The sequence below is a fragment of the Pyrus communis genome, chromosome 13 (assembly GCF_963583255.1).
Source record: "Pyrus communis chromosome 13, drPyrComm1.1, whole genome shotgun sequence".
Lineage (NCBI taxonomy): Eukaryota > Viridiplantae > Streptophyta > Magnoliopsida > Rosales > Rosaceae > Pyrus > Pyrus communis.
Genome location: NC_084815.1, coordinates 21,238,771 through 21,299,012, shown reverse-complemented (window position 1 = coordinate 21,299,012; position 60,242 = coordinate 21,238,771). Strand labels below are relative to the sequence as shown.

At 38.9% G+C, this 60,242-nt stretch overlaps 9 protein-coding genes and 1 pseudogene across 12 annotated transcripts; 5 read left to right on the top strand and 5 right to left on the bottom strand.

Moving 5' to 3' along the window:
• Window positions 1–2,882: 2,882 nt before the first annotated feature.
• LOC137712676 (protein NBR1 homolog) lies at window positions 2,883–7,270 on the top strand. Of its 4 annotated transcripts, none has more exons than XM_068451806.1 (8): window positions 2,883–3,175; window positions 4,032–4,668; window positions 4,777–5,152; window positions 5,249–5,372; window positions 5,472–5,723; window positions 5,907–6,056; window positions 6,212–6,835; window positions 6,926–7,270. In XM_068451806.1, exons 1-8 carry the CDS (start codon window positions 3,149–3,151, stop codon window positions 7,022–7,024), a joined length of 2,289 nt encoding a protein of 762 aa, XP_068307907.1. In that variant the 5' UTR covers window positions 2,883–3,148; the 3' UTR covers window positions 7,025–7,270. The 4 variants fall into 4 exon arrangements, with proteins under 4 accessions (XP_068307907.1, XP_068307904.1, XP_068307906.1 ...); XM_068451805.1 differs by having other exon boundaries at window positions 2,884–3,175; window positions 4,032–4,911; window positions 5,017–5,152; XM_068451804.1 differs by having other exon boundaries at window positions 2,885–3,175; window positions 4,032–4,911; window positions 4,993–5,152.
• Window positions 7,271–8,771: 1,501 nt separating this feature from the next.
• LOC137713128 (serine/threonine-protein kinase STY13-like) lies at window positions 8,772–12,043 on the top strand. The gene is made up of 7 exons (XM_068452388.1): window positions 8,772–9,115; window positions 9,267–9,432; window positions 9,955–10,087; window positions 10,223–10,418; window positions 10,917–11,041; window positions 11,133–11,291; window positions 11,416–12,043. The coding sequence occupies exons 2-7, from the start codon at window positions 9,302–9,304 to the stop codon at window positions 11,728–11,730; spliced, it is 1,059 nt and encodes a 352-aa protein (XP_068308489.1). The 5' UTR covers window positions 8,772–9,115; window positions 9,267–9,301; the 3' UTR covers window positions 11,731–12,043.
• A 318-nt stretch (window positions 12,044–12,361) lies between these two features.
• On the bottom strand, window positions 12,362–14,515 carry LOC137713990 (pentatricopeptide repeat-containing protein At2g22410, mitochondrial-like; annotated as a pseudogene).
• A 6,353-nt stretch (window positions 14,516–20,868) lies between these two features.
• LOC137712346 (uncharacterized mitochondrial protein AtMg00810-like) lies at window positions 20,869–21,198 on the top strand. Its single transcript, XM_068451442.1, has one exon. It carries the CDS (start codon window positions 20,869–20,871, stop codon window positions 21,196–21,198), a length of 330 nt encoding a protein of 109 aa, XP_068307543.1.
• A 5,866-nt stretch (window positions 21,199–27,064) lies between these two features.
• LOC137712085 (uncharacterized) lies at window positions 27,065–27,577 on the bottom strand. The gene has a single exon (XM_068451229.1). The coding sequence runs from the start codon at window positions 27,526–27,528 to the stop codon at window positions 27,103–27,105; it is 426 nt and encodes a 141-aa protein (XP_068307330.1). The 5' UTR covers window positions 27,529–27,577; the 3' UTR covers window positions 27,065–27,102.
• Window positions 27,578–29,448: 1,871 nt separating this feature from the next.
• Window positions 29,449–32,853, top strand: LOC137713371 (pachytene checkpoint protein 2 homolog). Its single transcript, XM_068452659.1, has 14 exons — window positions 29,449–29,701; window positions 29,840–29,903; window positions 30,091–30,197; window positions 30,437–30,504; window positions 30,586–30,689; window positions 30,769–30,873; window positions 30,983–31,072; window positions 31,172–31,247; window positions 31,355–31,424; window positions 31,511–31,581; window positions 31,728–31,818; window positions 32,122–32,249; window positions 32,328–32,453; window positions 32,545–32,853. The coding sequence occupies exons 1-14, from the start codon at window positions 29,569–29,571 to the stop codon at window positions 32,683–32,685; spliced, it is 1,374 nt and encodes a 457-aa protein (XP_068308760.1). The 5' UTR covers window positions 29,449–29,568; the 3' UTR covers window positions 32,686–32,853.
• Window positions 32,854–32,875: 22 nt separating this feature from the next.
• Window positions 32,876–35,002, bottom strand: LOC137713370 (pentatricopeptide repeat-containing protein At3g48250, chloroplastic-like). The gene has a single exon (XM_068452658.1). The coding sequence runs from the start codon at window positions 34,979–34,981 to the stop codon at window positions 33,005–33,007; it is 1,977 nt and encodes a 658-aa protein (XP_068308759.1). The 5' UTR covers window positions 34,982–35,002; the 3' UTR covers window positions 32,876–33,004.
• A 12,176-nt stretch (window positions 35,003–47,178) lies between these two features.
• Window positions 47,179–51,303, top strand: LOC137712019 (protein DEHYDRATION-INDUCED 19 homolog 5-like). Its single transcript, XM_068451170.1, has 5 exons — window positions 47,179–47,400; window positions 48,894–49,036; window positions 49,224–49,301; window positions 49,405–49,619; window positions 50,838–51,303. Exons 1-5 carry the CDS (start codon window positions 47,322–47,324, stop codon window positions 50,947–50,949), a joined length of 627 nt encoding a protein of 208 aa, XP_068307271.1. The 5' UTR covers window positions 47,179–47,321; the 3' UTR covers window positions 50,950–51,303.
• A 396-nt stretch (window positions 51,304–51,699) lies between these two features.
• LOC137712018 (elongation factor Tu, chloroplastic) lies at window positions 51,700–53,503 on the bottom strand. The gene has a single exon (XM_068451168.1). It carries the CDS (start codon window positions 53,307–53,309, stop codon window positions 51,846–51,848), a length of 1,464 nt encoding a protein of 487 aa, XP_068307269.1. The 5' UTR covers window positions 53,310–53,503; the 3' UTR covers window positions 51,700–51,845.
• An 841-nt stretch (window positions 53,504–54,344) lies between these two features.
• Window positions 54,345–58,265, bottom strand: LOC137713491 (probable serine/threonine-protein kinase WNK3). The gene is made up of 7 exons (XM_068452790.1): window positions 57,858–58,265; window positions 57,601–57,638; window positions 57,197–57,424; window positions 56,881–57,104; window positions 56,616–56,773; window positions 55,798–56,188; window positions 54,345–55,684 (listed from the first exon to the last, which is right to left on the bottom strand). The coding sequence occupies exons 1-7, from the start codon at window positions 57,942–57,944 to the stop codon at window positions 54,843–54,845; spliced, it is 1,968 nt and encodes a 655-aa protein (XP_068308891.1). The 5' UTR covers window positions 57,945–58,265; the 3' UTR covers window positions 54,345–54,842.
• Between the last annotated feature and the right edge of the window lie 1,977 nt (window positions 58,266–60,242).

Here is a 60,242-nt window from a genome sequence, read left to right as displayed (position 1 = left end):
TGAAATCAACAATTTAAAACATAAATTTAAATAAATTTTTCTATTTTTCAACCTTACAAATCAATAAAAAAATTAATTTCAAGACCTAATAAATGGTAGGATCACGTATGTCCAAAAATCTTACAATATTTTCCTTAACTCCGATGCAAAATATTTCCTAGAACAACAAAGCATTCTAATTTACTCTAAAAAATCATTAATTCGACCGAATCAATCTACATTTTCGAGGAATTTTAGAGGTCCTTATTTTAATATTGTTACTCGTTTTCATAACGCCCAACTCTACGTATTCGAACAAAATAACGAGTACTGTTGATAATATTATTTTTTTGCCGCCAAATGTATACAAGAGGCTTAAATCATTGACGCCATTGACGTCCAATACAATCTCTCCCATTATCTTTTTGCCGCCCTGGTGTGAACCACCAAAAGTTGGAATTTTGAAAAGAAAAAGTCGGGGCCTTGCGAAGACTGGAATCTTTAAAGTCTCTATCATCTTCTCCAACTTCATTCTTCACCGAAAGCTCCTTCTGTGGAGCTATGGCCTCCACCACAGTCATCGACGTGCGATATTTCGGAACCTCAAAGGTAAGAATTTGATTTTGTTCGTTAGCTTTTGTTACTTTTTGTTTGGTTGCCGAGAAAGTTAGGGAGAAGAGATGAGAATTATATGTATAACATAGAATTGTGCTAGGGGGTGGTATGGATGTAAAAACATCAGCATGTATCGTGACCTGCGCTGCTGCACCTCTAGGTGGTAAGATGCATGTTGGAATTACGAAGTCTTATCCAACTAGGTATGGTCGGTCGGATGAATTCTAAAACGCTATTGGGCTCGATTTTGCGTCAAGTTTTTCATTAGCTCCACCTACTCTAGTTCTTTCTAAAAGCCTATGTCCAGTTCTTTCTAGGTCTTCTTCTACCTTTTTACCACTCATCACCTTATTTTCTAATCGTAGTATATGTAGGTCTTCGTTTTACATGTTTAAATCACCTTAACTAATTTTCTCTATTTATCTTTAATTACAGCCACTCCTACTTTACTTCGGATATATCCTCGTTCCATATCTATAAAAATCATGTGCAAATCCTTTTGCATATTTCTATATCATCCCATCGGATAAACTGCCACTATAGTCGAGCGCCCAGCATGAATAGATTGCCTTAAGGACCGGTAATCCGTCTCTCTGAAATCTTGAGAGCATGTAGTTTCGGTGTTTCTAATCGAAAACAGTAAATAGATTGATAATTCTTTTTATCTCTGAAATAAAAAACAACTTTTTTGTAAAATTTATCAATGGTGAAACGGGTTTATCTAACTAAAGCTGATTAGCTTGGTCATGAAATTTGGAAAATATTATTTGCAAATTTGTGTTCTGAATATTAATTTGAGATTTCACGTTATGTTATGTTTTTGTTTGGTTGCTTTTGAATGCTTCTAACAGCTCAATGGTTGTGTGCCGAAGGTTAAAGTTGGGGATAGAGTGAGGCATCTCAGAGCTCTTGTTGACAACAATGGTGAATTGGATCTCGACATGGGAGGTTTGCAGCGAGAAATTCGCATCCTTTGTAACCTCCCGCCCGGTGCTGACATTACTCTAACGTACATTGATGAAGACTATGATGTAGTAACTCTTGTGGACGACAATGATCTGCGGGAAGCAATGAGGCAGCGTCTGAAGTCCTTCAGGATCGATGTGCAGATGAACGATGACAAAGAAGACTGCGGTAAAAATTCAAGCTCCGAAAAATGTCACGTGACGGATGCTGTAAATGTGACAAGTGATGTGAGTAGTAGCAATGTGTTTGATGAATTCCATCTAGCAAATTACGATCACCATGTTAGTCCTTCTGTTAAACAATCTGAAGACGAATGTGGTATGATGTGCCATGCGAGCATTCGCTGTGGCATCTGCAATGACAAGGTCGCGACGTTGTGGTTAGCAGCGTTAGCCCTCCTAGTGTCGGTTCGGTTATTATCACGGCGACATGGATCGGAGTGTTAAGTGCTGCTATACCTCCTCTGCATGAAGGGTTTATATTTTCAGCACCATTCATGTGGCAAATGAGCTAGTTTTTGTGTTCAACCAAATAAAGAGAGGCCTTGTTGCTTTGGCTTGTGCAGCAAATTTGAGTCTGCAGGCCAATTAACATATATAGCTTGTTTCTTCCGTTTTATTTCTGTGTGATATGAGTTAATTTTCTTCTCTCTTTTTTGTGAATTGTCAACGAGATGTTGGTTTTCGCAAATGCTCGTAATCACTTGAGTTTGTAGAGCAATTTGTGAAAATTACCATCGTATGTTTACTTACATTTGTGAAAATTATTAACTTGTTAATTAATGACTTGTTCCCTTTTTTGACTTTTGGATTCATGGTTTTTAATGAGTATTAGGAACAGATGTTACAAAATGTACCATTTTACGTGTTACAATAAAATTTAATGAATATATTTTACTTTTAAACACGTGTTATAATATGAATAAAATAATAACGTTACGTGACCGTATTATAAGTATTTAAAAAAATATATATGATGTAATGCCACAATATTTATATAAAAAAAATGTACAAAATCTTTACCATTATCATTATTGTTTTTGCCTCGTAATTCCATATTTACCAAATATGTCATTGGATCAACACTACAATCATATGCAAGTAACCTTTTACTGTATTGATGAAAATGTGTTTGAATCCTTGCATGAGACTACGATCACATAAGACTTTGAACTTTGAGTGAAATGAAAATAAACAAATAACGTACAGGTGGCAGTAGCAAACAAATCCACGTATGAGGTTCCACATTTTTAAAGTGGATCTTCCAACCACAAGAACAATCTTCTGCTTAATAAATCCGCGCACCTATCTTTGGCGAGAAGCAAACGAGAAGTCACTCTAATTTCTTATTCGCTAAGCCAAGATCGATCTATAAACACACACAAACAACGTATTCCTCTCTGCGTTTCACAGATAGAGAGAGAGAGAGAGAGAGAGAGAGGCGGTGATAGCGGCTGACGGGTACGCTTGGGGCTTGGGGTTCCGACATAACATCTTCTCGTTCCTGAGCGGTTCTGTAATTGTGTAGGGTTAGGGTTTTACTATTGGTTCTCGGATTTGGAGCACACTGGTTGGTTGTTTCTGCAGCTATGGCGTCGTCGACCAAGGTTATCAAGGTGCGATCTTTTGGAAGTTTCGGTTTCGAATTTGAATTTTTTAATTGGGTTTTTGGTTTTGCGCTGTTTGGTTGATGGGAAAGTTTGGGGGGGAAGGAAAATGGGTTTTTAAATTTGACATGCGACTGAGCTGTTGGGTGAAATGGGGTTCTTGATTGATGGATTTATGTTTGGGTTCTGGTAATTGGGGAGGGTTTATGTGATGATAACTTTTGAATTTTGAGTTCTATGATGCATCGGGTCTTTATTTGATCGAATGTTTATTTCTGGGAAAGATTGTTCATTTTTTGGATAATCGGCGTATTAACATGGTTAATCTATCATCGGAGTATTACCATGGCTAATCTATCATCGGAGTATTACCATGGTTAATCTAGTTTTATGATCAATTTTCATTTTGTCATTTGCACTCAATTTGTGTTAACATTTTTTATTGTTGGGTTTGAAAAGATTTATTCATTTTCTGTATCTCTCTTTTGTAATACTGTTCTTGTTGGATGTATATGCTTATTAACTGTAATCCATTTCGGAATAATTTATCTGTGTTTGTTTTCTATTCGAGGTTTACGTGGTTGCATTATCAGGATAATAATTAGGTTTCGGGTTTTTACCAACCACACTAGATGTTGGCATAATATTATACAATTGTCAAACCCCTTAGACTGGTTATAGCTGTTGTGTTAATCTTAAAATATGAAAATTTCTTGAATTTTTGTAAATATTCTGGCCGGATAGCTGAATATGTAACTCTTTGTTAGTTATTTCTAGTCAGTTAACAGCGTGATGCAATCAATTTACATTCTATGCTTATTTGGTTACTTTCGTATGCACTAATATGTAACTGGTTGTCCTAAAGGTTCAATATGCGGAAACACTGAGGCGTTTCAATGCTAGTGTCAATGAGAACAATCAACTGGATCTTGACATGGTTGGATTGCGAGAAAAGATCTTGAGTCTTTTCAATCTCCACCCTGATGCTAACATTACTATGACGTACATTGATGAAGATGGTGATGAAGTGACTCTTATTGATGATGGTGATCTGCATGACACGATGAGGCAGAAGCTCAAATTCTTGAAGATATTTGTACAGATTAACAATGATAAATCTGCCAAGTCAAGTGGAAGTTCTACTCCTTTGAGGTCCCCTCAAGGTCCACCTCCAGTACCAAATTTTGATGCTGGTGCAGCACTGAAGTCCCTGCCAGAGCCATTTCGGGAATTTGCTTCTAAGTTTCCTCTTGAATTGGCTTCAAAAGCTGCATCATCCAGTCCGGTGTTTACGGAGCTTGTTGACTGGTTTTCAAAGATGGGCCTATCGTACCTGATTCCAGATGCCCAGGTTCAGACCGAAGGAGATTCAGGCAAGCAGAGCGGTGCCTCTGGGAGTCACGTGGCTTCATCAGCTGCTGGTAATTCAAATGATCTGAAGGGTGATGGCAAGTCAAAACCCATCTTAAAGTCTGCAGCCGAGGAATCAAGCACCAAAAAAGGTCAGGCGATGGATTCTGTGAATGTGACCAAGGATGTGGGGATGTCTGATCCACCTCTTCATGCAACTGTTGATCTCAATTTCCTTCCTACTGATTCTTATCTATCAGGATCTACGCCTGTAAATGGTGCACCAGCTGGATCAAGTTTTCACACCAGTGATGCAAGGAAGGAGTCTAAGGAGCTTCCAAATGGTCTTCTCAATATTCAAAAGAAACTTCACAACAAGAAGCCTTTTGGTTGTGGTGCGTCAACAAGTTCAGCTTTCCTTGCGAGCCATGTTAATGGTATGATTAGTAATCGTTTCAACGAATGTTCACTTACAGGGACTCCTATTGCAAATGACTCAGCTACTCCTGCTGCCTCTCGGCGTATTCCTTTCAAAAGAAATCACTCCAAAGCGATGGGTGGTATGTTCCACACAGGTGTTCAGTGTGATGGCTGTGATTGTCATCCAATTGTTGGACCTCGATTCAAGTCAATAGTGTAAGAATGGAACTTATCAAATCTCTGATGCTAAGTTGGTAATGAAACTTTGTTGAACTCTCAATATTGATGTTACGTTCTGTTTCTTTTCTGCAGGAAAGAAAATTATGACCTCTGTCAGATTTGTTTTGCAAGTAAGGGTAGTGCGACTGATTACATTAGGATTGACCAACCTATCTCTTATCGTCATCCACAGCCCTTCAAGGGGTTGTTTGAGCAAGTGTGTAGATCCCTTTGATACTTTTTTTTTTCTTTCCTTTAGATACCATATTTTATTTTTGTTATGAATTTGACCTTTCCTTTTCATCCTTAATGGCAGCCTCCATGGGTCGGCCCCCCAGTTATGCCAAAAATCTTGAGAGGTTTAAGTATGAACCCAGGCCCCCCTAAGCTTGATAGCCACTTTGTATTGGATGTCAATGTAATGGATGGTACATTAATAGCCCCATCTACTCCATTTACCAAAATATGGCGGATGCGCAACAATGGTAGTATGGTGTGGCCTCAAGGAACAACACTTGTGTGGATTGGGGGTGACAGATTTAGCAATTCAGATTCAGTCGAGATAGAGGTGCCATGCTTTGACATTGTTCTGGAATTGTTTGAGTCATGTTTAATATTTACGTATTTGTTGCCTTTGCATATTTCGTGGGTTTTATGACACTTTCATTCATTTTTGTTTTAGTTCTTTTATTAGTGTTTTTCTTTCTTTTTTTTTTTTGTTGTCATTTTTTAATTTCATGATTCGTTATAGATTCCTGCGGATGGTGTGCCAGCTGAAAATGAACTCGATATTGCTGTTGATTTTACCGCGCCCGATTCACCTGGTCGCTACATCTCACACTGGAGGATGGCAACCCCGTCTGGCCAAAACTTTGGTCAACGTGTTTGGGTTCTGATCCAGGTATCTTCCTCATTACAAAGCAGATATAGTTGTGCTTTTTTTATGACCTCTATTTATTTATTTTTTTTGCATTCAGGTGGATGTTTTCCCGAACAACTTTACGCTCTAATGCCAGTAACTAGACAAATCTTCTTATCCTTTATTCCCTTGTGCAGGTTGATGCTTCCTTGAAGGATTCATTCTTTGAGAGCTTTCAAGGTCTGAACTTGAATTTGCCCCCAAAAGAATATGAAAAAATGGATGTGAACGTTCAACCAGCTGCTGTCAGTGACTTTCTCCAGCCTTCTGCTTCTACCCCACTCAAGGAACCGGTGAAGCCCGTGCCTACTGAACAGCCTGGACATGACCAGGAGCTCCACTTCCCCATCAACGATAGCTTGCTGGTTGGCCACAGCCCCTCTGCCCCTACTGAGCCACAGGGTCCTTCAACTATGTCGTACCCCACTGTTGAGCCACAGGGTCCTTCAACTGTGTCATATCCCACCTTTGACCTACCACAGGGTTCGACTGTGTCGTATCCCATGGTTGATATCTATGAATCAGCCCCGCCCTCCCCCAAATCACCACCTGTTGTCAATGCACTGGCATCATCTGAAGGGACCAGTTCAAACAATGCTGTGGAAGATACCATGCTGAAGGAGCTCGAGGCGATGGGGTTTAAGCAGGTCAATTTGAACAAGGAGATTCTGCGTAGGAACAACTACAACCTGGAGCAGTCTGTTGAAGATCTCTGCGAGATTTTGGACTGGGATCCTATCCTTGAGGAGCTGCAGGAAATGGTAAGTTGCACAACCCGGCCTTGTCTAAATCTTGCCGGATAGTTCATCTCCAAATTTTCAGTGTTTTCTGAGTACGATGGCTTTGTGCAGGGTTTCTGTGATACTGAAATGAACAAGAAGCTGCTGGTGAAGAACAATGGAAGCATCAAGCGTGTGGTTATGGATCTGATCAACGGGGAGCCGCTTTAGATGGAAGACAACTACTTATAAATCCTGTTAATATAACCCTAGTTATATAAATACGTGTGTGTGTGTGTGTGTGTGTGTGTGTGTGTGTGTGTGTCCGGAATAATGGGCTGGCATTTTGCCATATGCAATATGATGCTTTGATTGCTTTTGGGGACCTTGTGCATTGCTTTCTTATTATCTAATTATTTATTAAGTAAATTGGTACTGCTATTTAAGTTATGGATTTAATATAATCCAAGTTATGTATTCCCATCTCCCTTCACCTTTAATTTTTATATTTTTGGATGCCCCGCATGACTTTATTAATAGTTCCGTTAGATGCAGGCATCAATATGGCACTATCTCAAACCGGTTAGATGCAGACATTAATATGACAGTATCTCAAACCGATGAAGCGTCATGGTGCAAGATAGCCTTGAGGGGCGTTTTTAGCATTGTGGTTGCATGCAGTATCTCAAACCGATCAAGTGTCATGATGCGGGATAGGCTTGAGATACAGTCGTTCCCGCATTCCAGTTGTAAGACCAATGTCGGTGCCTTTGAAAATAAGGTGGAGTTGGCAACTTTGCACGGCAAATTGAACCGACTTATCCTGTAACGTTTATTTAGTCAATGACTGAAACGTTGCAAGTGATTTGGGAGATAAAGGACAAAGACTTTTTGCTGCTTTGATGCTAAACTCTCCTTTCCCACCGTTCGCCTCTCGGCTTTTTCCCTTTTCTTGCCACATATTTTCCTTCTTTCTGAGGTGGTCTCGTTATAAGTTCTTATTAAAAATGAAACACTGCTCGACTCCTTACATATAACAGGTCAATGTTTGTTACTTATTTTAGACAGTATAGAACGCTTCTTTTTTCGTTGAAAATTTTTAAATGTTCGATCATTCCATCTGAGTTGGGATGGCTACCAAAAAAATTTAGAATTATCTGAAGTCGGCTGAGAGTAGGTTAGATGACTAGCTGTGATTGAAGTGAAAGTAAAAGTAGAAGAAAGGTGGGAAGTAGAAAGTACTCTTCTAATTGACTAGCTTTACTAGTTTACCCTCCATGTCGACAACATCGGTTTCCGTGTGCTCTTGATTAGTTTATGGCTCCCACGAGCTTAGGGTAAGTTGACGATTGACTTTTTAGATTATATTTTTGATAAATTAATAGCATAAACTTTCTAATTAATCGATTGACCTTTTACCGTTATATTTCAACCAATTTGTCGTTAATACATCCATGTATCAGCTAGAGCTATCAATTAAAATATGGCATGTATATTTAATTATTTAGTTGGTTGTCCTGGGTGACATGTAACCAAAAATATTGGAAAGATTAATGCCCTTCAATTCGAGCGGATAGGGTCTATAAGCAAGGGGATAAATTGGCCACTTTACAAAAGTTTGGGTCTTTAATTTACCAAAAAATTTATTTAGAGGGTCAATTCAACTAAAGTGGTAGTTCGAAATGTCGGCAGTTTCTTCTGCCTATTTAACTACAACATGAGTTTGTTTGAAAATACTTTTAAAATGACTGAAAACGTTTTTATAATGTGTTTTTTTTTTTTTTTTTTTGTAGAAAGCACTTCGAGTGATTTTTCAAAATTCACTTATATTTTTACTAACGATTAATTTCAAAAACACTTTCGTCAAAGCGCTTTGAGTCATTTTCAGGCAATATTCAACACTCCCCTCTGTCTCCTCTCGCTCTCTCCTCAAACACACACCCCCCACGTCCTTAAAAACATGATCTTTGGGCTCTCTCCCTTCCCATGATTCCATCTGCAGAACAAGATTGAAAGCACTGTGGCCCTAAGAGATTAATTATTCCCACAAATCCCGTTTATTTAGTCTCTATGATGGGGACCATGGAATTTTAATCAATCTAGTATATGTATGCAGCACTCTAGTTTTCACTTGGGGAAGTGCTTTTGCTAAGCTTCTGGTTTTGCCTTCTGAGGGATATTTTCTCACTTCCCCATAAAAATTTTCTAAGTGAAAAAAATAGCACTTTGGGCATTGAGCTTTTGCCTTGGGGCTTTTGCTGTCACAATCTCCTCTCTGGTAGGACATGTGGGGTTCCATGCTTTTGCCTCCCCCAAGGACATGTAAGTACTTCCTGTGAGTTTTATGAGCCTTGGGATGCTGCTTTTCCCTTTGTATCAGCTTATCCACTCACACAGAATCAATGAATGAATTAGCTTCTGAAAAAGTGCTTTTTGGCTTTTGGGTTTCTGATATTGTGTGATATGCACGTAGGGCTTTGAAGTTGGATTGTTGGGTTGTGTAGAAGGATGGAATCTGGGAGTAGGTTTTACTCAGCTGATGAGTTCAGATTGGATGCCAAATGGCTGATTGATCCTAAGCATCTCTTTGTTGGACCAAGAATTGGTGAGGGAGCTCATGCCAAAGTCTATGAGGGCAAGTAAGTTGTACAGCTTCACCCTCACTTCACTTTCAATCTTTTGATTTTTCGAGTTTTCGATTTCTGCACTTGAATTCTTTGGTCTGCACTGGAGACCTTGTGTCTTGATTTGTGGCCAATGACATTTCTGCGGTTCGCCTTTTCGCTTCAGTTGATAGTAATGTTGGTTAGATTTGCAAGTTTTTGGCTCATCTTGTTTGGATTAGATGAACTACAATTGCTTTCTTGTGGAGATTATCAATACATTTTCTTGTTTTGCATTCTGAACTGTATTTTGGGTTTTGCTGAAAATTTAATCTGGTTTAATGGTTAGATTCAAATTTTGATAAGATCCCGGAAATGGTTAGGTTTTCAGTGAACTGTGGTTCTGTAGAAGTACCTGATGAATTTCTCTTGACGGCGAAAAATGAGTTTCTTAAGTGATTAGATTGCAGCTTGCAAGTAATTACGGTTCACTTTGGAGATTTGTTGTGCTGCAGTTATCTCACTTCTTTTGATTTCGGCCTTTTGGATTCGAATCAGATACAAAAACCAGACTGTTGCAATTAAAGTTGTTCATAGAGGAGAAACTCCAGAGGAGATTATCAAGAAAGAAGGACGGTTTGCCAGAGAGGTTGCAATGTTGTCGAGAGTTCAGCATAAAAATTTAGTGAAGGTTTGGTTTAATTGCCGTTGTTTAGTTGCTAAGTCATCGGTGACTGGTGACAATAGTTAGATTGTGCAGTTATGAATGTCAAATTGTTATGTGTCGACATCTGATAATTAATAAAGGTACGCTGCCTCTCAACAGTTTATTGGTGCCTGCAAGGAGCCAGTAATGGTAATAGTTACTGAGCTTTTATTAGGAGGTACATTGCGTAAATATTGTCTAAACATGCGGCCAAGGTGCTTGGACATACGCATTGCTGTTGGTTTCGCACTAGATATTGCGCGTGCGATGGAGTGCTTGCACTCTCATGGGATCATACACCGTGATTTGAAGCCTGGTAACTTTTCAGATCCCGTTTTAACTGCTTTGAATTCTATTAGTGTGAGTACTTAGATTCACAAACTGTTTCGGAACTGAATTGCGTATTCCACAACTTCTCTAATAATGTCAAACAAACTCTGATGTCTCTGGATGTCGTATTTATTTTCTGTAGTCAATATCTTGTGAGTTTTGTCTGCACTGTTCAATCACCCAACTTTCTTTTGGTGTTAATAGTCATACGTTTAAGTTTCCGATTATGACTTGATTCTAATTTTAGTAAGATGGCGCTTCAAGGAATGGTAGAAGATTTCATTAAGAATAGAACCCGAGGGGATCTAAACTGAGGGCTATACACCGCTTGTAGTCGGTTTAGTCCCTCTCCAATTCCATTTTTGAATAAATTCTACGTATCTAACAACGTTCTATGTAAGACTTATCTACCATTTGTATGATTTAGGTTTTCAAATATTACTTCTTGTTTACTTCATCTGCTTGCTTAATTTTTTGGGTGCAGAGAACTTGCTCTTGACTGCAGACCGCAAAACAGTTAAATTAGCGGATTTTGGGTTGGCGAGAGAGGAGTCATTAACAGAGATGATGACTGCAGAAACCGGGACATACCGTTGGATGGCTCCAGAGGTACTACTACCCTACTCCCCCCTCTTTCTCATGAACCGTCACACTTGATAATACCTGCTTATTCGAGTTGATATTTCTTATGTTTGGGCAGTTGTACAGTACTGTTACATTAAGGCAGGGAGAGGGAAAGCATTACAACCACAAAGTGGACGCGTATAGCTTCGCGATTGTTTTGTGGGAACTCTTACACAACAAATTGCCTTTCGAAGGCATGTCAAATCTCCAAGCAGCCTATGCAGCTGCTTTTAAAGTAAACATATCTTCCTCATCGATATATTTCCAATATCAATCATTCATTACGTTAGTTTTTTCTCCGATGTGTTTGTGGTGCTGCTAAATTTTCCTGATGATTTATTCGATACTTTTTGTTTCAGAATGTGAGGCCTAGTTCCGAAAACATCCCAGAGGAGTTGAACATCATCCTAACTTCGTGCTGGCAGGAGGACCCAAACGCCCGACCTAATTTCAGCCAAATAATTCAAATGCTACTCGATTTTCTTTACACCATATCTCCTCCTAAACCTGCCATTCTGCCACGGATATTCACTGAGAACAGAGTCCTGCTGCCAGAGTCTCCTGGTACAAGCGCCTTGATGTCAGCGCGTGAAGGCTTGGGGGAGACGCCCAAATTAGGAGAAATGGAAGACAAACCAAAAGGTTTTTTCTTCTGCTTTAACCAGTGTTATTGAGTAGTTGAAGGGAATGTCCATAACCTCCGTCCTTGGGGTCAATAATGTTAGGAGGGAAGATCGTAAACACTAGAATCTAGTTCGATTAAGTATATTTCGTTAACATGGTACGTGTTTAAGCTGATCAGTGTCGAATTTCATCAAGTTCAATTGTCAGATGAATACACCAATCTGTATCTGTCCAATATTCTGCTGGATTATGCCAATGTGTAGGATCTTAAACCCCGTTTTGATAATCTTGAACATCTAGCGGCTAATACTTTCGAGTACGGTTTCTTTGTGATGCTTGCTGGATAAGAAATCCAACTTAAATTCTTCATCGAAAGCGGCTTCCATATGCTCGGAAATTCTAAGCTGTTTAAACTTCACGAAAACGATTCAAACCTTGAATTAATGCCAACAGTATGTGTAAAAGCAAATGTTATGTTTCCGTAGATTCATCTGCGTGAGTTATTGCTCACTATTTTTGTGTAAAATTGCAACTGTTGAGAGCATTCACATAAAGGAAAATTTAACCAGAGCGAATTTCCGTCAGCCCGAACATCTCGCCTGTCACGCCGTTGAAGCGCCGGCAGAATCGCTTCAGATCAATATTGAACAAGAATTAGACAATAATGGTTGGTACATTAGTCATAATTCAAAAATATCTCAAATAAAAAAAAGGCTGTGCAGTTCACCAATGGTCATTGCAAGAAACCCCGCCCTTTGAAATGATGGAAGCGATTCCTATCCCTGACAATAATTTCTCTGTTAAATACCTTCGATATCATCTTCGTTGCGTTGTGACAGTCCGTACAGACTCTTAAGATTTTTTGATATTCTAAGTGTAGTTCCGGGAGCTGTTCTGTTCAGACCGAACGCCATGGCCAGCTTCTCGCTGTGGTGGGATACCGAAGCTTCCTTATCGTCGTCCTCTGCATCTAGTCTTGCATCTGCTGTGTTTGGCACGTAGCTGGCCTCTTTAATCCATTTCATCATGTCGTGAGTTGCAATGTCATTTGATATCTAACCCGAGTGTGGAGTGTGGACATGCATTGTCTTCAGCGAAGAACTCATAAACAGCTCCATCCAACTCGATCATGCTACACACCCAGGAGCCTTCTCTATCCCCTTTTCTCTCATTTGATATCCAACCCGAAGAGCATCGTCAGTCCTGCCTACCGATGCATAAATGTTTGAGAGCAGAATGTACACCCTGCTATGAGGGGTCTCGAATGTTGTTATGTGTTTCAATGATTCCTCACCAATTTCGACATTCTTCTGTGCTCTGCATGAAGCCAACAATGTCCTCCAAACCACAACATTTGGTTGGATAGGCATATTCTTGATGAACTGATATGCCTCTTCAATCAACCCAGCTCGACCCAAGATATCAACCATAGAACCATAGTGCTCTATCCTCGGTTCAATTCTGAAATCTTTACTCATGCGGGTAAAAAGATTTCGACCCTCGTCAACCAGACCTGTGTGGCCACAGGCAGAAAGAATGGCAATGAAAGTCACGTCATTTGGCTTGATATTCTTTTCCTGCATCAATTGGAAGTATTCAAGCGCTCTCATGCCCTGTCCATTACTAGCAAGACCTTGAATTAGCACTGTCCAAGAGATAACGTTTACCGCAGGCATCCTGTTAAATGCTTCAATTGAACTATCAACGCACCCACATTTTGCATAGAAATCTATTAGTGTAGTTCCAAGGGTAACTGTGAGCTTCATTTTCTTCTTCTTTATATAAAACTCAACCCATTTTCCAGTTTCCAAAGCTCCAAGGACAGCACAGGACCAAAGCACACTGACCAAGGTCACCTCATTGGGATCCACATTTGCCTTCTGCATGTCATGAAACAGACCAAGCGCCTCCCTGCACCTATCTGCTTGGCTATAACCTGAAATCATGGCACTCCACGCAACATTATGTCTTCGATCCATTCGATCAAATAATCGTCTTGCAGTATCTACCTGACCACATTTTGCATACATATCAACCAGAGAAGTGACTAATGCAATGTTCCCCTTCAGCCCATTTGCTTCTATATACTCACCAATCCACTCTCCCAGCTCCAAATTGGCCAGTCTCCCACATGCTGTCAAAACGCTAATCAAAGTAACCTCATCAAACCCAACACCCAATTTTAACATTTCATCGAATCACGATATCTCCCCAACAACATTCGCTCCTCACGTAACCCCCCATCATCGAATTCCACGCCATTAGTGCCCTTTCGGGCAATCCATCAAACACCCGGCGGGCAACATCGAGCTCCCCACAACTTGCATACATAAGTATCATAGTGTTCTCAGTGAACCCATTTACCTTAAACCCACATTTCACAATGTGGGCATGGATCTGTTCTCCTTCCCTCAATGCTCTTAGTCTTGAACAAGCTTTCAGTACACTAGAAAACGTGAACTCATCGGGTTCAGCAGAGTTTTCGCGCATTTTCTTGAACAAAAGAATGGCCCCCAGAGGAGAATGCTGGTATATGAGGCTCCTTATCATGATGTTGCAGGCCAACGAATCGGGTTCGTCGACATTGTGAAAAATGGAGAGAGCATAGTCCATGGAGTTGGGGAGAAGAATGGCGGCGGATTCCAGGATGTTTTCGGTGATAGCGGGGTTGAGGAGGAGGCGGGTTTTGATGAGATGGGCATGGACTTGGTTGAGGTCTCTGGTGGTTCTGCATTGCTGAAGAATTAGGGTTTTGGGATTGTGTGGAAACTGGGGGATGGTAGTTACGACAGTTGTGGGTTTGGCGGGAGAGATGGGAAGGGTTGCTAGTGCCATTTTGTTCACTTTTGGGCTCTTTTTGAATGCCTTGAAGTACTGTTTTAAAAATTCCTGCCTAGTGCCACCTAGGCATTAGACGGCTGTCTACCGCCCTGATTAGTCTTTAGATATTTGAAAATTAAGAAAGTACACCTAGACCCGCTTAAGCGTCTGTCTAGCCCACTTAGGTGTTTGCCTAGCCCGCCTAAACCCGTTTAGGCACCGAACTAAGTCGCAATTCTCACTTACACAGAAAACCGATAACTTTCATTTTGCAATATGTTCTAATACTTTATAATTTGTATGTTATTTCATTTTGCAATTAATGTATCACAATACAATTAGTCCTTCTAAGCCCCCCTAGCCACCTAGGTGCTAGGTCCTAGCTCACCGCCCAACTAGAGTCTAACATCTTTTAGAATCTTAGTCTTAAATGGCTAATAACATATGTAATAGTTATATCTTCGAGATATTTGCATGTTACGTTGTCAGATTAAATCCCGACTAGACGTTCAAACAAAATTCACTTAACCAATAGTTCATACTCTGAATAAAAATTGCGGATTATAAATATTGTAATGTAAAATCTAATTTAGTCTTGTATCGCCTCTCACCACGTGTTTGAAGGTCACTAGATACACAACATATCATCCAACGATGGAGCTACTACAAGGTCATTATAGTCGGTTGATTCAAATAACCTGTATTTTCGTTCTATAGTCTTTCAGTAATTTATATTTTCTTTAAAGTGAGAAGTGTGGATGTAAATTTCTGCTTTCTGTGGATTGACAAATCTACACCTGTAAAATAATAACACCTAAAATTAAGGTCAAAAACCTCACGCGCCCACGATGAATGGGGGGCTTTGGCCAAAGAATCTCTGATGCCAAAGTTAGAATTTTGAAAAGAATGTGTAGAGTGTTTGTGGGAAGCAAAAAGCCTCTTTAGGGGTAGCTCAAACTTACTGAATTTTGGAGATAAATGGAGTATGTATAGGAGTAAAGGAGGAGATGGGCTGGCTCTCTAGGGTTTAGGGGTGGTCGGCCCTATGTGGTATTTTAGGTGAGAATATTCTATAATATTTGTGTAAATAAATATCTTGAAGTAATTAGGTAAATATCCTAAATAAATGGAATTATGGTAACTTACTTGAAAAATATCTTCTTTAATTAGGAATATATTTATGATAAGTATAAATGATTATTCTATCATAAATACCCTTAACTTTTCTTACGGGTAGGGATGCCGTGAGCAATCGTTGATCTCTGCCTGCTCTACCTTAGTTACGCATGGTGAATGAAACTGCTCCATGCTCATTTAATAGGGGCAGTCTTGTCTTAAGAAACAATTCACGTGTCAGCTCCATGATTTTTGAAATTATTTTTAGCTCTACAAGAAGTGATCGAAGAAATGTATTTATATATATTTTCTTTGTAGAAACCTTTTTACAACCCCTTTTCCACAAATTTCTGCTTCCTTCACTGCACATAGGAATATGAGCCTTTATAAAACTATGACATTCAACACCAAGCTGGAAACTGCTGTTGAGACGCATTAAAATATTATGCCAAGGAGATATGTAATTAACGTTGGAAAATAATCCTATTTCTGGCTGACCCTTTCCAGCAAATATTAGATTCATATGCTTGAATCAACTGTTGAATAGACAAAAAGAATGAGAACTAGATGCCATACCCTTTTTATTTGACAAGACGATAATCTAATTTATAGAGAGAAAACATTGAACTCGAATGTAAGGAGGTCGGCACATTGGTTTGGTAAATTGGTTAAAACTACGTGAACATAGTTGGATTCCACCTATTTATTTGACAAGATGAAGTTCTAATTTACATAGATGGGAAATTCAAACTTTAGATAAAAAGGCCGATCGACATACTACTTTAATAAACAGACTTTACTCATGTCAGCAGACTAGATATATCACCCTTTTATTTGACTAAGATGATGATACTCTAATTTAAAAAAAAAAAAAAAAAAAAAAAAGGTTTGAACTCAAAGAAACGGGGCCGAAGGCAGGGCCATTCCTGACATTTTGGGAGCTTTGTGCAAATTTAATAAAAAACGTCCTCCTTATTATGAAAAAAAAAAAAACTAATTTTTTGGACAATATATTTATACATAATTCAACAATCAATATTCAAACTTAATTAAAATCATTTTACTCTTAACAATTGAATAATCTACAATTTCCGTGAAATTATGCTTTAGGGTTCATCCATGGAAAAAAATGAGCAAGAGTGAAAGAGAGATACGAAAATACACTTGTGTTTGTGGAAAAAAGTAATACATAAGTTATTTTTTATTTTTAGAGAAAAGTGAAAGAAAGTAATACACAAGTTTTTCTTTTAATTGCTAAAAAAAATGAAAAAGGATATAGGCTCCACTTAATCAAATGTAATATAAATAAAATCATATGATGATAATTTTTTTTTTTTTTTACAGTAAAAAAACTTATTTATTAAAAAACTTACTCATATGTAATATACAGGGTAGTGAGGATGAAAAGTTTTTGGGGCTCTTTGAAATTTGAGGACATGTGCCAATGGACCTTTTGCGCACCCCAACGCCGCTTCTGCCGACATATGATACCTTAAAAAGCTAGCCTACCTCACGTCAACAGAACTAGATGCCACCCTTATCATTTTAGAATAAAGGCCAAACCAATCTGCCTATAAATTGAAGCTTTTGCATTCTCCTAATGCTTCAAGTTCAACGTACCAGTGAATTTGTGATTGCAAAACAAAATGATGAGAAGCTACGAGTACCCAAGTTACCCAACCACTGTAGCACGATATTGTCCGCTTTGATCCAATTTTTTTTTTCTTTTCTCTCCTCACTCACATGGCAACCCAATCTCCTCTCCCTGTTCTACCCAATGTCTCCCATTTTCTTACGATCAAATTAGATCGTACGAACTATCCCCTTTGGCATGCCCAGATGCTACCCTTACTTCAAAGCTGCAATCTTGTTTCCTTTGTCGATGGAACAACCAAATGCCCGCCTGCATTCCTGAAAGATGATGCTGGCAACGTCACCGACTTGGTGAATCCTGAATTTGACACCTGGTTACAACAGGATGCCATGGTCATGTCATGGATCAACTCGTCCGTTCATCCTACTGTACTAGCAACCTTGATTGGGAAAACTAGTTCCCATTCTTCTTGGACCACTCTTCGTGAAAGATATGCCTCTCAATCCACCGGTCGTCTTTTTCAGCTTCGTAGTGAGTTAATGAATACTCACAGAGGTGATTCTTCCATTTCTGATTTTTTGGATAAAATAAATTGTCTTGCCGATACATTGTCACTCTCTGGTGCTCCTATCTTCGATTCGGATTTAGTTGCTGTTATCCTTAACAATGTTGGCCCAGCATATGAAAGTACAGTTTCCTCCGCTCAAGCTCGTGAGGAAGCCATCAGCTATGGTGCACTTGAAGCCCTTCTCCTAGGTGCTGAACGCCGGCACAAGATGCACTGCTCTATTGTTGCAGAAACTGGACCCACAGCTCTCGCTGGCACTCAAGGTGGTCATGGTGGCAGCCACGACAATCGTGGTTGTGGAACGTTCTCTTCCTCTTCTCGTGGAGGACGTGGTTCCTCATCAACTATGAGAAATCAGTACAGGCCTGCCAATCTCAATCATCATCCTGGAGCTCAGTTTCGTGTTATCCATGATGGTGTTCTTGGTGCTCCTCCTTCTTCTGGACGCATACACTGCCAAATTTGTCGCCGTCCGGGTCATTCTGCGATTAACTGCTACAATCGCTTAAACATGGCGTATGAAGGCCGTGTTCCCGCACCCAAACTCCAAGCCTTTGCTGCTGCTGCACCATTGTCTTCCGCCTCCACTCCTACAATTCAAAATTGGTTATTTGACTCCAGCGCCAATGCGCACATCACCAATGACCCTAGACAAGTTAGTAATCCACGGCCTTATAATGGCACAGATCATGTCAGAGTCGTGGGTGGAACAGGTTTGGATATCACTCATATTGGTTCCTCTTGCATTCACACACCACACCATACATTTAACCTTCCCAATACCTTACTTTGCCCAAATGCTTCTACTAATGTCATTTCAATCCATCAGTTTACCAATGATAACAACTGTTCCCTAACACTTTACCCTACCTCTTATCATGTCCAGGATCTTCACACGGGGAAGACCCTTTTCCACGGCCGGAGTAGGAATGGTTTCTACCCTTTTTCATATGTCTCATCAAATAATAGTGGCGTCCATGCATTTGTAGGAAGTAAAGTGTCAAATACTATGTGGCACTCTCGATTAGGGCATCCATCATCCAATGTTTTGAAGTTTTTAATTAATCGAAATAAATTACCACTTAGTGGTAATGTAACTCCTGACTTTTGCCACTCCTGTCCCTTAGGTAAAAGCCATAAGTTACCATTTAGTTTGTCTACTTTTGTTTCCTCTTTTCCATTAGAAATTATTCACTCTGATGTATGGACTTCTCCCACTTATTCAATGAATGGTTTTAAGTATTACGTTGTGTTCGTTGATGATTTTTCTCGTTACTCTTGGCTATTTCCTTTAAAATTAAAATCGGATGTGTTTGCTACATTTGTGTCATTTAAAAAGCTTGTTGAAAATATGTTTAACCAAACCATCAAATCGTTTCAATCTGATAGAGGCGGAGAATTTGTAAACACTCATTTCAAACAATTCTTTGCTAATCATGAGATTAATCATCGTCTTACATGTCCTCATCACCCTGAGCAAAATGGCATTTCCGAAAGAAAACATCGTCATTTAGTTGAAACCGGGTTAATATTACTTGCTTATGCCTCTGTTCCCACCTCCTTTTGGGATGAGGTGTTTCACATTGCCACTTATCTAATTAATCGGCTACCAACCAAAGTTTTAGGTGATGAGAGTCCTTTTCAAAAAAAATTTTCAAAGCCTCCTCAATATGATTTTTTAAAAGTTTTTGGTTGTGCTTGTTTTCCATATCTTCGACCCTATAACACAACCAAACTTGAATTTCGATCCAAAAAATGTGTTTTCTTAGGTTATTCCTTAAACCAACAAGGATATCGGTGTTTAGGTCTACAGGTCGTATTTTTCTTTCTCGCCATGTTATTTTTGATGAGAAGTGTTTTCCATTTAAAAAAACCACTCCTACTACAGCTACGACTTCCTCATCCGTTTCCCCTTTCCTACTTTTTGATTCATACCCTTCATCCCTTCACTCTTATCCTCCACCGACTCCACTGCCTCACTCCAATCCTACTCATATTAACACTCCTCAAACCACCCCACCTGTCCCATCTCAACAAACCCCACCTCAGCCATCATCTCTCTTCATAAACTCACCAACTACACAAACTCACCCATTACCTCCCACGCACACCCCGACACCCTCTCCTACCCCTGACGTAGCACCTATCCTAGAACTCTTACCTGTGAATGCAAGTTTACCAACTACTTCTATTGGTCATCAAATGATCACTCGAGCAAAAGATGGCATAAGGAAACCCAATCCTAAATATAGTTTTCACACTGTTTTAGCTAACGATATTATTGAGCCGACTTGTTTTTCCCAGGCCAATAAGTCTCCTGAATGGAGAATAGCTATGGATACGAGTTCAATGCCTTGCAACGTACCGGCACATGGACTCTCGTTCCCGTTCAACCATCAATGAATGTACTGCCGAATAAATGGGTCTATCGCATTAAAAGAAAATCTGATGGTTCCATTGAGCGATATAAAGCTCGTCTTGTTGCCAATGGATTTCACCAACAAGAAGGTATTGATTACAGTGAAACATTTAGTCCTGTTGTGACTCATGCCACCATTCGTATGATATTGTCCATTGCTTTACACTATCAATGGCCCATTCGACAACTTGATGTCCACAATGCATTTCTTCATGGCACACTAGCTGAGGAAGTTTACATGCGTCAACCTTCAGGTTTTGTTGATCCTCAATTTCCTTCTCATGTTTGTCGTTTACGCAAGTCATTATATGGCTTGAAACAAGCACCTCGTGCCTGGTTTCAATGTTTTTCCCATCATCTTGAAGACTTGGGATTCATTGCTTCTGTTGCCGACTCTTCCCTTTTCACATTCTTCAACGGGAAAAATGTGGTCTACTTATTAATTTACGTGGATGATATTCTTATTACAGGAAATGATACTTCACAAATTTCCAGTCTGATTGCACAACTCGGCAATATGTTCTCTATGAAGGATCTCACTCGGCAATATGTTCTCTATGAAGGATCTCAGTCCTCTAAGTTATTTTCTGGGGATGGAAATAAAGCGTACCTCTCAGGCCATGTACTTATCTCAATCCAAATAAATTCTTGACCTTCTCACAAGGACAAATATGGCTGATGCAAAGCCACTGACTACTCCCGATGCTCTTGGACGTAAACTCAGCTTATATGAGGGTGAACCTCTTTCTGATGGCACTACATTCCGAAGTGTGGTAGGTGCTTTACAATACTTGCTTTTCACACGTCCCGACATCGCCTTTGTCGTAAATCAGGTATGCCAATACATGCATTCTCCCACTACCAATCACTGGGCAGCAGTGAAGCGAATTCTTCGCTATTTAAAAGGCATTCATGATCATGCTCTAGTCTACACACCCAGTTCCTTGGCGCTCACGGCTTTTGCCGATACTGACTATGCGGGTGATCCTGATGATCGCTGATCCATAGGTGGTTATTGTATGTTTTTGGGGGATAATCTTATCTCATGGAGCTCCAAGAAGCAACGCGGTGTATCTTGGTCTAGCACAGAGGCCGAATATCGTCAGTTAGCATACACAGCAACCACTTTATCATGGTTTCGACAACTTTTTCGAGACCTTCACTTATCTGTTGCACCTCCACGTCTATGGTGTGATAACATAAGTGGCCTAGCAGTTGCTTCCAATCCAGTCTATCAAGCACACATGAGACATATTGAAGTAGATTATCATTATGTTCGTGAAAAGGTTGTTTTCGGAAGGAAGTTGATGTCGGATATATGGCTACTACAGATCAACTTGCTGACTTGTTAACCAAAGGCCTTTCATCGTCTCGTTTCTCATATCTTCTCTCCAAGCTTCCCGTTCGTCAGCGCCCGTTAAGCTTGCGGGGGAGTGATAAACCATATCAACCATATAAGTCGAAAATTGTGCCAGTCAGCAAATCCCAGCTCCCACCATTCAAACAGATTGCCACAGTTCAAATATCAGTCAAAGGATATATGAACAATCCTAGCTTATCTACATCTCTTTGTAATTTGTTCAGTTCTAGCTTATCTATATCTCTTTGTAACCTATTCAGTTGTTTTGTAAATCTGAAATACTTGTAATCTGTAAAAAACAGTTTCATGTAATCTCTATAAATATGAAGTCATTGACTCACTCAAAGATAACTGAGTTGAGCTTATGCAATTCAGATTTTCATACCCTAATTTAGTTTCTTTCACCCTCACCACCCTCATGCCCAAACCCTATGCAACAACCAGGCCCCTGGAAGAGAGAACTACGGCGGTCAATACTACGAACAGTGTCAGCAGAAGCAGCACCACATCCCGGAAGTTCACAAGACGGTTGAAGTGACCGAGAGAGTCACGCAGTGCGATGCAACGGGAATTGGGTTGTTTTTGAGGAAACTGTTGACGTTGATGAGGATGATTACAACAAGCAGAAGCCCAAGGGGGTTGAGCTCTTCAAGTGGAGGATGTTCAAAGCGGGCTAAGGCGCCGAAGAATCCTTGAAAAGGATGTTTGGCAGGCAGGCAAACATTTGTTACTCGGTACTAATAAATAAAGTGCCTGTCCTTTTATCATGTTAAACTTCCTTAATCAGGCTCTTAATCTCAATAGGTTGCCATAATTGTCATGTGAAATGTATTTCACTTACTAAATAAACAAGTTATTATTATTAATTATTATTGTTGGTACTACTTTACCTATTGAAATAAGACTGCAGCAGCAGCAGCAGCGGCATGAGTGATATTTACTTGTGCAGCAAGTAAATGCGAAACACTTTGTGATGACTTTGAGAATTGACGGTAACAGAACTAATGCTAAATGCTAAAACCTTTGTGCTTTTGCGGTGAGACGGGCAAAAACATCTTATGAAATCCAGCTCCACCTCATGCCTTATGCCATCTGAAGAACTTAATTTGGTTCCCAACATAGTTTTGCAACTTTCATCATTCCAAAGTCAATCAAAAGATTCAAAACCAACTCTTGGTAACATCCGGCGACACGCTATTCACTTGCTAAAGTTACAACATGCAGTACTAGTTTAGCTTAACACAAAGATTTTGATCGCCAACAAAGCACATGAATATTGAAAGACAACAATTATTTTCTTCACGCATACAGAAAAAAAGTAGTGTAAAAAACGTGGATAATATTCGAAGAAAACTATATATATATATATATATATATATTAAAATCGATGTAATTCGCACTAACAAGAACGATAACGCTGCAAAAAATCAAGGACCCGAATTACGTATCCTCATCAGGTGGCATATCTGCCTCATCAAATCTCCTTGAAAACATTGTATTGAAAAAACTTCTAAGGCTGTGCTTGCTCTCCCTACGTCTCCGATGGACTCGAGCCGAACTCTCGAACTCATCAAGGACTAGACCCGTCTCTGGTGGTTCTGCATTGCTGAAGAATTAGGGTTTTGGGATTGTGTGGAAACTGGGGGATGGTAGTTACGACAGTTGTGGGTTTGGCGGGAGAGATGGGAAGGGTTGCTAGTGCCATTTTGTTCACTTTTGGACTCTTTTTGAATGCCTTAAGTACTGTTTTAAAAATTCCTGCCTAGCGCCACCTAGGCATTAGACGGCTGTCTACCGCCCTGATTAGTCTTTAGGATGTTTGAAAATTAAGAAAGTACACCTAGACCCGCTTAAGCGTCCGTCTAGCCTACTTAGGTGTTGGCCTAGCCCGCCTAAACCCGTCTAGGCACCGAACTAAGTCGCAACTCTCACTTAGACAGAAAACTGATAACTTTCATTTTGCAATATGTTCTAATACTTTATAATTTGTATGTTATTTCATTTTGCAATTAATGTATCACAATACAATTAGTCCTTCTAAGCCCCCCTAGCCACCTAGGTGCTAGGTTCTAGCTCACCGCCCAACTAGAGTCTAACATCTTTTAGAATCTTAGTCTTAAATTGCTAATAACATATGTAATAGTTATATCCTCGAGATATTTGCATGTTACGTTGTCAGATTAAATCCCGACTAGACGTTCAAACAAAATTCACTTAAACAATAGTTCATACTCTGAATAAAAATTACGGATTATAAATATTGTAATGTAAAATCTAATTTAGTCTTGTATCGCCTCTCACCACGTGTTTGAAGGTCACTAGATACACAACAGATCGGCCAACGATGGAGCTACTACAAGGTCATTATAGTCGGTTGATTCAAATAACCTGTATTTTCGTTCTATAGTCTTTCAGTAATTTATATTTTCTTTAAAGTGAGAAGTGTGGATGTAAATTTCTGCTTTCTTTGGATTGATAAATCTACACCTGTAAAATAATAACATCTAAAATTAAGGTCAAAAGCCTCACGCACCCACGATGAATGGGGGGGCTTTGGCCGAAGAATCTCTGATGCCAAAGTTAAAATTTTGAAAAGAATGTGTAGAGTGTTTGTGGGAAGCAAAAAGCCTCTTTAGGGGTAGCTCAAACTTACTGAATTTTGGAGATAAATGGAGTATGTATAGGAGTAAAGGAGGAGATGGGATGGCTCTCTAGGGTTTAGGGGTGGTCGGCCCTATGTGGTATTTTAGGTGAGAATATTCTATAATATTTGTGTAAATAAATATCTTGAAGTAATTAGGTAAATATCCTAAATAAACGGAATTATGATAACTTACTTGAAAAATATCTTCTTTAATTAGGAATATATTTATGATAAGTATAAATGATTATTCTATCATAAATACCCTTAACTTTTCTTACGGGTAGGGATGCCGTGAGCAATTGTTAATCTCTGCCTGCTCTACCTTAGTTACGCATGGTGAATGAAACTGCTCCATGCTCATTTAATAGGGGCAGTCTTGTCTTAAGAAATAATTCACGTGTCAGCTCCATGATTTTTGAAATTATTTTTAGCTCTACAAGAAGTGATCGAAGAAATGTATTTATATATATTTTCTTTGTAGAAACCTTTTTACAACCTCTTTTCCACAAATTTCTGCTTCCTTCACTGCACATAGGAATATGAGCCTTTATAAAACTATGACATTCAACACCAAGCTGGAAACTGCTGTTGAGACCCATTAAAATATTATGCCAAGGAGATATGTAATTAACGTTCGAAAATAATCCTATTTCTGGCTGACCCTTTCCAGCAAATATTAGATTCATATGCTTGAATCAACTGTTGAATAGACAAAAAGAATGAGAACTAGATGCCATACCCTTTTTATTTGACAAGACGATAATCTAATTTATATAGAGAAAACATTGAACTCGAATGTAAGGAGGTCGGCACATTGGTTTGGTAAATTGGTTAAAACTACGTCAACATAGTTGGATTCCACCTATTTATTTGACAAGATGAAATTCTAATTTAGATAGATGGGAAATTCAAACTTTAGATAAAAAGGTTGATCGACATACTATTTTAACAAATTGACCTTACTCATGTCAGCATGCTAGATATATCATCCTTTTATTTGACCAAGATGATGATACTCTAATTTAAAAAAAAAAAAGTTTGAACTCAAAGAAACGGGGCCGAAGGTTGGGCCATTCTTGACATTTTGGGAGCTTTGTGCAAATTTAATAAAAAGGTCCTCCTTATTATGAAAAAAAAAAAAACTAATTTTTTGGACAATATATTTATACATAATTCAACAATCAATATTCAAACTTAATTAAAATCATTTTATTCTTAACAATTGAATAATCTACAATTTCCATGACATTATGCTTTAGGGTTCATCCATGGAAAAAATGAGCAAGAGTGAAAGAGAGATACGAAAATACACGTGTTTGTGGAAGAAAGTAATACACAAGTTAATTTTTTATTTTTAGAGAAAAGTGAAAGAAAGTAATACACAAAATTTTCTTTTAATTGCTAAAAAAAATGAAAAAGGATATAGGCTCCACTTAATCAAATGTAATATAAATAAAATCATATGATGATAACTTTTTTTTTTTACAGTAAAAAAACTTATTTATTAAAAAACTTACTCATATGTAATATACAGGGTAGGAGGATGAAAAGTTTTTGGGGCTCTTTGAAATTTGAGGACATGTGCCAATGCACCTTTTACGCACGTATGATACCTTAAAAAACTAGCCTACCTCACGTCAGCAGAACTAGATGCCACCCTTATCATTTTAGAATAAAGGCCAAACCAATCTGCCTATAAATTGAAGCTTTTGCATTCTCCTAATGCTTCAAGTTCAACGTACCAGTGAATTTGTGATTGCAAAACAAAATGAGGAGAAGCTACGAGTACCCAAGTTACCCAACCACGCACGAAAATGGGCAAGACTATTACTCCCACGTGCATAGGTTGACAACAGCCCCTAGTGTCCTCACTGACGTCCCTCACCACCCTCATGGCCAAACCCTATGCAACAACCAGGCCCCTGGAAGAGAGAACTACGGCGGTCAGTACTACGAACAGTGTCAGCAGAAGCAGCACCACATCCCGGAAGTTCACAAGACGGTTGAAGTGACCGAGAGAGTCACGCAGTGCGATGCCAACGGGAATTGCGTTGTTTTTGAGGAAACCGTTGACGTTGATGAGGATGATTACAAGAAGGAGAAGCCCAAGGGGGTTGAGCTCTTCAAGTGGAGGATGTTCAAAGCGGGCTAAGGCGCCGAAGAATCCTTGACAAGGATGTTTGGCAGGCAGGCAAACATATGTTACTCGGTACTAATAAATAAAGTGCCTGTCCTTTTATCATGCTAAACTTCCTTAATCAGGCTCTTAATCTCAATAGGTTGCCATAATTGTCATGTGAAATGTATTTCACTTACTAAATAAACAAGTTATTATTATTAATTATTATTGTTAGTACTACTTTACCTATTGAAATAAGACTGCAGCAGCAGCAGCAGCGGCATGAGTGATATTTACTTGTGCAGCAAGTAAATGCGAAACACTTTGTGATGACTTTGAGAATTGACGGTAACAGAACTAATGCTAAATGCTAAAACCTTTGTGCTTTTGCGGTGAGACGGGCAAAAACATCTTATGAAATCCAGCTCTACCTCATGCCTTATGCCATCTGAAGAACTTAATTTGGTTCCCAACATAGTTTTGCAACTTTCATCATTCCAAAGTCAATCAAAAGATTCAAAACCAACTCTTGGTAACATCCGGCGACACGCTATTCACTTGCTAAAGTTACAACGTGCAGTACTAGTTTAGCTTAACACAAAGATTTTGATCGCCAACAAAGCACATGAATATTGAAAGACAACAATTATTTTCTTCACGCATACAGAAAAAAAGTAGTGTAAAAAACGTAGATAATATTCGAAGAAAACACTATATATATTAAAATCGATGTAATTCGCACTAACAAGAACGATAACGCTGCAAAAAATCAAGGACCCGAATTACGTATCCTCATCAGGTGGCATATCTGACTCATCAAATCTCCTTGAAAACATTGTATTGAAAAAACTTCTAAGACTGTGCTTGCTCTCCCTACGTTTCCGATGGACTCGAGCCGAACTCTCCAACTCATCAAGGACTAGACCCGTCTCTAACCTTTTCGACACGGCAACAATCTCATAAGCATCCCATAGTGACTGCCCAAAATCCCATTTTTCATAACCACTCTGATGTGCACTAGCTGATGATGATTTTCTCATTGCTTCAAGCTTGAACCGGGACGGTGACTTACCTTTGTAGTTTCTCCGGTGGGCATCAAATTCGGACATGGGCCGGGAGTTGCCGGAGTGGCTGTACCAAGCTTGTGCCACAGCCTTGATGATTTCGAGTTCTCTATCGACATCTTCAAGCTGTAACTTTTGCTTCATGGTGAGTTGTCTTTGTTATCTAACGACGTCTTGTATGTGCCATGTTATCTTTTGGGCAACCTAGAACCTCACAAGTCACAATTGGTACCACGTAAACGAGATATAAGTTAGGCAACCATATCCTTTTTGTGGGCGTAAGAATTTTATCTTTCACAAGCATGTGAGGTAAGCACATAATGGGCAAATGGGCAAATGGGCTGGGCTAGTCCCCATTTCTGACGTTGCAAAATAAATTGAAGGGAATAGCGAGAATTAAACTTTTGTTATAATTTATAAAATTGAGTTTGAATTAGTATTCATGTTAAACCCTAACCTAACCCAAGTGAGCTTAAACTCGATTGAAATACAAGTTGCATTGACTATAATGTGCTGTTATAATTTTTCCCTATATAAACAAGACACATCTTAGCAAAACAAGGACAATTAGCATGACATTTGGTTGCAAAAATGATTATTATTTTTATTTACAACCACACAACGATCGCACTACAATGACATAAAACCTGATAATTTCTGCAACCAAATGTCAAAAACTGATCATTTGTGCTAATTGCCCCTTAAAAACATGTAAGTCATAAAATAAAATATTGGGGATTGTTTTATTGACACTCTACAATTGTTGACTACACCTCATTTAAATTTTAAACAATAAATAACTTATTTGTTATAATATAAAATGACTATTTAAGCGTGGATATTTTTTAAATAAAACTTTAATCTCTAAATACACCCCTCGAATCCAATGTGAGAAAATATGATGTTTACGGAAAAAGCACTAAGACGATGTTTCTCCAACCCACCAAGAAATATATGGTGGCATTGGTTTGCAGTCTGATAACATAGGTTTATTACCATGTTCTACTGCAAACTAGCCAACGACGATCACTTAGACATTGCCAAAAATTCGTTGATCAGCAACAAATGATTATCTCTTGATAGAACCCTAAAACCCCAAATTTGATTAAACCTGAAAACTCCAAATTGACATATACCTGAAAACTCCAAATTTTCTTTTCATATGAAACGATCTGAAACACACCCAAATTGAAACAGCAGTAGTGATGTGCATAAAAGATGACCTTGTGAAGACAAGAATTATGTGTTTGTGAAACTCTTCGACCAACTTTCTTTGAACAAATAATATTACCTACACTAAGGGGGAGGGTGGACTTAGCCTTACAATGGGTTAGGAATAATATGGTTCAAACTCGCCTTTAGCAAAAATCGAACCTAAGACTTTTCACTTACAAATGAAAAGAAATATCATTAGATCGTAATACTAAGTGGCAACTCTTTGATCAACTTGAACGAGGTTTTTGGACGTGTGTGGTGCGAGAGCATTTTGGAAAGTTAAAAATGGGTTATTAAAAATAACTTTTCATTCAAAAAATAAATACGAGGTGTTTTCATTATGTAGGGTGTGGTTAACAATTTGTGGGTATTATTAAAAAATCCAAAAATTATTTATGAAAAACCTTCTTTTTTATTTTTTATTTTTGAACAATAGTATCTACACTAAGGGATAGATGAATGAGCTAAGTTTCACCCTACAATGGATTAGTCATAATAATGTGGTTCAATTTTGCATTTGATGACCTGTCACCTACAAGTGAAGAAAAATATCACTAATTGTAGTACTAAGTGGCTCATGATAGATCATTTCGGGAGAAGGAAAAATGTATAATACACATGAGCTCGTTTAGAAGTGCTTTTAAAATTACTAAAAACGTTTTTATGAAAATATTTTAAAAATAAATCCTTAGTAAAATGCAAAGAAATCTTGAAAAAACACTTGAAATGTTTCATGCTGAAAGCACGTAATTAATACTTTTTGGAGGAAAATATTTTTGAAACCCAACACACTTTTATAAAAGCGTTTTCAGTTATATTCCTTCAAATTTTCCCGCTCATTTGTAAGAACAAGTTCCCAGATTTCTGTTCGGCTCTAGGGTTTGGCTCATCTCCTCCATTCTCCAAGCTGCTTGCAATTCTCCGATGCTTTCCACTTCATAGTCCCCTTAAACCCTAAACCCCCAAAAAATGAGCGCTCACAGTCCCATGGACGTCTCTATGCAAAACCCCAAAGACGTCGATGTCCCCAACCAAAACGGCGCCGTGGCAATAGACTCAGCTCCTTCTCCCATTCTTCCCCAAGACAAAGTTCTCGTTTCAGGTGCGTAAGGCGTCTTTTTTTACTTCGATTCGTTGTTGTTCTTAGTTTTTGAGCTTCAATTTTGTTTCAATTTGAGGCTGTGCTGACGATTTAGTTGTAAATTTACTTTCTTTAAAAGAAATTGATTGTGGGTTTCAGTTGAAGTCAGCCTCAAGCCCTCCAGCACAGCTCGGGCTGACGATGTGCGGTCTGCTGTAGAGAGGTGTGCTGTTAAACTCGTTTATTTAACTATTACATTGTGATTTTTCGGTTGTTTCTCAATTGGATCTTATGTGTTTGATGAAATGCCTGCTTAGCTTAACAGTTTTGAAGAGTTCGACGATGAGAGATTAGGATTAACATAATGTGGTTTGAATTCGGTTTCTTTTTTCTTTTCCTCAAATGCTTAGAATGCTTGAAAAGAGGAGTCTGAGCTACACTGACGGACCTGTGCCTGTGCCGCTTGATGATCAGTTTCTAACAGAAAATGTGCAAAGTATCTGTATTTGTGACACGGGTATCCTCCTTTATCTTTGAACTAGTCACGGAGGGTTATGAAAAGTTTTGAAGGCAAAGTGAAGAAATTGTGAAACTTGATGATCAGCTATAGTCAATACTGCAAATTTTCATCTGAAAAAATGGAAATCTTACTGCAAAAATTTCTAATACTTTACGGACTGCATAAAGGAGGTTGAGGATGCAAGTTTAAGTTGTAGCCAGTTCTGATGCTGGAACTTTTTTTTTTTTTTTTTGTAGATGAGTGGGTGCAAAACCATGACATCCTTTTGTTCTGGCAAGTGAAGCCTGTTGTGCATGTTTTTCAGGTAATAGGTGTACGGGCTGAACTACTTTGGGACTCGATATCTATTTAAGTGTTAATCTCTTGCTTCTATGTGCTTTGTCAGCTTAGCGAAGAGGGAGCATGTGAGGATGTAAGTGGGGATGGACAACCTTCCACCTTCAACGAATGGATTCTTCCTGCAAAGGAATTCGGTGGCTTGTGGGAAAGGTTGATTTTCAGCTTCTCTAATTTTCTCTACATTAGTACTTTGAAATGAACTGATTGTGACGTGCTCTCACTTTTGCAGTTTAATTTATGAATCTGGTCTCAAGCAAAGGTTGCTGCGGTATGCGGCTAGTGCATTGCTTTTCACTGAGAAGGGCGTCAATCCTTTCCTTGTGTCATGGAATCGGTAAGGAAATGTTGCTGATTTTGTGTATGCACACATATGCTTGTAACTTTTATGATTACTGAGGAATTTCTGTTCAGCACCCCGTATGATTGTTCTTGTCCCATTGCAGCATTGTTCTTTTACACGGACCTCCAGGGACTGGAAAAACTTCTCTATGTAAAGCACTGGCTCAAAAACTATCCATTCGGTTTAACTCCAGGTTTGTTCATGATGTACTGTCTTGTTCATATGGGCATATGTTTCCGGGATGGATTTGCATGTGAATAGATTGGAAGACTCATTATTTTATACTTTACAGATACCCACAATGCCAGTTGATTGAAGTTAATGCACATTCTTTGTTCAGTAAATGGTTCTCTGAGAGTGGCAAGTTGGTATGTAGTTGAATTAAGTCTTGAAAGATGCTTTTGCTCTTTGTAAACAAGAGTTGGATTTGGTACACCAAGTTCTCTGTTTTCATTAACATATTTCTCAATCTTAGGTTGCAAAGCTTTTCTCAAAAATTCAGGAGATGGTAGAGGAGGAAAGCAATCTGGTATTTGTTTTGATTGGTGAGATTTATTTTCATTGTGAGTTTTCATCCAATAATCTTTCTTCCATCTGGATTATAATTTATGAATGTATGGTGATGTTGCAGATGAAGTCGAAAGCCTTGCTGCTGCTAGAAAAGCTGCTTTATCTGGCTCCGAACCTTCAGATTCTATTCGGGTACCCTACTTTCTCCTTTATCCTATTCCAGACTACTTTCTAAGCTTTTTGGTTGAACATAATGCAGATATTTTACTTTTTACATTTTCGATACAGTTCAGAATATCTCTGTTTGAGTCCAAATAACCTCAACATTGACATACCAGGTAGTGAATGCGCTGCTAACTCAGCTGGATAAATTGAAATCAGCACCAAATGTTATAATTCTGACAACATCCAACATAACTGCTGCTATTGGTAAGGCTACAAATCAATTTCCTAACATGTTAAATGAACTTCTCTAGGTTTGCTTGCCATTTTCATATGTAAATTGGAGTGGTAAACTGTGGTTTGCAAAGAGTTAATGTACTTTTTGCCCTATATTAAACTGTTTAGTCTCTATCTGGTTCGCTAATACTAAAAGTCTCTCTCGAAGTCCCGAGCTCTCTGTGGTTCTGATAAGCTAGAGAAAGAGAAATACTTTATTTTCTCTGTGGAAGGGGAAAAAAAATAACTTTCACCATCCTAGTATGGATGAATTTACCATTTCTTGGATTGCAGATATTGCGTTTGTTGATCGAGCTGATATCAAAGCATATGTTGGTCCCCCAACTTTGCAAGCGCGTTATGAAATCCTCAGATCCTGCTTGCATGAACTTATACGAACAGGAATTTTATCACATCTAGAGGTGCATTTGTCTGTCTAACCTTGCTCTGATGTGTTTGAAAGTTCCAAGCCGAATTCCTAATGAATTTGTAAATTGTAGGATTGTGATAGCATGCTTTCTAACTTTACTAGCTTGAGAGAGAAACTGAATATGCCTGAGGTACAAGATGCCCAGACACCACTACACCTGTGTAAACAATTATTCGAAACTGCAGAAGCATGCGAGGTCAGGAACAGATTCTTGAATGTCTTCTAAAGTTGTAAGTTAGGCCTTTTTCAATCTATCTGATAATTGATTTCGTCTCTGGTTTCTTTAGGGATTGAGTGGGCGATCTTTAAGAAAGCTTCCGTTCCTAGCACATGCGGCTCTTGCAAATCCTTATGGTTGTGACCCTAGCAAGTTCTTGAGTACAATGACAGATACGGCTAGGAGGGAGCGTTCTGAGCTACCTGACTGAACTGAATAGTTTTCACATCTTGTGACCCATGTATTTTTACGCTTACCGCAAACGATGACATTAGTAGCTTCCATTTGTGATGAAGATAATTCATACAAGAATCTGTACCAAAAAACAAATCGGAAAAAAAACAGGCAAGGTTCGAGTTCTTGGCACAAAACAGGTGATCGATTTGGTGTAGACGACAATCTTGTCTGGAAAACTTAGTTGATTCATTAGATTTTAAGAACATTGTATGGTAGGCTTGAAAAATGAGTAGAGGTTACAAAACTCATGGGTTTAACCATGAAATTACAACAAGAAACTCTCTGTGTACAAGTCAAGTATTAGCCCGCTTCTGCTTGCCTTCGGTAGTAGTCTGCTTCCGCTTGCCTTCCTTACTAGTTTGCTTCTGCTTGCCTCCATCTTCTGTAGTATTCCGCTTCTGCTTGCCTTCCGTAGAACCAAAAAGCTTGCAAATTTCACCATGCATTCGAATATGATGAGGGCATTTATGAAGCAGATCTTTGGCCTCGGTGTATCTACCTTCCTTAAAGAATGCTTTCAAAACATGGACATACGCTGCAGATGATGGATGTTCCTTAACAGTCAATGCCTTGAAAAAGTCTGCAGCGTCCTCCACAGAACCAGACTTCGATATATATTGGACGAAAGGCTCTGGATAAGGTGGGTAGTTCTGTTTCTTCATCAAATGAAGAAGTTCGAATGCTTCTTTGAGTTTTCTGACCTCTAACAAATTTTCGATAAGATTTTTGTATGTGGCTTGCCAAGTTACTAAACGAGCTTTTTTCACCATTTCGCCAAGCAGTTTATATGCACCATCTATCTTCCTCTGCCTAAGGAACCCCTCTATCAACACGTCCATCAGATCAGCATCCGCATCACAGCCTTTTTCCATCATCTTTGCGAAACAAATCAGCGCTGTGTCAACTTCATCAGCGGCGCAATGCCCTTGAATCAAAATGGTCCAAGTCTTGATATCAGGGACGCATCCGTCTGCTTCCATTTCTTCCAACACATTACAGGCTTCTTCAAGTCTCTTGGCCTTACAAAGTCCAAAGACCAATTGGCTGTATGTAATGTTGTCCGGCTCGTACCCTGCATTTCTCATAACCTTCATAATTTCCTCCGCTTCATCAAATCGTCCTGCGCCTGTCAAAGACCTGTGAATCCCATCGTAAACAGGCTTGGAGAGTGTATTCCCCGCAGACTCGAACTTCTTTGCAACTCTAAAAACCATATCCAGATCCGGTTTATCACTCCCTGAGATGCTCCTTAAAAGCATGCTGCAATCCTGAGTAGAGGGTTTATAAGGGCCGTCCATCATGAGCTCATACAGCTTCACCGCGTCCTCCATCATCCTGCTCTTCTGAAACTGCCGCGTAATCTTTATGTAAGTGTCCAAATCCAGCTCATGACCTGCAGCCTTCATCTCCTCAATCATACTCCAAAACTCCCCTATCGAATCAGCCCGCGCAAGAACCCTCGCAACCGCATTGTATGTAATCGTATTGTGTTCATAACCGGAACACTGACCAACCCAATGGAAAAACCTCAAGGCCTTCAACGGGCGAGTCCTGAGTTCCTTCAGTACCCTAATGACAAAATGATCTGATAACTCAAGTTCGATCTCCCCCAATTCTTTCTCAACCCCATCACTCCACTCTGACCCCGAAACAACATCCACCACGCTCTTCACAACATCATCCGCCGCGTTATCTTCGATCATCCTCTCGTAAAAATGCTTGAAAGCCACGACATCACTATCCATCCTCCCCTTTTTCAACAGCTCTCTAATCGCCACATAAGTTTGCGCATCAATGAAAAATCCCTGCTCTTTCATATTCCTCAGAGCAATCCAAAACTCCTTCATCGAATTCTTATGCACTAAAACCCTAAGAATTAAGCTGAACACCGAAGAACTTGGCCTAAATCCGTCTTTCTCGCAGACCCAATTGAAAAAATCCCAAGCTTTTCGTGGGTCTTTGTCCAATTTCTTCAAAACATAGATTACTACATCGTGGGTCAGTGATGGGTACGACTCCGACAACTCGGTCTCCACCTCGGCGGACCACTTGTTGGCCAGAACGAGTTCCAAGACCGAGTTGGGGGTCGAGGAAAAGAATAGCTTTTGATGGGTGTTGAGGAAGTGGGATTGATTTGAAAGGAAGTCAGAGAGGTGAGAGGACCGAGTCACCTGAGAATAATGCAGCGGAGCTATGACGTCGAACCGAGTCGCCGCGAGCGAGCTGGCGAATCGGCAGGTAGTGAGAAACGCCGCCTTTGCTCGATTCATGGCTGCTAAACTTCTCACTGAGACAACCAGCAGAGACGTTGATATGGACTAGGGGATTTCCAGGGTTTAAGCATTTTTCGGGTCAACCCGAATATAATTGGGTCAAATGTGGACTTGCAGTTTGTTTTCTCTTGGGTCATATGTTGATAGGCCTAAATGGGAACCCATGGGCTTTTTCACACCTTCTGCGACCCATGTACTATAATTTAAATGATACGGTGAACTTGCTAATTTAGTTTTTGAATACTCACCTGATTGAAAATTAGATTCCTAAACTTTTTATTTTCTTAGGAAAATCAGTCGTTGAATTATAAAAATCTGCCAATTACATCCCTAATATTAGATTTGAAGCTACTATATTTAACTTTCCGTCAATTTAAGTCACGTTACTTGCATGTGATACACATTGGAGAGTAGGTTGGTAATTTTTCATAGAAAAATAGTGTATTGAGTTAACCTTGGAGGGTAAATTAGACGTTATATTCGCAACCTATATGAAATGTTAAGGGCTTATAGGCGAGAAAATGACGGTATTACATTGTAAAGTGTGTCAATGACTTAAGTTGAAGAAAAATTGGATAAAATAGCTTTGAATATAATAGAAGGGATGAAATTAGCAATTTTTAACGAGTTCAGGGACTTATTTTACTGAAAAAATAATTTAGGAACCTAATTTTCACTAAGGTGATAGTTTAGGGACTAAATTGGCACTTCACCTATAATAATATAATGTCAGGTCTAAACTAGTCCTGCTACATTGGTACTACTCAATGATACAACTAATTTATTCGTTCAACCTTAGTGTCAATATATTGTGGATTCAAACTTGTTATTCACAATATTCGAATTTAAAACCTTTCAATTACAAATAAAGAAAAATATTATTCAATAGTAATACTAAGACTATCTCCAATAGAGATGTCAAATTAAAATGGCAAATTTTATTTTAGCTGATGTGGCAAAATAACAGTTTGCCAAATCTCCTATTCCAACTGAAATGTCAAATTAAAATGTTTTTTTTAGTATTTATAAAATCAAGGGGGTCGAAAATTTACTAATAAAATAATCAATAAGTAAAAATAAATAAATAAATACATGGGCCAAACATTAAAATAAAAAAATATATATATTTTGACGTTTTTTTCGAATTTGGCAGCAAAGTAGAGAATGTCAATCCATACAGGACTTAGATATTTTCTTTGAAACTAGAAAACCACCTTTTTATTTCTCAAAACAATCTACGTAAGTGTTTTAACATCTTCTTTGAAAATGTAGTATGATGAAATGATTTTAAGTTTAAGTGATTAATTATTTGTGTATTTTCATGGACCCCAACTTCATTTCCTTTCACGCGAATTTGGTGTCGGTCCACAAAAGTGAACGGGAACCCGCCCTTCTTTCTCCCTCAACGGGCGTGCGAGGAAGTTCTGCAAAGCCTGGTGCACGTGTCGATTTATTACAGGAGAGAATGGGAAGGTGGAACAGGGGAAAGGATTGAGTAGAGAGCTTACGCAACATAACAACGGTGGTCCTTTATTCGTTTTCAATGGCAATATATTGATTGTTTATTATTCAATATTCTTTTGCCAGTTATGGTTGTAGAATATCAGGGTTCTATGAACAGTCGAGCGGAAATCCTGTTAAGAAGGGGTTCGTTTTTGTATATATGGTTATCAAAAATGAGTTTATGGTTTTATACCAATAGTTCATCTCCGTTAAGGTTAATTAATTTGCTGTTGCATTTATCGACGTTATATCAACAATTTTATGACAATTCTAACTGTTAAACCTGATAACTGTGGATAACCGCCATAATGGATTAGATTTGGATATGAAAATTCGGGTATATTTTGGATATGGGAAAATGCCGTGAATAATATTCGGTTATGGTTTTGGATATGGTTATAGGGGTCTCCAATCCGTATCCATCCCTGAATCCAAACCAAATTATATATATATATATATATATATATATTATTCACTGAATCCATTACCTTGAGAATACAAAAGTTGTACTGTGTGAGTTGCATTTTGTGGACCAGTTAAAAAGTTTTGATATGAATCAAAATTTATGAGAATCCAGACCAATAATACTTATAGGAGATATCAAAGATCAGCCCACATTATCAATGTTTAGCTTAAATTTTTATGCTCCACAAGATCCATTCATTAAATGATTTTATACCTCAAATACTTAATGACGAAATTAATATTGACTAAATTATCATGCGTCAATTAAACGAATATATTTTTTGTATTAACGAAGATGGGTATAATTGTTAACCAATGGAGAATCTGTTACCCGGTGAGTATAGTTATGGATAATACCTAATGGTTAATTGACGGTTATGAATATGGTTAATTTTCGTGATTATGAGGATGAATATAACATTTTCGTCCCCAAATCGAACCGTTCCTATCCCTACTTATCAACTATAAAATTGTTATATTCGTCAATATCGACGATATAGTTACACTTAATAAAATGCAGTTAACCCCTCATCACAAAAATTCTTATATTGATATAGTGTAGGTTGAGAAAGAAGATGGATGTTAACGATCAATTTGCACATGATGAGGCATAATTAGTTTTGGTCTAAATGCGTGTTAATCAAGTTTAGATGTTGAAACCAGCTTGATCCAACTACGTAAATTTTTGATATTTGTAACTTAATCTCATAAGGTTTTGAAAATAACAAAGTAAATCTAAATCAAACCACACACAAAAGCATATGAAAGGCAACCAAAAAGAAAATTATAACCCTTTTGGATACGAGCCGACCAAAAGATAAAAGAGAGGAGCCAAAAATTCAAACACCATAAATTATACATGGATAAGGACCCTTTTTTCAAGGGTTAAGGAGCTAGCTAGCCCCACCTTTGCGGCACCGATATATCTATCATGCTTTAAGTTTGCTACTTTGCTTTGCCTTCACAAAAATGTAAACCCTTAAAATTGAACACACAGATACACATTTGCCTCCACAGTCCACTGTGTGAGTGTGTCGTCTTCACTTTTTGTTCCTTTTTCCTTGTGGAAACGTGCCCTCTAGCACTGTTCATTAAAAAGAGAAATCCTGCATGCGGGAATATAAGAGTAGTTCTCCACACTTCCAGTCCACACTATGCGTGCTTATTTCACCCCTCTCTCTCTGTGCAATATAAAGCTATATATATCTGTACCATGTTACCGTATTCTGTGAGTTACTCTAACTCTGATGCTTTCCCTCTCTCACTCCCTCAACTGCATATCTTCCCTCTCATGATCACGATCGATGTGGGAATTGTTTCTGAAATATATGGCGGTCCAGTGCAGTGGAAGCAAACTAGGGTTTCTCCTCAGTTTCAATTTCAAGAGATATACATGGGTGTTTCTTGGAACTGCCATTTAAAGAACTTTGGGGTATCTCCAAGTCCAACCCAAGAATGATACACTGATGATGGATATATAGCATCCATTAATGGAGGAATGAAGCTCTCCTGGTCCGATCGATCACTTTTTTTTTTTCCCTTTAATCTCCTTTATTTATTTATTTTCATCTTTTTTCAGTTTTAGTTCTCAATTATATATTTCTGTTTTCTTAGTAAATGGATGCAGCAAATATATCATGTTGCTGTCTTGTTCTCATTGCCTTGATGCTTGTAAGACTTGTATTGTAATTGTAGTATGTGTTTTGAAAGCGTGAATATATGATTTTTTTAGTATCCAGTACTCATAGAGATTATATATATATATATATATATGTTTTAATTTGTCAATTTTGAAGACATTCATCTCTATCTGCATTACCAGAGCCATTAGTTATATATAGAACTGTATATTATTTTGAATATGCTTTCAGTGCTTATATATTTATACACCCACACGCACATGTATATATGAGTGTTAAGGATACAATTAGAACTAATCAATGATGTATCTGTTTAGGATTTTACTTAGCTGTTAAGCTATGATTGTTATAGTCGTTTATTAGAATCTGTAAAGCTATTTATATTGGTTGTACACATGGCTTGTCTAATAAAAACAGAAATCATTTTTTCCACAACAACTTCTCTCTCTAGATTTTCTCTCTCTCTCTACCTTTAGCATTTCTCTCACAGATCTATAGCTTTCTACATGGTATCTTTCGCCATAGTCCACCGACTTTGATCCCTCGCTTCCCCTTTCTTGCATTTTCTTGCAGTTTCTCGCCTTCCAAACACGCCTTTTACGCCCTAATTCTCTTCAATTTCTTCCTTTCTCTCTCAATTTCTCTCTATTTCCTGCAATGACGACGGCTGCGCACTCCTCTTCTCCGGCTGCTTCTTCTGGATCTCGTGTCGATGTCACCAATTCGTCAGTTCAATCGCTCTCGTCTATTACTGTTCAGAACATCACAGGTATGGTTGCGACGAAACTCAATCGTCACAACTATATCACCTGGCGTAGTCTCTTCCTCCCTGTTCTGAAACGTTTCAAGCTTTTAGGGCTTGTTACTGGATCTGATGTGTGTCCTTCTCCAGATCTGCTTGATTCCTCTGGATCTCGAGCTCTGAATCCAGCGTATGAGGCTTGGTGTGAACGAGATCAAATCTTGATGATTTGGATTAATTCTACTCTATCTGAAGATCTTCTTCCCTTGACGGTTGGCTTTGATGATTCCAAATCTCTCTGGCAATCTCTCGAGCGTCGCTTCTCTGGTGCATCTCGGACGCATGTTCACAGCTTACGCTCAAGGATTCAAACTATTCAGAAAGGTGACTCCTCGATGACGGATTATCTCAATTCTCTCAAGGAAATTTCTGACAAACTTGCAGCGGCTGGGGAACCGATTTCTGAATCAGATCTTGTTGCATATACTCTTTCTGGTCTTTCTGATGAGTATGAGTCCTTTGTTGACTCTATTGAAACCCGACTTGAACCTGTCAATTCTGATGAACTACACGGCATGCTTCTCAGCAAGGAAATTTCTCTTCAAAAACGCAAGACCAGACCATCCTCCTCCTCCTCTCAACCTTTTCATGCCTATACTGCTCACCAAGGTTTCTCTGGCTCTACCAACCACAGAGGCAACCATCGTGGTCGATTTCAGAATCGGACTAAGTTTCATCAAACTCGGAATTTTGGAGGTAATCACAACAACTATAACCCCTCAGGAGGTATTCTTGGTCCTGTTCCATCTCCTCGATCCACATTCTCTGGTTCTCAGTCTGCCAATTACAGCTCTGGAAAATCCTTTCAGTGCCAATTGTGCCTTAAATATGGCCATGAAGCTCTCAATTGTGAGAAACTCTCTCAGTTTGCTTCTCAGCGATCCAATGTTGGTCCTCCTTTTGGTATGACTGCTACTACTTCTCCTCCACCGAACTATTGGCTAACTGATAGTGGTGCCTCTCACCATGTCACACCTGATCCAGCTTCTCTCAACTCTGCCATTCCATACACCGGCAGTGATCACCTGTTTGTTGGTAATGGTAAAGGTCTGTGTATTTCCCACACTGGCTCTGCTTTAATTCGAACTCAAAATGCTACCTTTAAGCTTAATGATGTGTTATTAGTTCCCAAAGCTTCACACAACTTACTGTCCGTCTACAAGTTTGTCTATGATAATTGGGCTTCTCTGACCTTTGATCCATTTGGGTTCTATATTAAGGACCTAAGAACTGGGAGGATGCTCTTCCAGGGCCCCTGTGAAGGTGGTTTGTACCCTTTCTACTGGGATGCATCAAATGGCACATCTGGAGTTGCACTCTCTCCTCAGGCATTGCTCGTTCATAAAGCAGATATTCATCTGTGGCATCAGCGATTGGGACATCCATCGAGCCAAGTATTACATACTATTGTGAATAAACACCAACTACCTGTCATTCGTTCTGTACCTCAAGGTTCTATATCTCAAGGATCTGTTTGTACTGAATGTAAATTGGGGAAGGCTTCTAAGCTACCTTTTTCTGTTTTGCCTTGTATATCTACTAGGCCTTTTCAATTACTGCACACTGATGTTTGGGGCCCTTCTCCCATTGCTTCATGTACTGGTTACAAATACTACCTCATTTTGGTAGATGACTATACTAAATACAGTTGGCTATATCCTATGGTTTATAAATCAGATGTGTACTCAGTTTTCATGACTTTTGTGCTCAAAGTTCAAAATTTTTTTTTCTTGTCGCATACAATGCCTACGGTCAGATTCAGGGGGTGAGTACTTGAGCAGGAACTTTCAAGCTTTTCTCAATGATCAAGGCATTACACATCAACTCAGTTGTCCTCATACACCTGAACAGAATGGGTGTGCTGAGAGGAAGCATCGGCATGTTGTTGAAATGGGTCGAACTCTCCTTTCTCAGAGTGGATTGGCAACCAAATTTTGGGTTGAGGCGTTTCAGACGGCTGTCTATCTTATCAATCGACTGCCTTCTCGTTCTTCTTCCATTAGTCCTTGGGAACAACTTTTTCAAGCTCCTCCACGGTATCATACTCTGAAGGCTTTTGGATGTGCTTGTTATCCATGGTTGCAACCGTATTCAGCTAACAAGCTTGACGCAAAGAGCAGATTGTGTGTTTTTCTGGGCTATAGCCTTAATCATAGTGGGTACAGATGCCTTGATCCTGTTACTAATAAAGTGTATATTTCACGGCATGTTACGTTTGATGAGCAGTTGTTTCCATTCAAGCACGGCATGTTCTCTGATGTCAACCCCCCACAACCTGCCTCCTCTACAACCTCTTCTCCTACCTCTGTGACTCTTCCAGTTCCTGCTCCTTCCAGTACACTTCCATCTGTCACTGCTGCTCTCCCTCAGTCTACACCTCAGGACTCTCTCTCCCCAGCTCCGTTTACTACACTATCTGCCCCGTTATCTCCCTCTTCCTTACCTGCTTCTTCTCATAATTCATCGGCCTCTGTCCCTGCACCACCACCATCTCTTAATTCTCACCCAATGATTACTCGAGCTAAGGCTGGCATTCACAAACCAAAAGTCTTTACTGCCACAAAACATTCTCTTCCTGTGTCTGTTGATTCACTTGCGTGTCTGCCTCCTACTCCTACCACATTTCTGCAAGCTTCCAAAAATCCACATTGGATGGCTGCAATGAAGGATGAGTTTCATGCCTTGCAGTCCACTGGCACATGGGATTTGGTTCCTTTTCATCCCACCTTAAATTTAGTCGGCTGCAAATGGGTGTTTAAAGTCAAACATAAGCCTGATGGCTCCATTGAACGGTACAAGGCCCGTCTAGTGGCTAAAGGCTTTCATCAGCAAGAGGGCATTGATTTTTCTGAGACTTTCAGTCCTGTTGCTAAGCCCACAACTATCCGTATTCTGGTATCCATTGCTATTTCTTATGACTGGTTCATTCATCAACTTGATGTCAGTAATGCGTTCTTGCATGGTACTCTGAAGGAAGCTGTATACATGATCCAGCCACCGGGATTTGTTGATTCCACAAAACCCCGCCATGTTTGCAAACTTAACAGATCTCTCTACGGTTTAAAACAGGCTCCTCGGGCCTGGTATGAAGCATTCTACACGGCTATTCTGTCCTTGGGTTTCTCCTCTTCTTCTTCTGATACCAGCTTGTTCATCAAGAAGGATTCTTCCATCACCTTTATTTTAGTCTATGTTGATGACATTATCATTACTGGTAGTTCCCGATCTGTTTGTCAATCTATTATTGCTCAGTTACAAACTATGTTTCCTGTGAAGGATTTGGGTGATCTCCACTATTTTTTGGGCATTGAAGTACACAGATCTGCTAAAGGAATGTTTCTTCACCAATCCAAATATGCTCTTGATTTGTTGAAGAAAACAGATATGATTGGTGTCAAGCCTTGCTCCACTCCTGTTGGTTCTGCAAAGTTAGATCACTCAGGCACTCTTCTCTCTGATCCCACATTTTACAGATCCACTGTTGGTGCTTTACAGTACCTAACCTGGACGAGACCTGATTTGGCATTTGCTGTCAATCAAGTATGTCAGTACATGCATTCCCCTCGTACCATTCACCTGCAAGCGGTCAAACGGATCCTTCGTTATTTGAAAGGGACTCTTGATGCTGGTTTATGGTTTACCCCAGGGTCTCAATGTCTCACTGCCTGGTCTGATGCCGATTGGGCTGGCTGCCCGGTTGACAGACGATCCACAAGTGGATACTGTGTTTTCCTTGGTCCCAATTTAATTTCTTGGAGTGCCAAGAAACAGTGCACTGTTGCCCGCTCTTCTACGGAGGCTGAGTATCGGTCGCTTGCCAATACAGCTGCAGAACTCAGTTGGGTCTGTAAAATTCTGCAGGATATCTCTTTTCCTATCCTCCACACTCCTGCCATTTTCTGTGACAACCAGAGTGCAATTGCTCTAGCCTTTAACCCTGTATTTCATGCTCGGACTAAACATGTGGAAATTGACTATCACTATATCCGCGAAAAGGTTCTTGCTGGTCAAGTCAGTGTGCACCATGTTGCTTCTCTTCTTCAACTCGCCGACATTTTTACTAAATCCTTGCCATCTGCTCGCTTTGCTGAGTTAACTTCCAAGCTTTCAGTTCGCTTTCCTCCCTTTAGCTTGAGGGGGTGTGTTAAGGATACAATTAGAACTAATCAATGATGTATCTGTTTAGGATTTTACTTAGCTGTTAAGCTATGATTGTTATAGTCGTTTATTAGAATCTGTAAAGCTATTTATATTGGTTGTACACATGGCTTGTCTAATAAAAACAGAAATCATTTTTTCCACAACAACTTCTCTCTCTAGATTTTCTCTCTCTCTCTACCTTTAGCATTTCTCTCACAGATCTAAAGCTTTCTACAATGAGAACAGCTAAGCATCGCCATGCATCGTTCAGTTTTTCATCTGAAAATTCTTTACATTTGGAGAAGGCTTTAAGTTTTTCTCTATGTGACGTTAACATTATTTCATTGACTCAAAACACCATAATATATAACGATGTACTTGCCCTATACAACTTGCTCTCCTACATTTTGGGGATAAATAATGTCTGCCATTATATGCTGATTTACCATAATGGTTGGCGCTGTCTCGATCTCTTTCAGAAACTTTGACCAACTACTGAATTTCGGTTCTACACCAAACACACAATTTGAGAGCATTACTGTGATCCACACACACACACACACACACACACATATATACGTACATACATACATACATACATATATATATATATATATGATAACATTTTCATTTTCTTTCAAATTCTTTCATTTTCTTTCTATAACTGATGTTTTGTGTCAAGTGTGTATTATACTGATCCATAGGTGGGTATATATTTTCCAGCTATATGTGTGTGTATCTATCATCAGATCTTCTTCCTCAGCTTAAAACACAATCTAAGTTTTCTTGAGTACTATAATCATTCATCTTTCTTTACTTTTTTATTAGCTCAATGATGGTAATGAGAGAGTCAATTTGGCCCTGGGCCATAGCTAGGTTATTACAAGGAATGAGGACTGAGGAGGAATCATTATGTCATAAAACCTGGGAGAAATATTATTGTAATTGTCAAGATTTCAGATAAATGGGTTATCGGCGTACTATCAATCACATAGATATCATTTTCAAACTTGTATCTTATCATCTGAACGGCATAGCAGATGTGAAACCACACAATATAACTCACATATAGTGTTCTCAGTCTTCCGAAGAAGAATTCTTGTATTCTTCAACAACATTCTCATTCCCATTCCCCACCAATATATGGCTCTAAACTCATAAAGGTATTTAGCTTGACCTTGTGTCAGTCCCACTCTTTTTGATATCGTAAAAGTTTGAACATGGAGGCAGCAGATCAAGGGACAATTAACATATCTATATCTTCATTGGTCTATGTAAGAGATTCTCTCTTTATGCAAGCTTGGTGTTAACAAATTATCAGACATAAATCCAAAAAGGCCATGAATTCTCCCTCATGGATTGTCTACTTGTCCCTAAAAAAATCCATTGAAAGCATATTATCTGCCTAAAAATATGTTTCAATGGGTCTTTGATCTTCATCAAAAGATTTCCTAGCTAGCTTTCCCTATCATGAACACCTTTGGGCCTGTCTAATAGTGGACGCTCTTCATAATATCTCAAACTTTAGGCTAAGTCCTTCCTAACATTGATCAAAGAAAATATGAGTTCAGCCCGAACATTAGTTCTTTTGAGTAGCCCAAATCACCCAAACTGCCAATTGGGATCCACTCATATATGTTGTGATGCCATTGTACTTGTTTGGTGACTTGGATTGGACTAGGATAGAATCGAGTACAAGTCAATCCTAATTCATCCAATCCTTTTAAACGACACTTGGATGACACACCATGATGGACTGTTTTCCAATTCAATAACTCAGTTTCAGCATTTATAAGTTCAACAAAAGTAACAAGACGACTGAGATAATTCGGTCGAGTCCGAGCAGCCATACAATACCTTATTAGTTCTTTTTCTTATGTCTTTTTAGCTTTTGGTAAATTCCTTTCATGCCAAGCAAACCATCCCATTGTTTACCACTAAACTAATGGAACACTAGCCTCTAATAACGATTATTTATATATGAAAAACATAAAAGAATTACAAAACCCCTTTGATGGGTTTCAACCTTTGAGCTCTCTCTTCAATCTGTTTTTGTAAGAGAAGATGCTGTGCCACCACAGGCTTTTGAGCAGCTGTTGTTTGGCCCTTTTTGTAGGTGTAATGCACCTTCCTCCTCACTAAAGCAACTTTTTGTCCAACTTGTTACTGCATGCCTTGCCTTTCTCTGCCTTGGCCCTTTGGTTTTTAGGTTGTCCTTGTCACCCCCATTTGCTTTCCCATCTTTTTTGCTTTATTAATCTTATTTATCAAAGTTAATCACCTAAAACCTAATTAGTTTCTATTTATGGTTAGGGAACGAGATGGAAAACCCCGACAGGTTTGGAGGTAAGTTGGACACTCAACATGTAATTGTCAAGGTAGCACATACTCGTATTGTTATCAAACGGATTCTAAACATAAAATCGGTGATACGTTAATTATGATCAAATTATACTTAGAAAGAAAGTAAAGTTGTTACCTATCTTATTGAAGTATGTTTTCACGTGCATCTTTTATATCACAGGTTGCAAAGTTAATGTATAAATACTAAATGATTGATCACATGATGATGGAGACACTCTCATAAGTATATATTCCTTGAAAACAAAATCTATTGTCTTAAGAGTTCCAAATCTTCAATTTCATACAAAACATGAATATTAGAACGTCATAAGAGCCACATTTAAAGCAACATTACATTGAATTTACAACAATCAACATACTTCTCAACAAAGCTATTCAATAATACTTTGAAGTATTGAATACCCTGCTACTTAAAGTTTTCAAATCCAGTCCAACATCTGTTAAATACATATGAACAATCATTAAATCAGATCTAAACACTTTAAGTAACAATCAAATCTAAAGACTTTAAGTAACGATTCAGAGCATTGTAGAAGCGAAACGGTAGATTATAGCCTCACCCTTTACTTCTTTGTTTCCTTGCTCTTTATAAAATAACAAGATTCCAAATGAAACCAAATTACCTCACGTCATTCACACTTTAAGATAAAGAACCCAAAGAAGCTCAACATCGGAAACTTGGATTCTCTCCTGAGCCCAAGGAGAGGATCCTTTTAATCAAATGACTTGGACCGTTGGATAAAAATTCAACAACTACAAAAAAGGAGATCCCTTTAAAATTATAATAATTATAACCGTTAGATTTTTATCAAACGGCTCAAGTCTTTTGGTTAGAATAATCCTCTCCTTGGGCTGAGGAGAGGATCCAAATCCCTCAACATCAGCATCAGTGGCATCTTTCAAGACCTGCCAAAAGCTTCCATGTGATGTGCAGAAAGGTTGTTTCACACGAGTCATTAAACAATCTCATTAATCATCTAATTAGACTAATCCTGCTTTAATACATGTCAAATGCAGCAGAAAGCAAATATAATATTCAAATAAATAAATAAAAAAATAGATTAAAACCATGGTTTTCTCTGCACTTTGACAAAAAGATTGACAATTAACAAGCAGAACTGCAATTAAACGTACAATTATTTAACTCAAGAAAATAAAAAAGCAAGCGGTGTAATAAATAAATAAAATGCCACGTGTCAGATATCCATCAACTATCATTTGTGTGTAGAGAAAGCTTTCAGTGTCGGAGCAATATATGAGAGGCGAGTGAGTAAGCAAAACATCACCACACCCACACCCCAAAATCTCTCTCAAAGCTTGAAACTTTAAGCCTTTTGGTCCCAACCCATTTGCCAAAGGCGCGGTTCCACCGGTTCTCGCGGGGAAAAGCTGACTTGGGTCGCCGGAGAGTTGAACCACCACCATGGACGTTGACTTGTGGGCTTGCAGGGTTCATAAAGCTAAGAGCCTCTCTGCTGCTCATGCTGCAAGGCTTCACTATGGTACTTCAGTTTTCTGAATTTATTTTTTACTTCGACATTTTGTGTCGAGTAAAATTTAGAATTGGTCTTTTTAACTTTCACCGTAATTTAGATTTGGTCGCTGAACTAAAAATCCGTTTATTGAGGTCCTTGAATTTAACAAAACTTGCACCAATTGAGGTTCTTCTTTTTGATGTTTGAGTAAAGCAATGGCTTGTATGTGAGATTTCAAGAACTGGGTTGCAATTAAAGTTGAGAACTTTGGTTGGATTTAAGAGAGAAATTGGCACATTGTTTTTTAACTAATTGTTTTGTTAAACCCTGTTTTAAATGAACTATTTTTGCTTGAATTTTCAAGCGAATAATGTTTTATCCTGAAATGTATGGGGTGTTTATCTTGTGGGGAATATGGGAAAATATCACAGTTAATAAAATAAAAGGTCCGGAAAATCTGAGATTTTCCATATCTTATATGATGCTAGATTAGGTAATTTTATGAAGTTTTCTTGATTTGTTCATAAAAGCTTTCCCAGTTTGTAATATTGCATTAGAGATTTAAGGTTTTCTAGTTGTGTGATTATTTATATCCCTGAATTTCTTATAGAATTTAGGGTTTGGTATAGACCACATGGAGATCAAGAAGTTACTTTGATTAATTAGGGTGGAGAGATTATAATGGGAGGTTAATCAACATCACAAAAAGATTGAGGGGATTTATCAGCATGAAAAATTAGACGGGGGTTCAAGAAGATGTAGAAAATTACAGTGAAGATGAAGAATATAATGGTCATGAAAATTTCGGAGAGGGGAATGTAGAAAAATCAAAACTTTAGCGTTCTTAGGAAGATCTGGAGAGACTGAAAGAGCAGATATTGAAGGAAGCAGAAAGCCTTTCGTCTGAGGCTTTGGGTGAAGGAAAATCTGAGAATGATGCTTCTAGTGTTATTCGTGAAGGTGAGAAATTTAGGGCTCGATTGAGATTGCAAAACATATCGAGAAAGATGAAAAATCTGCTTTAGGGTGGTTGTTGAGACTGGTTAATTCATTTGTAGCTTATGCAGTGTATAGATAAGAAGATGCCTTCATATTTTTTTAGGCTCTCTGTTTATTGTCTTCTCGATAAGAATCAGGTGGTGTTTGTTACATGAATATCCCATACGTGATCACCTAATGCGAGGCGAAGTGTTCCACTTTAGTAGTTTCTTGGGGCCGGAGTAATAGCTGCGTGTTAGGTTCTATCATTCTAATATAGTTATTTACGTGTCCGTGTGAATTGTGTGCATGTGCGCTTGTCTGCATGTGTTTGATCTCGTAGTTTAAATGGTTGAATGTTGGGGATGTTGATGTAATTGAAACGACAAGTACTTTCTTTTAGATACTGAGATCAACTTTCTCGAAGCTTTTGACTTGTTTTGCTAAATCCACATGTGGGCACATAAGCACGTGTACATATATAGATTCCATGCGTGATTTATACACCTATTGATCGATCTTCTATCTTCTACATTAAACAGATAATCATATGGGTTTGGAAGATTCTGAAGGAGATGACGACACAAAATCGTGTTTTCCATGCCCTTTCTGTTATGTGGATATTGAAGTCCCAGTGCTTTGCAGCCACTTGGAGGAAGAACACTGCTTTGACTTTAAAAATGCAGTAAGTGCTTTTCTTTCGTGTGATTAAAAAGGAGATTTAGTGTTATCAAAAATGGATTCTTGAGTCATTACTGAACTATCCAATGAAGAACGTTGATATATTGATTACAAAAAAGATGCTGCTTGAAATTGATAGATGTTTCAGCTAGAATTTGAACCTGATGGCTGCTTTGATCCTGCTATTCCAGGTTTGTCCTTTGTGTGCTGCGAATCTGGGGAAAGATGTAATTGGTCATTTTATGGTGCACCATGGAAGCTCCTTCAAGGTATTATTACCTATATTGGATCAAGGCTTCGTAATAGTGAATTTTGCCGATAGCTCTGTTGATCATTGTCGGAACCTTAAAGGATTCATCTGTGTGCTTTCAGCACAGGAGAAAATCTCAAAAATCCGGTTTGTGGACTGGTAGTTCAGCAATGCTGGGGAAGGCAATGCTTAAACATGGAAGGACATATGCACAGGAAACTGCACCTGATCCTCTCCTCTCACCATTTATCTGCAATATATCATTTTCAGACCCTACAGGTATTCCCGAAGATGTTTGTTCGGATATGGATTCCCCTATCACTTCCGGCATGAAAAGGTAAATTCCTTTTGCTGTTTTATGAAAGTATAACTATACCATATTAGTGATTGTCTGAGCGTGAGATTAATAGGGATTGCAAACTTGAGAAATCTTTTATTTTAACATGCACCATGTTGTGAACTGATGATATAATTGTAAATGGGTCTTTGCAAACTCAGTTATATCATGATTTCGTAAGGCAGAAACTAATTTGTTGAAACATCATATCTATTTTTCGATAATATGAAAGATCTGCTGTTTATATGCTTTCCAAAAAAAGAAGATTTGTTATGCATACATATTACTAACCCTAATAACTGTTTGGTATCTATGAAAGTCTTAATTGCAGCTAAATCTGCTTTTCATCGGCAGTTTCAAATTCTTGAAGATATTAAATTTTGTGAACCCATTAAATTGTTATTTCTGTTAGATCTAAGTTCTATCGTGGATATATGGTTATCTCATTTCTCTAGTTGCCTTCATTTGTCTCGTAACCTCTTATTGAGTCTTTTACTTTCCTAGTGACCCGTGAACATCATTTAACTCTGTTTGGTTATTGGTATTGAATCTTTTTCTGATTAGTTTGCTATCATTCTATGTTTGGTTGATGCCCTTAACTGCAAATATTTAATTAGTTGATTGACCGTTGCGGATTATGGATAGTACATTTTTATGTTACCTGGGCTCAGTACTTTTGAAATGTTATGCTATCTTCTCTTCCAACCAACCCCTCCTTTTAACTAAAAGTGAAGGGCAATTAAAATGCCATTACGGCAGTTAGGGAGCGTTCTGCGGGATAGATGAAGAAAAATAGGAAACAGGAAACCCGTTCGTTATCTGCATAGGTTTATCTTGTGACTTTTGTCATGCAAAAACTGTCGTTATCTCTTAACTGTTGCGTCATCCAGTATGAACCGTGCTGTCTGTTCCAACAGGATGGAGTATTAAATTGTTTCATTTTTTTCACTTCATTTTATCTCGATATTTGTCGTTAAGCGAGTCAATGCACTACTTTATTAATCCTCCTTCGGTTGAACCAAAAATGTGATGAACCATCAATTTATAGTAATTTGTTCCCTTTACGAGTAGTATTGCCCTTCTTTTGCTTTGTTAGCCAGGGTCCTGGCTGACATGACTGAGCTGCAAGTTCTACTGGCTTCAGTAACTAATCTTGTCGAATAATATATCCTGGTGATGCTGTTGATGCGCCGTTACTGATGCATTTTGTCTGTGCAGCGCCGATCCATCTCCCCCAGATGAAGCTTGTGAAAAGGATAAAGAAGAGAGAAGGCAGAGGGCGGCATTCGTGCAAGGGCTGATTGCATCAACCATATTCTTGGACATATGAACCCATCGGAATACAAAGCTTTCTGGAGGAAGCCGAAGACTGATCTTAGTCGCCAAGGACTTAGGACGGTGTATCATCAGGCACTCTCAGCATACACAGTGGAGCAAGGTTTTAGGAAGTAAGATAGTTTCTATATTAGGTAAGTAAGTTAGAGAGAAGTTGTCTTTGAGATGGACAATATTTGTCTGCAGCAAGGCAATATGTATACAACCTCGTATACAATCTGTCGTTAAATGTCTATTTATATATAAACAGCTTGTTTCAAAGGCAGACTTTCTATAATTAGCAGAGTGCGGCATGTTTAGTGAACGTATTATCTAATACTAATCTATATACGAGTACCAAATTTACGCCCGCCTAATGTTCGGGCAATCTCGCGGCCATTCTGTTCGAAGCTCACACACCGGCGGCATGGCAAATCGGTAAGAAATTTTTGTCTTGGCTAGTTAGGACTCAAGTATTTTGTAATTAACTCGAGTCATAATTTGATTAAGCTATTTTAGAGTAAAAAACAGAAACTTTTTGAGTCGATGGTGTTTCAAATTGAACATGGACTTGGGAGTGCAAAGTTTTTGCTTATTGCCATACAACCGGGAGTGTATCCGCCTCTCTCGATCTCAATAACTAGGTTAAGAATCCGGCATAAAACCTCACTCGTTCTGTCATACAACCGGAAATATATCTCACATGACAATCAAACTCACAAATGAATCATTAAAAAAAAAAAAAAAAAAGCAGAGCAAATTGGGATGATGAAACCTACAAAATATATAACATTTGGTTGTGGAAATTGCTTCAAAATGTCAAAAGCTAGATAAAATTGAAGCTAAGAGAGTTCAAGTTTGACACCAAATTGCAAAAACAAGTTGAGACCACCACATAATTTCTATTTTCTATCACTCGATAATGGATTGAATAACACCAGCTCCAACAGTCTTCCCTCCTTCTCTGATAGCAAACCTCATCCCCTGCTCACACGCCACCGGAACAATCAGCTCGACAACAATCTTAACGCGATCGCCAGGCATCACCATCTTCGACTCCTCATCCTTGTCGTTCATAATCGAAGTCACCTTCCCGGTGACATCAGTAGTCCTCATGTAAAACTGTGGCCTGTAACCCGAAAAGAACGGCGAATGCCTCCCCCCCTCTTCCTTCTTCAACACATACACAATGGCCTCGAATTTGGTATGCGGGGTAATAGTCCCGGGTTTGGCCAAAACCATCCCTCTCTGGATGTCAATCTTCTGAATACCCCTAAGCAACAACCCCACATTGTCACCAGCCATGGCATCATCAAGAATTTTCTGAAACATTTCGACACCGGTGACAGTTGTGTTCCTAGTATCCTTCAAGCCAACAATGTCGACAGTGTCTCCGACCTTAACTTTCCCTCTCTCAACACGGCCAGTGGCGACAGTGCCACGGCCAGTGATTGAAAACACGTCTTCGATTGCCATCAGAAACGGCAGCTCAGTCTGCCGCTGAGGAATCGGAATGTAATCATCAACAGCGTCCATAAGTTCATAAATCTTATCAACCCATTGATTTTCGCCTCGCGAAATGGTGGGATTCGCCATTAGAGCTTCTAGTGCAAGCAATGCAGATCCAGAAATAATAGGCACATCATCACCAGGAAATTCATAGGAAGAAAGCAACTCTCTCACCTCCAATTCGACGAGCTGCAGGAGCTCCTCGTCGTCCACCTGGTCCTGCTTGTTCAAGAACACCACCATGTTCGGCACACCCACCTGCTTCGCCAGCAAGATGTGTTCTTTGGTCTGCGGCATTGGGCCGTCGGCGCCGGAGACGACGAGAATGGCACCGTCCATCTGGGCGGCGCCGGTAATCATGTTCTTGACGTAATCGGCGTGGCCGGGGCAGTCGACGTGGGCGTAGTGGCGGTTCTCGGTCTCGTACTCGACAGTGGCGGTGTTGATGGTGATTCCACGGGCGCGCTCTTCCGGGGCGGCGTCGATTTCGTCGTACTTCTTGGAGACGCTGTTGCCGATGGAGGCCAAGGCCATGGTGAGTGCGGCGGTGAGGGTGGTTTTGCCGTGGTCGACGTGGCCGATTGTGCCGATGTTGACATGGGGCTTTTTGCGCTCGAACTTGCCTCTGGCGGCTTTGACTGTGAAGTTGCGGCGTTGGTGGTGGTGGTGGGGGGTGGCGGTGGAGGGTGTGAGGTGGAGGATGGTGGAGGGGTTTAGGAAGGAGGAGGAGAGGTGGGTTAGCTTGGAAGAAGGTCTAATGGAGAAAGAAGGGGTTGTGGGGGAAGGGGAGGCAGGGGAGGCATATGGGTATGTGAGCTTTGAGGAAGCTGAGGTTGCAGCTGTAGCTGCTAGTGTGGAGATTGCCATGGAAAGACTAAGTCTTTAGAGAGAGAAAGTGGGAGGAGAGAGAGAGGGAGGGAGGAGGATGAAGATAGGGGCTCGGATTTGGGGGGGTTTTGGGGATAATGTGAAGGAGGAGGAGGAGGAGGAGGAGGGAGAGCGAGAGAGGGATAGTGTTATCTTGTTTTGGGAAGACAATGGAGGACCTCATATGGGAGTCTATCCATTTCTCTGCCTGAGTTTTGGAGGGAGTTAGTCTCACTGATAGGAGTTTGGGGTTTTTGTGCAACTAGGGTTATATCCTCACACGTGTGAAAATAAAACCCGCTCTAATTGCATTTTAAGGGTTTCTATTTCAATTCCGGTTCAATTTATTCCATTCCATTGCAACGAAATTCGGAACTTCAATAGCCATTCATATCCGAAATACACCGAATTTTCGGTAGTGAGGTATGAATTTCACATGCAGTTAGCTTCTCAAACCGTTTTTTATTTTTAGTCATTAAATTGAATAAATCAAATAAAAATTAGCAAAATGTATGAAGTTAAAAAAAGGTTTGTGTTGATTTTTTTTTTTTTTTTTTTTTGTTAAATTCAAAACTTACACTTTTTAAGTTATTTTGAAAATAGTTTGATTTGGCAACACACCAACCATCATATTAAGTTATTTTCAAAATAATTTCTGACAGTACGATATATAATAAACGGCTAAGATATAAAGATCCTTACAATTTGAATCCAGATGGGATACAAATCCTTCAAAATAATGCCAATGGGGGCTCTCAAAATTTATTTGTGGCTACAAAGTACATGAAATGGACTGATAGATGGTGATTTGTGTCCATGTGGGATGGCAACCCTAAAAGACAGACTCCCTTTGTGCCACGTAATTGTTTCAAATACCTTAACTTTTTGAAGCAAATCATATGGAATTATGGATTGTGGAGTCACAATCTACCATGGCAAACGTGCCACGACCACCAACCTCATATTTTGATTGGTGAAAAGTTTTGGAATCCAGAAAAAACACTAGGGCCACTAATAAATTTCAATTTTCACGTCGTAATTATTATGCAGTTCAACAAATAACACAAGGGCAAAGCATCCCACAACAATAACTTGACAAACAAGTAACCCAAAAACCAAGATAATTTTCACATTTGCTCAACTCACTGATTTGAGGTATAACTGAAGGAAAAAAAAGCGTAAAAGAATTTATCTGTACAGGTATATACTCCACGTGATGTGTGTTACCTCGCGGGAGTTCAAGTGCCAGAATCTGTAGGGCTTCAGGGGTCGCTCTAAAAGCTGATCTGGATGACAAGCTTGATTGTCCTCCAGGCTATGACTTGCTGGATCTATATTACAAATCTCTCAATGTCCATCCAGCAGCACCAGATACCGCGACTAGCTCATGCTCCCCCACTTCACCGAAGTACAGAATATCTCTGCGATTTCTATTTCTGTCACTGGAAAATTGAATAAACAATCTATATATCCCAGCATTGGAAGTGGAGACGTGAAACAGATACGAGGAGCCGAATCTGCAAATTGCTTGGTTTAGCAGTCTGCCTCAAGCTGCATTTTGTAGTCTGGAAATCTCACCTTACATATATCTAAAACCTTTCGACGGAAAACTGGGGGCAGTTCTTTCAATAGTTCTGATATTGCTAATTCATGTTTCTTTTTGAGCTCGTCTAACTCCTTTTTCTGTTTTACCAATAGATTCTCGAGTTTCTTGGCAATGATCTTTACTTCTGATTCAAATGGAAGAACGCCATTAATAAGATGTGGATCAGTAGCTGCATTATGACTATCACCACTCAGCGGATCAGAGGCTCCAGCACCATTTGGATCATTTTCCTCTCTAGGGCCTCCAGGAGATCTCTCATCTTCCTCAACACCACCATTTGGTGAATCTGAGGTGCCAGCACCATTTGCATCATCGTCCTCCCTAGGGCTGCTACCAGCAGAGTTCTCATTTTCTTCAGTACCTCCTGCAGTGACTGAAGCCGCAGGAGAATTCAAATTAGAAAAGAAATACTTAGCTGGAGAATTTCCACCACCTTCCTTGGGTGAGTCACACCAGTACTTGCGGCCTGAAGGCAATCTTTCTAACGCAAGATTACTAGAAAGAAGGGCCTCGTGTATTACCGGAGAAGCGTCCTCCTTAGACTCAGAAGCATGGCTATAAGGAGTTGAGGCCTCACCATCAATATGGTCTCCAGAATCTTCTACGTGTGGCCAATCTGGAATGTGGGAATGGATTTCGGAGTCAATTATTTCAGCAAGTGTTGAAACGTCTTGATCTGTCAGGTCTAACTCGTGAACCATTTCACTAGCAACAGCAATTGCAGTGTCTTCCCCAATGTCAAATGGAAAGTGAATATTTCGAAAATGACCTGGGCCCAGGTGGAAACTTTCTCAGTTTTAAGAGCCGGAGCTGGCATAAAAACAAACTTCTTTGACAGAAAAGTAAACAAAATAGAAAAGTGGAAAAGAAAGAAAAGGTTACCTGTAGAATCTGCTATTCGTAATTTCAGAAATATCGTGTCATCTTTCCTCTGACCTTCGACACTGAAGTCTCGGCTTGTCTCATGAGAAGGGTCCATATCCTTTGTTTCAATATCAATCTGATCAGAACTGCCTTCTACATCTAGCATGTCACAATGTGAGGAGAATAACACAAAAAGCCTTTGAGCACTAGATAAACAACTCACTTTACCTGAATAATGAGTGGGTCGTAGAGAGCGAGATATACTTTCACGATTATCATCTGATTGGAGAAAAGGATCCATCAGAAGTTCTTTCGCAGGCAAGCGTTCTGAAACTTTCACAATGCATTTTTCTATGAATGCTTTAACTCCAGGATCTGTCACTTTTGCCAACGATGCTGGCTTTACTCCCTACCACAACAGAAAAAGATCCGATATAAGGACCATGTCAGAACTGATATAAGAAGTTAAGAACCATGTTAGAGCTGATGCAAGGACCATGTTAGAATGTACAATAATCATTCGCCACGGGAGATTTTTGTGCCATTATGCCTAGAATTCAAGTATTAACCTTTGTATTGGTGGGAAAGGATCCAAAGTTGCTCTAATGAAACAAGCTATACAACTGAATCATGCATCACAATCCACTTAGATGAACCATTAACAACAATTAAAAGAAATGCAATGTATCTGGAAAAATGAAATTATCTAAAAATCTTGAGAGTCTGACAGATCCAGTAACTGTTCAAGTTCACACTTTTAAATGATGTAACATTCAAGGACAGGAAATTCTTCTCAACTATGACAGTGAAAACACAAAAGGTCATGAAGGCCTTACTGATGTCACTTTCTTGAATATTTGAGCAGCATTGGAACATTCAACATATGGATACTCAAAGGTCACCAACTCTAACAAGCACATGCCAAAGGCATAAATGTCTACAAGCTCGTTGTATTCCTCTTCGTAAAGCTCTGGCGCCATAAACTCCGGGGTACCTAAGGTGATAAAACACTTACATTGCCGGCTCTGATACAGAAAGATTCTGCACTAATATTATTGCGGAAGGAAAATATAGATAACTGATTATATTTTTAGTCCTCACCAATAACACTGTGAGCTGAACGAGCTTGGCGAAGAATAGCAGCAAGTCCTAAGTCGCCAATTTTGACCTCACCTTGGTTCCCATTGACAAAAATGTTGTCACACTTCAAATCTCGATGGATGACGGGGGGATCATGATTATGAAGATACCAAAGGCCTTCTAAGATCTGCCTAGACCATTTCTTCAACGCCCTCAAATCAACATGCTTATGCTTTCTCCGGTACCTACACGATAATGGACGCTGAAACACTGAATAAAAGCATAAAGGAATCACAGACATCAAATGTTAGACGACAATAAATCACTATAAACTCACTGTCGTAAAGTTCCCGAGGTGAAAATCTCTGTAATAATGTTGATGTTCTCACGCTTGGCATCGACCCACGAATTGTAAAACTTAATTATGTTCTTGTGCTTTAAAGTCTTAAGCAAATGAACTTCCGAATAAAGCCGCTCTAAATCTTCAGAGTTGCGCAATAGATCCGCCACCTTAACCTGATTCCAAGCTACTTCTAAACCTTCCAACTCATCAAATGCTCGATATCTAAGTTCCATACCGATCAAGGCCACACAAAAATAGATCCACAACACAATTCGGCCTCAATATGATATCAAATTAAAATGGTTCAAATTCACACAGCATTTGAATCCAACTAAAAAACCCAAAAATTAAAATTCGAAAAATAATTGGTCAATAAACATATGAGAGCAAAAGGATACACTTTCTTGAAAGCCCCTTTTCCTAGAACCTCTTTATACTGCAAAATCACCAAAAACAAAAGAGAATTCAACACAAATCAGTCAAAATCACAACTTTATTGATAAAAGATTAAGACTTTAAAGCATTGACTAATTAATTTCCAAACATTTCAAAAGTAAACCAGCTAAATCAAATCAACAAATAATAAAAAAAAACCAGGAAAAAATGGAAATTAAAGGAGAAAAAAAAGAGAGCGAAAAAAGTAACGGCTACTGACCCGACCGTATCGACCAGTGGGATCAACCTCAACGAACTCGGTATCAGCATCGTCGGTGTCTTGCTCCGACGACAAATCCAGTGGCATTCTCGACAACTCGTTCGTATTTTCCAATCAAATCGAGCCCGAAACGTCAATTCGGCCCGCTGTTAGTGCCGAAATCAAATCCCAATACGCACCGTATTAGGGAACCGGAAGTCGGAGGTGCTGGAGTATGAAGGTGGAGAAGAAGGCGAAGGAGCGTGCGTTTGCGGAGGTGTGAGAAAGTGAAAGAAGGAGGGAGAGAGAGAGAGAGAGAGAGATTGAAACGTGAAAGCGAAGCCGTTGGATTTGGCAGGGAGACGCAGAGCAAATCAGAAGATGAACTAACTGAGATTTTGATTTGATTTTCGGAAAGGTGGGGTTTGACGGTTTGTGGAGGGCATGGGGGAGTAATATGCTACGCGCGTTTTCTTCAGTTTACATTCGCACCTTAAATTGCTATGTGCCGGATCTTCGGATCTTTCCCACGTTTATTCTTTAAGTGGAGTGTGGAGCCATCCAACGGTTGAAAGTTTTTACAAGTATGCTCTCCTAATTAAATATTAATTTGAGGTTATCAAATATTTAGTATCGTATTAACTTGCTAACTGTTTAGTTTTTGGAGGTTACGTATATTTTATATACTTGTGTTTAGAAACTAACAATTACATGTGGTTTAATATCTTAGTGGATAGAATGTTATGTTTCCACTCATGAGTCTCAAGTTCGTAAATCTTCCCTCTTCAAAAAAATTATTCCAATAGTTTTGAACTTCTCTCTCTTAATAATAATAATAATCCGACACCTTAATACTCAAAGAGGCATTTCAGCCTTCCACTTGCCACCATCATGTGATTCCCTAACGCAAAAAATCAAATTCAAGACGTGCTGTATGAAATACGAACATAAAGTTCATCATCAATCATTAAGTCACCCCGAAGAGGTTTAATTAATTAGTTTGATCACTTTGGTACTACTCTTTATAAGACTAACCAATCAATCGACAGTGCTTTGAAAAAGACATGTTAGGAAAAGAAAGAGCCCATTTATAATGTGACGTTAATTAGTCGTAATCTCATTAATCATCAACAAACACCTAAAAAGGGACCTACCATTCCTATTAGGTTAGTGGGCTTTTGAATTTTTAATACAAAATAGGTAACGTGAAGTTAATTAGTCGTAATCTCATTAATCATCATCGTCATGCTAATTTTTAAAATAATTCTTCTTAAAAATCTTTTCCCCAGTAACCTTTTTCTTTCTGTTTCATAAATGTAGCAGAGATACGAACCGGCACACAAATGCTGATGGTGACCTCGCTGAAATTCACAGCCAAATTCAATTCAAGCATTCAAAATTCAAAAGTTGATGATCAAAATATCGATATCAGCAACGAGATATTCTTAATGTGATCGTCACAACACCATGTTGTGTTACAAATTCTATAGTACAATATTACAACACGTGAATTGGTAACATTACGAGACAAAGTGACAACAATCCCAATTAAAAATTTCTCGGTAGTAACATAAGAGGTGGCCAATGGAGCAGAAACTACAGATGAAGATAACCAAGGTGAAATAATACTACATTTCTCCCACTTTTATCTTCTTCGGCCAGACTTCTGGCATGCAAACCCAAATTTAATTTTAGCCAAATAAGGAATAGGGTATATTATCAATTTCCCCCCTAAACTTGTGACCATTGGCCAATTTCCCCCCTCAACTCTCATAATTAGTCAATTCCCCCCCTGAACTTTAATTTGGCCAATTTCCCCCCTCAACTCTCAAAATTAGTCAATTTGCACCCTACTGTTAATTTTTTTTTTTTTTTTAATTTTCCATCTATTCTTTTCTTAATTTTCAATCTTTCTAATAGCTTCCAACAAAGTACTAAAATTAACATAAACTCACCTGCATAATATAGGGTAAAATGTACAAAAACATAATACAATTAGTATGTGACATGGGTTGATTATAAGAAAAAGTTATGAATCGGGTTTAAAGCATGTAGAAGAAGAAATAATAACAAAAAGAAATAATAATCCTAAACTCATGGATCAAACCTATTTCAATAAAATGGGTTATTCTTAATAAGGAGTCGAAAATTATGAATAGACTAGCCGTTTTTTTACTAAAGCTCGATTCTCCGCAATTTATTTGAACTTAGCTTTCACTTTTATAAAGAAAATTGTATTCACATACAAAAATTTACACATCAATCCTTTTTGTTATCAATTTTGTATAGTCAAAAATCAAATAAAATTACTCCATACTGATTTATTATGACTAATAATACTATCTATGATAAATTGTAAAATTCTAAATTTTAATCTATTTGTAATAGGATAAAGATATAGGAACA

Bases quoted from the DNA above. Each gene is read 5' to 3' on its own strand.
- LOC137712676 (XM_068451803.1), top strand. From the start codon at position 3,149: ATGGCGTCGTCGACCAAGGTTATCAAG. The intron at 5,153-5,248 runs GTAAGAATGGAA...TCTTTTCTGCAG, and splicing joins CCTCGATTCAAGTCAATAGT to GAAAGAAAATTATGACCTCT. The intron at 5,373-5,471 runs GTGTGTAGATCC...CCTTAATGGCAG, and splicing joins TCAAGGGGTTGTTTGAGCAA to CCTCCATGGGTCGGCCCCCC.
- LOC137712019 (XM_068451170.1), top strand. From the start codon at position 47,322: ATGGACGTTGACTTGTGGGCTTGCAGGGTTCATAAAGCTAAGAGCCTC. The intron at 47,401-48,893 runs GTACTTCAGTTT...TACATTAAACAG, and splicing joins TGCTGCAAGGCTTCACTATG to ATAATCATATGGGTTTGGAA. The intron at 49,620-50,837 runs GTAAATTCCTTT...TTGTCTGTGCAG, and splicing joins ATCACTTCCGGCATGAAAAG to CGCCGATCCATCTCCCCCAG.
- LOC137712085 (XM_068451229.1), bottom strand. From the start codon at position 27,528: ATGAAGCAAAAGTTACAGCTTGAAGATGTCGATAGAGAACTCGAAATC.
- LOC137713371 (XM_068452659.1), top strand. From the start codon at position 29,569: ATGAGCGCTCACAGTCCCATGGACGTCTCTATGCAAAACCCCAAAGAC. The intron at 30,874-30,982 runs GTAAGGAAATGT...GTCCCATTGCAG, and splicing joins TTCCTTGTGTCATGGAATCG to CATTGTTCTTTTACACGGAC. The intron at 31,425-31,510 runs GTGAGATTTATT...GTGATGTTGCAG, and splicing joins TCTGGTATTTGTTTTGATTG to ATGAAGTCGAAAGCCTTGCT.
- LOC137713128 (XM_068452388.1), top strand. From the start codon at position 9,302: ATGGAATCTGGGAGTAGGTTTTACTCAGCTGATGAGTTCAGATTGGAT. The intron at 10,088-10,222 runs GTTTGGTTTAAT...GCCTCTCAACAG, and splicing joins AGCATAAAAATTTAGTGAAG to TTTATTGGTGCCTGCAAGGA. The intron at 11,042-11,132 runs GTACTACTACCC...ATGTTTGGGCAG, and splicing joins ACCGTTGGATGGCTCCAGAG to TTGTACAGTACTGTTACATT.
- LOC137712346 (XM_068451442.1), top strand. From the start codon at position 20,869: ATGGCTGATGCAAAGCCACTGACTACTCCCGATGCTCTTGGACGTAAA.
- LOC137712018 (XM_068451168.1), bottom strand. From the start codon at position 53,309: ATGGCAATCTCCACACTAGCAGCTACAGCTGCAACCTCAGCTTCCTCA.
- LOC137713491 (XM_068452790.1), bottom strand. From the start codon at position 57,944: ATGCCACTGGATTTGTCGTCGGAGCAAGACACCGACGATGCTGATACC. The intron at 57,639-57,857 runs GTCAGTAGCCGT...GTGATTTTGCAG, and splicing joins CCACTGGTCGATACGGTCGG to TATAAAGAGGTTCTAGGAAA. The intron at 57,425-57,600 runs GTATCCTTTTGC...TATGGAACTTAG, and splicing joins AAAGGGGCTTTCAAGAAAGT to ATATCGAGCATTTGATGAGT.
- LOC137713370 (XM_068452658.1), bottom strand. From the start codon at position 34,981: ATGAATCGAGCAAAGGCGGCGTTTCTCACTACCTGCCGATTCGCCAGC.